Source organism: Panthera tigris, chromosome B1 (genome assembly GCF_018350195.1).
Source record: "Panthera tigris isolate Pti1 chromosome B1, P.tigris_Pti1_mat1.1, whole genome shotgun sequence".
Lineage (NCBI taxonomy): Eukaryota > Metazoa > Chordata > Mammalia > Carnivora > Felidae > Panthera > Panthera tigris.
Window position 1 is genome coordinate 17251938 of NC_056663.1, and position 72089 is coordinate 17324026.

At 42.1% G+C, this 72089-nt stretch overlaps 2 protein-coding genes and 2 long non-coding RNA genes across 10 annotated transcripts in view; 2 read left to right on the plus strand and 2 right to left on the minus strand.

Annotated features, from left to right (window-relative positions):
- Positions 1-4089: 4089 nt before the first annotated feature.
- On the minus strand, positions 4090-43686 carry MTNR1A (melatonin receptor 1A). Its single transcript, XM_007099022.2, has 2 exons — positions 43461-43686; positions 4090-4955 (listed from the first exon to the last, which is right to left on the minus strand). Exons 1-2 carry the CDS (start codon positions 43684-43686, stop codon positions 4090-4092), a joined length of 1092 nt encoding a protein of 363 aa, XP_007099084.2.
- A 15925-nt stretch (positions 43687-59611) lies between these two features.
- LOC122237845 lies at positions 59612-65324 on the plus strand. Its single transcript, XR_006216516.1, has 3 exons — positions 59612-59855; positions 63468-63708; positions 65239-65324. It is a non-coding gene; the product is annotated as an uncharacterized LOC122237845 (long non-coding RNA).
- The window catches only part of FAT1 (FAT atypical cadherin 1), a 135849-nt gene continuing 128427 nt past the window's right edge, over positions 64668-72089 (minus strand). For 3 of the 4 annotated variants that reach the window (XM_042983010.1, XM_042983008.1, XM_042983009.1), the window contains 3 exons: positions 71477-71614; positions 66972-67007; positions 64668-66106 (listed from right to left, as the gene is read on the minus strand). In XM_042983010.1, the coding sequence (XP_042838944.1) occupies positions 65478-66106; positions 66972-67007; positions 71477-71614 (803 nt within the window). In that variant the 3' untranslated portion in view covers positions 64668-65477. The remainder of the gene's footprint in view (positions 66107-66971; positions 67008-71476; positions 71615-72089) is intronic. The other variant, XM_042983011.1, reaches the window with a different exon arrangement.
- The window catches only part of LOC122237844, a 25562-nt gene continuing 18949 nt past the window's right edge, over positions 65477-72089 (plus strand). Inside the window, exons 1-5 of one of the 4 annotated variants that reach the window (XR_006216512.1) lie at positions 65477-65652; positions 65750-65890; positions 66751-66935; positions 69646-69714; positions 71164-71958. This is a non-coding gene — a long non-coding RNA (uncharacterized LOC122237844). Of the gene's footprint in view, positions 65653-65749; positions 65891-66750; positions 66936-69645; positions 69715-69931; positions 70311-71163; positions 71959-72089 lie in introns of those variants that run through there. The other 3 variants (XR_006216514.1, XR_006216515.1, XR_006216513.1) reach the window with 3 other exon arrangements.

Genomic DNA, 72089 nt, shown 5'->3' on the forward strand with positions numbered 1-72089 from the left:
GCTGGTGCAATTTTGATTGGGATTGCATTGAATGTGTAGATAGCTTTGGGTACTATTGACATTTTGACAATATTTATTCTTCCAATCCATGAGCAGGGAATGTCTTTCCATTTCTTTATATTTTCTTCCATTTCCTTCATAAGCTTTCTATAGTTTTCAGCATACAGATCTTTTACATCTTTGGTTAGATTTATCCCTAGGTATTTTATGCTTCTTGGTCCAATTGTGAATGGGATCAGTTTCTTTATTTGTCTTTCTGTTGCTTCATTGTTAGTGTATAAGAATGCAACTGATTTCTGTACATTGATTTTGTATCCTGCAACTTTGCTAAATTCATGTATCTGTTCTACAGACTTTTGGTGGAGTCTATCGGATTTTCCACGTATAATATCATGTCATCTGCAAAAATAATATCCTGTCATCTGCAAAAAGTGAAAGCTTGACTTCATCTTTGCCAATTTTGATGCCTTTGATTTCCTTTTGTTGTCTGATTGCTGATGCTAGAACTTCCAATACTATGTTAAACCACAGCAATGAGAGCGGACATCCCTGTCATGTTCCTGATATACGAGATAATTTTTTAAAGGATATTCCTTAGAGAAAACTAAAAAGTGGGAAACAAATTATAAAAATTGTTTTTAAAAAGAAAAGCCTCCTGTATCCCTTGGGTAAATTCCTAGCAGTGCTATTGCTGGGTCATAGGGTAGGTCTATTTTTTATTTTTTGAGGAACCTCCACACTGTTTTCCAGAGCGGCTGCACCAGTTTGCATTCCCACCAACAGTGCAAGAGGGTTCCTGTTTCTCCACATCCTCGCCAGCGTCTGTAGTCTCCTGATTTGTTCATTGTAGCCACTCTGATGGGCATGAGCTGGTTTCTCAGTGTGGTTTTGATTTGTATTTCCCTGATGAGAAGTGACGTTGAGCATCTTTTCATGTGCCTGTTGGCCCTATGGATGTCTTCTTTAGAGAAGTGTCTATTCATATGTTTTCACTCTAATGTGGATCCTGAGAAACCTAACAGAAGCCTATGGGGAAGGGGAAGAAAAAAAAAAGAGGTTAGAGAGGGAGAGAGCCAAAGCATAAGATACTTTTAAAAACAGAACAAACTGAGGGTTGGTGGGGGTGGGAGGGAGGGGAGGGTGGTGATGGGTATTGAGGAGGGCACCTGTTGGGATGAGCACGAGGTGTTGTATGGAAACCAATTTGACAATAAATTTCATATTTAAAAAAAAAAAGGCTGCTTATGCTCAGGCTATTTGCAAAAATAATAATTTAGTAATTTAAACTGACTTGAAATGTATCTAATTCCAAATGTGTCTGCTTATTCACAGTGAAATATTTGATGATGTATCAGAGACAGTCCAAAAAATGGTCAAAATTATTATTCATTACACAACATTCAGGCTGAATGTGTTCACTTAATGAGCAATTATCGATTTAATCTCTAAGATTGGTCATCCTCCAGTATTACTTGCCAGAATATTTAAAGTCAGGTAATTCTGCTACTTTGTCAGAAAAAAAAAAAGTCCTGTTTATACATGGAGATGGTTCCTACATAAATATTTGGTAATGAAATCTACAACAGAGTAGACAAACTGAAATTATTCCTCCCTCCCCCCATCTGCAGTATCTATTAGTTGTAACCAAATACAATCACATTTTCTGTGATCATGTAGCTTACATAACAATGTGTAGTCAGTATGTCCCAAACTCCTCTGTTGCAAACAGGTATAAGAAATAAAATAACATGTTTAAAAGTGACGTTCTCTAGGGGCCAGCAAGAATCCTACGTAATTTACATTTTTCATACGAGAATACAATTGAGGTGGTCATTCCACTGGTAATAGTCAAATGATTTACTTAAATTAGAATGGTCAAATTCTTTGGTCTATCCACTTCAACTGAGTATTAGGAACTTAAATAACATAATGTTAATAATTGCACACGATTCTGGCAGTTGATTTCAGAAGACAATGATAGATGTTTTGCTATCCTTATTCCAAATCAAATGGTCTTGTGTAGATTTTACGTATCTGGAGTCTCAGAATCCACTGACTGTTTTTGAGAAAAAGACATCCCCCCCCCACCCTGTTATGACATATGTACTGTTTTCAGCCTCACGAAGCCTCCAGCCTATACACAAGCTATACACAAATATTAATATATTTAGTTAAGGACTTCCTACTTATTAATTTTACAGTGAGGAAGCCACTGATAATATTTTGAATGTTTAAAAGACTTCTACAAGGAGATGCCATTAGAGGAAATCTGAGACTTTGCCTTTGATCCTGATGAGTTGCTTTCTTATTGTCAGTGTTTGAACGAGCTACTGTTCCTATGTAGTGAAGAAAAACATTTCAAGACTTTAAAGTTACACACCTCATTTTCAGGTGAGATTCTCTACTTGGCAGACAATTTTTAAAGGGCACAGTTTCTAGTCAGCATTTTTGCTATTGTATAAGTTAAGAAACAGAATTCTATAAAGAGCAAAGGAACATACAGTTAGCAACGTAGTAATTCATCCCCAGCATCAAGATAAAAGTGTCATACACTTAAAAAAGAGTTTAGCTGCCATGGTTAATATTTTTAAGGTTCAATTATATGAAATTTGGAACATGGATTTAAAACTCATCTCTACTATTTAGTGTTGGTTCTGACTAGAACATTTACACATAAATGACTCGATGGGTAAAGTCCTAGACATAACTTACACACACACACATATACACCTACATTTGACTCCATAACCCCACCACAAAGCATGACTTAATGTTTCTCAAATATCCTTAATAAAAACAGTTAACAGAAGAACCTTTTAAAACCATTGATAGAACTTTCCAAGGAGATTCTGATTATCTAGACAGAGATTAGCAGATATATGAGATCACTTTGTGTCTTATGTATATAGTTGCAAATCACCAACTCCTCCTGTGTGACAGTTTTGTTGCAGAACTTTATAACGCTAGAAAACATGTCTCTAATTTCCTGCAAAGCACTCCAGTAACAAACCTCAAGGTGGTCCTAAATAGCTTTTTGGAGTGAATGAGAACCATAGTTCATGAAACCATAGTTTACCTGTGCGTTTTTTCTTCTCCTAGACTTTCAGGATTATTAGAGCAATCAAATACTGAAATGAATTATTAAAGAATATTGTTTTGAAATATTTATACAAGGAAAGCAATCTGGTTCAGATATTTACTTGCCGAAAGAGATTATCAATCTAGAGCACAGTCAGCACTATACCTAAGGATCTATAGCTCTTTGATTCTTGGTACATTTTAACTAAACTCATTAAACGACTTCAAAAATTACCAGCGATCAATTCAAAACAATTTGTCAGTGACATGAATAATAATCTTCAGTGACAAAATAAGAAGCCAATGTCTAATAAAATCCAATAGAATTTTGTATTTCGCTATTGCTTTCAGATACTGTGGTTATTGAGATCTGAAAAAGAGCTCTGTCATATAGTCCATGCTTTATCTAGTTGAACATGCAACACTCGAGAGAAAGAGACCGCATTTAGAATCATGACTATAGTCACCCAATGCTACCAGTGCCAAGTGAAAACTTTGCTGTGGTTTGTTGCTGATGTGTTGTTATTCTCTGATTTATTTTCAGCCTGTCGCTGTGTAATGAATCAATCATCCCACTTCTCTCTTGTTGTTCCATTTGCTTGTTTATGACTACGACACATCATTTGTTTTCCTCCAAGAAAGCTTCAAAAAGTGGAGGAAAAAAGCAAATGCTTTATGACACCCATTTGCAATAAAAGTTTGCACACTGTTTCTCCACGTGAATACATTTAGCATTTTTATTTAAAATCATTGCCCGCCCACGCCTCTGTCCCTGAACCATATTCTCCGATTAACATATAACTCTTACGTTCTGTATTTCTCTTCATAAGCAGAATTAGAGACTGATTCAAAAGGCTGAACCCACAGAGCTCATAAACTAGAGACAACCTCCTAAGAGTGCAAGTTTTCTCGACTACCCTGTGCTTCTAGGCATCTGTCAAGAGGGAGGCAACCACGAAAATGAGTAAGACCTTGAGAAGTGTGTATACCTTGTCAGCAATGCTTTGTGTTTTAAACAGACTCCACTTTTACTAGGTTCTTGTTGGTCACTAACGGAGAGGGTTTGCATTTAACCCTATCTGTGTCATTAGGACGACACACAGAGAACATTCTGGCTGTACACAGTGAGACTATAATTCTTCTGTATTCCTTTCTGAAATTTTGGTTCAGGAGCCCATAAATAATTGCATTGAGGCAGCTGTTGAAATATGCCATATAGTAACTCGCCACAAATAGCCACTCTGGGATCCTGGGTACCATGCTGGCGGGGTCGGAAGCCACGGCAAGACCAATAAAGTTGAGAGGAGCCCAGCAAATGGCAAAAAGTACAAAAACCACAAACATGGTGACAAAGTTCCTGAAGTCCTGTGGTTTCATCTTGGGTTTACTGTCAGGTTTCACCCTCTGCCTGACCCGAAGAACCAGGATCCATATTCTCAGGTAGCAGAAGATGACTATGGTCATAGGAACGAGGAAATGAAAGACCACTACCGCGATTGTGTATGCTGAGCTGACAGACTGCGTAAACGTGCAGGAGTAGATCCTCGGGTCGTACTGCAGGGTGCCGGTACGCAAGTTGGGCACGATCGCCACGAGGGTCAGCATCCATATCAGGAACACGCAGCAGAGGGAATTCCTGTTACTGTACAGCTTGTTGTACTTGAGGCTGTGGCAGATGTAGCAATAGCGGTTGATGGCAATTCCAGTGATATTGAATATTGAGCCAATGACACTCAAGCCCATCAGGAACCCGCTAATTTGGCAGTGCAGATGGCCCAGATTCCACCCGTTGTTAAATATAGATATCAGCACCAAGGGGTATGGATACACGGCTACCACCAGGTCTGCAACTGCCAGGCTCACCACGAATAGATTTCCTAAAAGAGAAAGGTTTAGAAAATACAGGTTGTTACCGATCTTGTGCGGATTGCAGGGGTTTTCTTTCACAGTTCTTTGTGCTCAAAGAGCTCTTCTTACAACTCAGCTAACCGGGCATCACGGCTGCTGCCGCATGATAAATGAAACGGAGGCCATCTTCACCCGGAAGTAAGCCCACCATTGCCCTGGGTCAAATCAGTTCTGCTGTTCACAAGTTCCCACGTCCCTAAAACGAGGCATATTCCATGTCAGAAACTGATGTTCTTCAAACCATTTGGTTTCTCTTGTAATTAAAAACAAAACAAAACAAAACAAAAAACTCGAGTTCAGTATACTCGTGTTACGTATTTTGTTCTGGAATATTCTACATGACCTGAGAAACCTCATGTCCCACATTTTCCCAAGTGACGTGTGACTTCTCTAAGTTCTGAGCTTTCTGTCCCTCTAACTCTCCAGCCACCCTCAAAGGCTGCCTCTGACTCCTGTTCTTGGGGAGCAATAAATCCTTGGCCATAGTGTAACAGTTAAGAGGAAAAGGGTTCTTTCATCAACTGTCTGGGTTAGAATATTGACTTCACCCCTTGCTAGCTGTCTCCCTGAGGCAAGTATCATCATCTCACCAGATGTCGACTTCCTCTTCTCTAAGATGGGGATAATGATAGTACCTTCTTCATAAGGGGATGATGAGCGCGAATTGAGACAGTCTGTGTCAAGTACCAAGCAGAATTTGTCACGTGATAAGCGCTCCACAAATGTTGGCATTCTACAACACTCACCTCAATCCAAAGGAAAAGGGAGGAATACTTGTAGGTTTCATAAAGAACTTAAGGTCTAAAAATTAAACCCTAAATATTTTCTATGTTCATAACGCAACACATTTTAAAGTCTAAAAACAAGGAACTCTAGTAGTCAAATTTTAGAAGATACTCTGCAAGGATGTTCTTTACTTTGGTGGCTCATTTTGTCTTTGTTTCTTACTCTTCTTTCTGCCTTGAATGGCTCCGCTCTCTCATTTTTAAAATGGTACCCATTTTTCCAAACCCATTTTTGATAGAAATGCCCAGAGCCTTTACTTATTTGCCCAACTATGGGGAAAACCTTCCTCTCTTGAAGGCGTCTAAATCACATTTTTATGCCACATTTAATTTGGATTAACTTATGATAAATTTCGTTCAATAATACCTCACCGAATGCATTTAATAGGTGGTGCAGAAACAGAAATGTACAGACAGTGATCCTATAATCCTTAAGCTTAGAAAAATAAGATAGAAAGAGTACAATACGTACAGAAAAGGAATGCAGTGAGCATGAGAGAAGCGGGGAGGAACATTCCAGGCAGAGTGACCTTATGTTTTGCATTTTATTATATTTGTGCACTTCACTTTGCCATATTTCCAGACTGTAGTACCCTAAAAGTGTGTCCACCTCATAAATGCATCTAGAATAGTACCCACTTGGGACTTCTTGTTCAAATGCTTGATGGCAGATATTAAATTGTCATCTCCCAATACCTGAAATAAAATCACCTTTGTAGGGGAAGTTCCTGTCTGGTTAATTTTATTTCACAGTCCTCTAAAAATTGCAAAGAAGTGAAGTAAAACAGTTGTGGCTAAAAAAAAAAAAAACAAAAAAAACAAAAAAAAAACTCATGGATTTGCCATTTAAGTAGGAATTTCAGATAAATTGTTGTAAATACAACTTCTTCAAAAGCTGGCTATACGAGGCCAAATTAAAGCAATCAAAACAAATTTATGTCTCCCCACAGAACAATTCCAATCGCCAGTGAAATATGTAAATTCCAACGTGGGCATGTTTTAATGAATTTTTAACTCAAAGTGGGTAATACTTTAAAAATATGTACCATATGTGAAATTCAGCTACAACTTGTCATCGAAGCAGTACATTTTTACCTAAAACGTCATGATGACAAATGGCCATAAATAGATTTATTTTTCAAGAGCCTAAAACTGAGATCATCAACCGTGTCACAGGTTTGTTTCATAGCATTCATCCTCTGCCCCATGTAGTTCGCAGCAATTAGGCTTCTTTTTTTAAGTCGTTACATTAATTAAATCATTTGTTTAGTTTTCTTTGAACTAATCCCATTTTACCAGAGTTGGGAGAAAAAAACAATTAAGCCATAGGCTCTTTGTAGATGTGGCTAATAGTGTCTCAGCTGGAAGCTTTATCACATCTGCAATGTGTGCGTAGAGGGTGTGTGTGTTGGGGAGAAGAATGATAAGGTAAGAGTAATTAACTTAATCATGATCATCCACATTATAAGATCACCTATTTCATCTCAGCCCTGTGTGTGTCCAGATAGACCGCCATCTCTCCATTTTTGCAGACACCCAACCCTCTGTACAACCAGCACAACAACGCGTTATGAAATTTCAAGTAAGTCCTGTGAAAGGCTAGCAATTCCTCTTCGGTTGGATTTACGTCCAGCCCTTGCCCCAGAGGAACTGTAGACTCAGGGGATGTTAAGATGGGGAGGAACACTAGTGATCATGCAGGATAATTGCTACTTTTTAGAGGTGAGGAAAGCTGAGAAACGGGGAATTCAATCGGAAGAAGTCCCACCATGAACGCAAGATTGCCACGGCGCTGTTGATTTGTTAATGTCGCTCGGTGCATTTCCCTAAGAGAGTTCCTGTGGCTAGAAGTAGGTGAGGGTTGGGTAATGGGCCCTCTGGCCAGGCAGGCCCTGGCTTAGAGCCTCTTTAGGCATAATTCTAAAAAAGCATCTTAGAACCAGAATGAGGGGAAGGCAGTTACGGGTCTCTGCACCGGTAGCAAGAAGATACCGCAAACAGCCTCACGATGATTAAAGACACAGGCAAACTATAAAGTGCTGAGCAATCATTCTGGTGAATAAAACCTTAAATTGTAAGTGAAATGTGGCACGGATGTGAATAAGATCAGATAGCAGACAGCTGAAGAGTTGCCTTGTCTGAACCGCCTCCTTCAGCACGAGTCCGGGGACTTCCCTCTGGGAATGGCCAGAGCAAGGGGTCATCGCCTTTCTATTTATAAGTACTTTTCTTCTTACCATCTTCCCACAGCTCAAGCTGTTAAGTCCATGAGGGCGGCGCCCACCTTACACATCTTTCTCCCCCTACGACAGGGCCTGGCGCAGAGTTGTGTCTTGACACAAAATGCAGAGTGGGTGTATCTTATATGGACTAAGCTGAAAGGGCATTTGCATGCAGAGCTTCAGGGTTTTCTGTTCCCCGGCAGAGACCATTGCATGAGGGGTAAAAGGTGGAAGCGAAGCAGCAGTCGAGTCCTCTGTGCGCTTCCAGGCGGGCGTACGGCCCCAGGCACTGTGGGGTCTCTGGCCCTCTCACTCCTGTCCCCGGCCTGCAGTGCGGGTCGCCGATGCAGGGGGCCCACAGCGTCTCCTGCTCCTTCTCGGAGCTCCAGCCTGGCTTGGAGAAAGGGAGACTGACAAGAGTTCAGTCCGTCCTCCTGGGTTCCAGCCCTTCCTCCAACGATCTCGTTTGCCCTTGCTTTCCCTCTTGACATCCATCTTTTCTTCTCAGGTGCCTTATCTATAGACTCTAGGCTCCTGAAGGCTAATTTGATGTGTCAGCACGACCAGGGTCAGAGGATGCTCAGGGAGCTGGTTAAACATCACTTGTGGGTGTGTCTGGAAGGGTGGTTCCAGAGGAAATTAGCATTTGAATGAACAGACCTGGTAGAGCAGAGGTCCTCGGGTGTCAGCCAATCCAGTAAGGGCCTAACACAGAAAAGTTGAAGGAAAGGGAAACTCAGTCTCTCAGCCTGCCTCCTTAGGCTGGAACATCAGTCTTCTCAGTCTGTAGAATGGGATGACAGTACAGGTGCTCTCGGGTCTTGGGATTCAGACCAGAACTACACCAGCTCTCCTGGGTCTCCAGCTTATAGATGGTAGACTGAGGGACTTCTCAGCCTCCACAGTCAAGAAAGCCAGTTCTTGATAATAAATACAGTAAGCCAATATAATGTTCTAGGGTATATAACATATTAATAAAATAGATCTATTAATAAACTAATAGAATATACTATTCTAAAAAGAATATATACTAACATACTAATAGAATATTCTGTTATTTATTGTATATATCCTATGGCCTACTGCTATTTAGAGAACATATTATTCTCTGAATAGAATACATTGAACTTACTACTAGAATATATATATTCTGTTGGCTCCGTTTCTCTGACGAACCCTGGCTAATACAAGGCCCCGGCATCAGACACAGAAGCAACAGCTTCAACTGAATTGTTTAATCAGCTCCCATAATTGCTCTACTCATTTTGTTTCTCAGATTGATTGAACCCTGACTGATACAAAATTTGGTACTAGGGGCGCCTGGGTGGCGCAGTCGGTTAAGCGTCCGACTTCAGCCAGGTCAGGATCTCGCGGTCTGTGAGTTCGAGCCCCGCGTCAGGCTCTGGGCTGATGGCTCGGAGCCTAGAGCCTGTTTCCGATTCTGTGTCTCCCTCTCTCTCTGCCCCTCCCCCGTTCATGCTCTGTCTCTCTCTGTCCCAAAAATAAATTTAAAAAGTTGAAAAAAAATTTTTTTTAATTTGGTACTAGAAGTAGACCGAGAAACTTTAAGGAGGGTTTCTCTGTGTTGGTTCTTAGCGGCCTGGATCTAATTCTCTAATGGCATTAGATTTAAAGGCATTAAAAACCTTATTTCCGGGAGCAAGGAGGACCCTGGTAGTTCATGGCATGCAGTGGCAAAAGAGTTATTTAAATTATCACCTGTATTCATCTTCCAAGGTGAAGAACAAGTTGGTGCATCACCCTCCTACCACTAAATACCCACACACACACACACACACACACACACACCCCTAATTTTGACACGCTACACCAATCCGTTTACTGAGTAACCCAAAAAGCAGGCAGTTTCGAGTAGAGCCGAGAATAAGAAAAGTCTCTGAAAGCTATTCTACCATTGGACTCATATGATCCACCGGTGTTTGAATTGTTTGTTGTAGATCTGGAGATGTAAGGCTCCCTTACCAGGCCTACAGGAGTGACTTATAACCATAGACTCAACATTTTGTGACAAATCTATGCCTTCCTTTGCAGACTAGAATTCCCCTTTAGAGAAACAGTCATTGGCTTGCTCCTCAGCATTAGCAGAGTCTGAAAACTTGACCACAGATGACCAAGTGACCGTGTGATCTGAAAAATCTCTTATGGACTTCGTATTGTCTGACCTACTAAAATCAATCAAGTTGGCATGCACCGTATAGAACAGAAGTGGTGTAGACAAAATCTGGCCCAAGCATGTATTGAGGGCACAAGGAAATTTCATGAGCAAGTGTCACAGATGCCTGTGGCCCACATTCCTACCACATTGCCCCCCTTTTCACAGCCTCCACCTATGGCCTCATGAGGAGTCCCCTGTGGTCAGTTAATAAGGAAGGAAAAAACTCCTGGCATGCTTTACTGATGGTTTCTCGTGACATGCTAGTCCTGTCCCAAATTGGATGTTGCAGCCAACTATACAGGCCAACTATACCCAGTGAATAGAACTTTGAACAGAACTTCAAACTGCTTGTTGATTTTGCCTGGAAACAGAGATGGCCCCAGGCACACACTTACCCTGATTCATAGACAGTGGCTAATGGTATAGCGAGATGCTCAAGGACTGGAAGGAACAGGTTTAGAAAACTGGTAACACAGGAAGCCGGAGAAAGAGTAGGAACACAGGCCTCTCAGAATGGGCAATGAGTATGAAGATACGTGTGTCCCATACAAAACTCACCAGAAAGCAATCTCAGCAGAAGAGGATCTGGGGTATTTTGTTTGTTTGTTTTTGTTTGTTTTGGGGGGTTTTTCTTTTGTTTTTAGCCAGAAGAGGATCTTTTTTTTTTTTTAATTTATTTTTTAAATTTACATCCAAGTTAGTTAGCATATAGTGCAACAATGATTTCAGGAGTAGATTCCTTAATGCCCCTTACCCAAGCCCATCCCGCCTCCCACAATCCCTCCAGGAACCCTCTCTTTGTTCTCCGTATTTAAGAGTCTCTCATGTTTTGTCCCCTTCCCTGTTTTTATATTATTTTTCTTTCCCTTCCCTTATGTTCATCTGTTTTGTCTCTTCAAGTCCTCAAATGAGTGAAGTCATAAGATATTTGTCTTTCTCTGACTTACTAATTTCACTTAGCATAATACCCTCTAGTTCCATCCATGTAGTTGCAAATGGCAAGATTTCATTCTTTTTCACTGCTGAGTAATACTCCATTGTATACATATTCCACACCTTCTTTATCCATTCATTCGTCGATGAACATTTCGGCTCTTTCCATACTTTGGCTGTTGTCGATAGGGCTGCTATAAACATTGGGGTGCATGTGCCCCTTCAAAACAGCACACCTGTATCCCTTGGATGAATACCTACTAGTGCAATTGCTGGGTCATAGGGTGAATCTTTTAATGTTTTGAGGAACCTCCATACTGTTTTCCAGAGTGGCTGCACCAACTTGCATTCCCACCAGCAGTGCAAAAGAGATCCTCTTTCTCCACATCCTTGCCAACATCTGTGGTTGCCTGAGTTGTTAATGTTGGCTGTTCTGACAGGTATGAGGTGGTATCTCATTGTGGCTTTAATTTGTATTTCCCTGATGATGAGTGACGTGGAGCATTTTTTCATGGCTTGGTTGGCCATGCAGATGTCTTCTTTGGAGAAGTGTCTATTCATGCCTTTTGCCCATTTCTTCCCTGGATTATTTGTTTTTTGGGTATTGAGATTGATAAATTCTCTATAGATTTGGGATACTAACCCTTTATCTAATATGTCATTTGCAAATATCTTCTCCCATTCTGTCGGTTGCCTTTTAGTTTTGCTGATTGTTTCCTTCCCTGTGTAGAAGCTTTTTATTTTGATGAGGTCCCAGTAGTTCATTTTTGTTTTTGTTTCCCTTGCCTCTGGAGACATGTTGAGTAAGAAGTTGCTGTGGCCAAGGTCAAAGAGGTTTTTGCCTGTTTTTTCCTCTAGGATTTTGATGGCTTCCTGTCTTACATTTAGATCTTTCATCCATTTTGAGTTAATTTTTGTGTATGGTGTAAGAAAGTGGTCCAGGTTCATTCTTCTGCATGTCGCTGTCCAATTTTCCCAGCACCACTAGACTGTGTTTATTCCATTGAATATTCTTTCCTGCTTTGTCAAAGATTAGTTGGCCATACGTTTGTGGGTCCATTTCTGGGTTCTCTATTCTGTTCCATTGATCTGAGTGTCTGTTTTTGTGCCAGTACCATACTGTCTTGATGATTACAGCTTTGTAATACAGTTTGAAGTCTGGAATTGTGATGACTCCAGCTTTGGTTTTCTTTATCAAGATTGCTTTGGCTATTAGCAGTCTTTTCTGGTTCCATACAAATTTTAGGATTGTTTGTTCTAGCTCTGGAAGAATGCTGGTGTTATTTTGATAGGTATTGCATTGAATATGTAGACTGCTTTGGGTAGTATTGACATTGTAACAAGACTTGTTCTTCCTATCCAGGAGCAGAGAATATTTTTCAATTTTTTTGTGTCTTCTTCAATTTCTTTCATAAGATTTCTATAGTTTTCAATTTTAGATTTTTCACCTCTTTGGTTAGATTTATTCCTAGGTATTTTATGGTTTTTAGTGCAATTGAAAATGGGATCAATTCCTTGATTTCACTTTTTGTTGCTTCATTATTGGCATATAGGAATGCAACTGATTTCTGTGTATTGATTTTGTATCCTGCAACTTTGCTGAATTCATGGATCAGTTCTGGCAGTTTTTTTTCGTGAAATCTTCTAGGTTGCCCATATAGAGATCATGTCATCTGTGAAGAGTAATTTGGGTGCCTTTTATTTCTTTGTGTTGTCTGATTGCAGAGGCCAAGACTTCCAATACTATGTTGAATAACAGTGGCGAGAGTGGACATCCCTATCTTCTTCCTGACCTTAGGCGGAAAGCTCTCAGTTTTTCTCCATTGAGGATGATATTAGCAGTGGGTCTTTGATATATGGCTTTTATGATCTTGAGGTATGATCCTTCTATCCCTTCTTTCTTGAGGGTTTTTATCAAGAAGGGATGCTATATTTTGTCAAATGCTTTCTGTGCATCTGTTGAGAGGATCATGTGGTTCTTGTCCTTTCTTATATTGATGTGATGAATCACATCGATTGTTTTGTGGATTCTGAACCAGCTCTGCATCCAGGTATAAATCCCACTTGCTTGTGGGATAATTTTTGAATAATTTTTTAATGTATTGTTGGATCCAGTTGTCTAATATTTTGTTGAGGATTTTTGCATCCATATTCATCAGGAAAATTGGTCTATAGTTCTCCTTTTTAGTGGGGTCTTCATCTTGTTTTGGAATCAAGGTAATGTTGGCTTCATAGAAAGAGTTTGGAAGTTTTCCTTCTGTTTCTATTTTTTGGAACAACTTCAAGAGAATAGGTGTTAACTCTTCCTTAAATGTTTGCTAGAATTCTCCTGGAAAGCCATCTGGCCCTAGACTCGTTTTTTGGCAGATTTTTGATTACTGATTCCATTTCTTTACTAGTTATGGGTCTGTTCAAATTTTCTATTTCTTCCTGTTTCAGTTTTGGTAGTTTATATGTTTCTAGGAATTTGTCCATTTCTTCCAGATTGCCCATTTTATTAGCGTATAATTTCTCATAATATTCTCTTATTATTGTTTGTATTTCTGCTGTTGTGGTTGTGATCTCTCCTCTTTCATTCTTGATTTTATTTATTTGGGTCCTCTCCTTGTTCTTTTTGATCATACTGGCTAGTGGTTTATCAATTGTTAATTCTTTCAAAGAACCAGCTCCTGGTTTCATTGATCTGTTTTTTGGGTGATTTTTTTTTTTGTTTGTTTGTTTCAATAGCCTTGATTTCTGCTCTAATCTCTATTATTTCCTGACTTCAGCTGGTTTTGGGTTTTATTTGCTGTTCTTTTTCCAGTTCTTTAAGGTGTAAGGTTAGGTTGTGTATCTGAGACCTTTCTTCCTTCTTTAGGTAAGCCTGGATTGCTACATACTTCACTCTTATGACTGCTTTTGCTGCATCCCAAAGGTTTTGGGCTATGGTGTTATCATTTTCGTTGGCTTCCATGTACTTTTTAATTTCCTCTTTAACTTCTTGGTTAGCCCATTCATTCTTTAGTAGGATGTTCTTTAGTCTCCAACTATTTGTTATCTTTCCAAATTTTTTCTTGTGGTTGATTTTGAGTGTCATAACATTATGGTCTGAAAATATGCACGGTATGATCTCTATCTTTTTGTACTTGATGACAGCTGATTTGTGTCCAAGTATGTGATCTAATCTGGACAACGTTCCATGTGCACTGGAGAAGAATGTATGTTTTGCTGCTTTAGGATGAAATGTTCTGAATGTATCTGTTAAGTCCATCTGGTCCAGTGTGTCATTCAAAGCCGTTGTTTCCTTGTTGATTTTCTGTTTAGATGATCTATTGCTGTAAGTGGGGTGTTGAAGTCTCCTACTGTTATGGTATTATTATCAATGAGTTTCTTTTTGTTTGTAATTAATTGATTTATATATTTGAGTGCTTTCACATTTGGCACATAAATGTTTACAATTGTTAGGTCTTATGGGTGGATAGACCCCTTAGTTATCATACAATGCCCTTCTTCATCTCTTATTACAGTCTTTATTTTAAAGTCTAGATTGTCTGATATAAGTATGGCTATTCTGGCTTTCTTTTGTCTAGAAGAGGATCTTAATGACACAGCCTGTGTACATTGATCTTCGTTCAGCCACCACTGTCCCTGACCACTAGGCTCACAAAGTTATGCACCGGAAACAGAAGTTATTAATGGGCCCACCAACATAGAGTACTCCTCATTAAAATGACCTGGTTATAGCCACTGCTGACCTGGTGTGTCAGCAACCTGTAAACGGCAGAGACCAACACTGATATGGCACCATTCCCCAAGAATATCAGCCAGACAATAGCGGTAGATTGATTACATTGGACCACTGCCATCATCAAAGGGGAGGTACTTTGTTCACAGTGGAATAGGAGCATATTCTGGATCTGGATTTGCCTTTTGTACCCTTAATTCTTCCACCAAGCTGACATTCATAGACTTACAAGATACCTTTGTCTTTGTTTATGGTAAAAACACTGCTTCTGATGGAGGAACTCAATTTACAGCAAATGAAGCAAGGCATTGCGGTAGAATGCCTTGTGAAGGTTTAGTTCCAGCCCCAGCTGGATGAGCCTAGGGTGTCCCCCAGGGTGTAGTGTGTGTTCTAAATCAGTGACTGGATTCATGGATCAGAAAATCAAGGGTGGAAATGGTCATTTTTCTTCACATAATTATCCTAGTGATACCCTAGCAAAATAGTTGCTTCCTGCCCTCACAACTATAGGTTCTGTTCTCAAGTCTTAGCTCCCAAGAGAAGAATGCTCCACCAAGAGACGTAACATTGGTTTCCCCAAACTGGACGTTGAGACTGCCACCTGGCTGCTTTGGGGTCCTCCTCCCAGGGAATCAATAGACCGTCCTGAAGGGGGTGATTAATCCTGATTTTCAAGGGAAAACTGGGTTGTTACCACACAGTAGGAGCAGTGATGTGTGTGTGTCTGCAATGCAGGAGCTCCCCTGCGGTGCCTTGGTTTTGCCACACCCTGTGATTAAAGCCACAGGAAAACCAAGCATCCCAATTGAGGCAGAAATGCCAATGTGGGAAACTTTGAGAAGGAAAGTTTGAGTCACCTGACAGGCAAGAAATCTCTCTCCCTAACACTGTATAAAGTTTGGGCCTTGAGTTTGTCCTCATCAACATGTTTCTACTCTAGCTATCTTGTTCCTAATTTGGTAACAATTAAATCTGTGCAATGATGTAACCTGCGGAGAATTCTTTTGCTTATGTGGACCCTCTTCAAAATGCTGGCGGGGGGAGCCCATTACTATGGCAGGCTGGTCTCTGGGTTGTTTGTTACCTCTTCTCTATGTCACAGGCCTTGGAGTAGATGTTGCCGATATCTTTATCAAGTCCCTTTTTCAAGTCCCTCTGCCAGGCTGGTAGGTGCCCTTATCCCTGGAATTTTGATGAAGGTTGGGTGCTTCCATTTAGTTGCAGCTACACCCTTCTCCAGAGAATTGCCCTCAGCTGAGTAGACAATGGATGACCAATTGACAATGGAGTACAAAAGGCCAGCCCCTTCACCTTCAATGGCTACAACTCTGTGGTTGGATTTACATCCGGAGGCCTCAGCTTCTCAGATCAGGCCAAGTCTCCGTTTGACCTGAGATCCTTTCCTTGCTTGCCTCTCCCTGCCCTAGTCAGAGTCCTTCACCCACCACAGGTCTCTCCCGAGAGCACTCCCTCAACAAAGCAGGAGCAGCGAACATGCCAGCTCCCTCTCAGGTTCTGTTTCTAGGCAACCTGAGATAGACGTTCAGCTCTGTGATGCAGTTAGGTAGTTTTCTACACAAGTCACCCGCTTCTAAGATAAAAAAAAAAGAAAAACTACTTACTATGCTATCTTACAGAAACAAACCAACCAGCCATATTGGGTAGAGGGTCCAGAGTTTAAACGCTTTTTGGTATGGCTTATTTTTTTTAAGTTTATTTATTTTGAGAGACAGAGAGAGAACATGCGTCCTCCTGAGCGGGGAAGAGGTGGAGAAAGAGGGAGAGACAGAGAATCCCAAGCAGGCTCCACACCGTCAGCACGGAGCCCGACGTAGGGCTCCAGTTCGCTAACCATGAGATCATGACCTGAGCTGAAATCGAGTCAGATGCTTAACGGACTGAGCCACCCAAGTGCCCTGGTACTGCTTTTCAATCCTTTCATCCTTGTTATGTGTACACGTTTCCAACATCAAACCAGCACATGACCCCGCTCATGTGCATAGAAGTCTGTCTCCCTCTAAAGACCTCTTGAGGTCCAGGACTGTGACTGCACGGTGCCTGGCACGTAGCACATGATCGGGAACAGTTTTCTGGGTGAACAAACCTCACTCATGCAAAGGTAGAAATTAGTTCTTTTTTTTTTTTTTTTTTTGGCTCTTATTTGCCAAGATGTTGGTTTTCTCAACAGGCCAGTATTAGCCTGGAGTTGGACTTGGAAAGCAAGATTAGAGACCCCCTGAGTTATTGTTCATAATTAAAAATATAAAACCCTGGCTGTGCCTGAATTGTGCCTAACATCAAAGAGATAAAGACCAGTTTAAAGAGCGAAAAAATATACTTTGGCTACTCTTGAAAACATTTTTCATTTGTTTTACGCAGCAAATCCCATAGACTCACATCTAAGAAGTCTGGCTTAAAAGAAGAAGCTATCTATTTTGCATATCAAAGCTCACAGGCAGTGCCTTACATTCTTAGATTTCAAAGGACTATATTTGAGAAACTTCTCTTTTCAGATTATTGGAGGCAGTGTGGACCGTAAGTTTAGAAACAAAAACATCAGCATTCAGATCCTGGCTATGACACCTGCTAACCACCCTCGGGTAAGTCACAGCTTCCCGGAGCCTCGGGCTCCTAATATGTAATAAATCAGGGTAACAATGACCACAGTGAGGAGTTGAGAGAGCGCATAGAGCACATTTGGCTTTGGATATTTATTCCTTCTCTTCCACCGTGATGAAAACCACGTGTTGTGCTTCACAGAAAGTTCCTCCCCGGTCAGAAAGCCCTGGCTGAGGTGGCCTCTCTCCCGGCAAGGACTCCTCTCCCAGTCCCTGCCGTCTTGCAGGGCTCTTCCTGGACACACAAGCCTCCTTTTATCCTTCTGGCTACCAGCCCTTTCCTCTCCCCTCAAAGGTATCCCCTCTCTTGTCTTCCCACCTGCTTTCAACTCACCTTCCTGTAACATCTGGCTTCTACCCACACCGCGTTGCTGAAACTTCTCTCCAGTCATCAGGGGCATTCTTTTTTTTTTTTTTTTTTAATTTTTTTAACGTTTTATTTATTTTTGAGACAGGGAGAGACAGAGAATGAACGGGGGAGGGTCAGAGAGAGGGAGACAAAGAATCTGAAACAGGCTCCAGGCTCTGAGCTGTCAGCACAGAGCCCGACGCGGGGCTCGAACTCACTGACCGCGAGATCACGACCTGAACTGAAGTCGGCCGCTTAACCGACTGAGCCACCCAGGCGCATCAGGGGCATTCTTAATGAGCCTTCAGTCAGCCCTCCTCCTCCTTATGGTCCTGACATCTAATACCCTGTCCACGTAAACCGTCCATATACTACCCTGTGCGAAGAGTGTAACATACAATGCATGTGATACCTGATCACACCTTAGATTTTCGCCGTCTTGCTTCCTTGACCCCACTTGCCTCCCTGGCTCTTGACGCTCTGTCTGCATCTCACTGTGTTCCCGGCCCTACTCCTTACCTTGGTGGTGACTCTTTAACACTGTAAACTTGAGTTGATCGATGGAGTGTCTTGGCTGTTCTGTTACCATACAGTAATATATGTAGTAAAAGAGACTAAGAAAACTTCCGCATATCATAAAGCGACATAACCCTCGAGCTGTAGTACAGTTTTCAATTTTTAAAAGTGTGAAATCCTGCCAAGAACTCTCCTCATTTTCTAGATCTCATTACTCTTTTCCCAGAAGGGTGGTTTGGGGAGATGTTTGTAATATGTAAATATCCACATTACAGTCCCATTGATTCGGCCTTTCATGTATAAGCTAAACACAAACTACCGATGTCAGCGGGGAGCCTGGGAAGATGGCGGAGTAGAAGGGCCCTGAGCTCACCCTGTCCCACGTTGACAGCTAGACATCATCCGCATCCAAGTTCGTGACCTGGAGAGCGACCTGAAGACTGGAAGGGCAGACTCCGCAACTACATATAGAGAGGAAGCTGCATCCGAAAGGTTGGGAAGGGCAGAAAGGTGGAGAGGGGCTGGCTGCGGGAGGGAGGGAGCCACCTGCATGGAGAGGGCAGAGAAACGGGCCCTCGCACCAGGGAGCTCACACGGGGAAAACTAATCCCCATACGGTTTGACTATAAGAGCCAAAGGGCAGGCTGACTTGAGTTTGTAAAACCAGTGGGACTTGGAGCCTGGAGCTTTAAGAGTCAGCTGACTCAGCACTGGGCCACCCAGGCACCAGGGATGGCCAAGTGGCTGCCCTTAAAGAGACACAGCCTGTGTGGAGAGGCAACATACGCACAGCCGTTTACGCGAGGCTGGGAGGCAAAGAGGAGACAGGTCTGTTGGTCATGGTTTGGGAGTGTGTTTATGCCGCTTCCCGGCATAAACATGGGGCCACCTGAAGGGGGCAGGGTTGCACACACGCGTGTACCTCAGCACAGGCCTCAGGGCAAATTTGGCGAAAGCCGTGCCCGTGCCCCACCCGGCCACTGCTGCGTGCCTGGCGGCACCCCCTGCCCAGACACTGGGGGCACAGCTGTCTCCCTGCCCCGGGCCCAGCCGTGTGCTCGACACACAGCCCCCAGCCACCACAGCGCTGCAGAAGATCTGGCCTAGGACGAGTGGCCCAACGTGAATTTTGCTACCACCAGTGCCCCGTTCTCAAGGTCCCTGCAGACAGGCACCCTCAGAGCTGGCCGGCCTGGGTCCCGCTAATACCACACAAAGCAGACAAAACCAACAACTGGCAAAGAGTCCGTGCGGACGACTGCACGGAAAGGAAAAGTGACTCAGACACAGCAGCAGGGCATAAGCAACACACACGGGACACTCTCCTGAAGTGCCAGGTTCTGGTGAACAGGGGACGCTGCACTGCAGGGCACTCGAGGACCTCTTCTTCATGAAGTCACTACTTTCGAAACAGAAGACACAGCTGCCTTTTTTTTTTTTTTTTTTTTTTTAACAGAGAAATAGGCATGGAGAGGCAGACAAAAGGAGGAGACAGAGAAGTTTATCCCAAATGAATGAACAGGACAAGGGTACAACCTGAGATCTAAGTGAAACAAATATAAGGAAGATGCCTGATAGAGAATTTAAAGCACTGATCATAAGGATATTTATCGGAGGAGCACTACTTACGTTAGACAAAATAGGTTTTAAAACAAAGACTGTAAGAAGAGAAAAAGAACACTATATAATTATAACATAATCTTCAATAAAAACAATTGTGAATATTTTTTTAATATAATATTGTCAAGTTAGCTAACATACAGTGTATACAGTGTGCTCTTGGCTTTGGGAGTAGATTCCCGTGACTGGTCACTTACGTACAACACCCAGTGCTCATCCCAACAAGTGCCCTCCTCCATGCCCATCACCCATTTACCCCTCTCTCCTCCATCAACCCTCAGTTTGTTCTCTGTATGTAAGAGTCTCTTATGGTTCGTTTCCCTGTTAGTAACTATTTTTTCCCGTTCCTTTCCCCCATGGACTTCTGTTAAGTTTCTCAATTCCACATATGAGTGAAAACATATGATATCTGTCTTTCTCTGACTGACTTATTGCACTTGGCATAATACCCTCCAGTTCCATCCACGTTGTTGCAAATGGCAAGATTTCATCCTTTTTCATTGATGAGAAGTACTCCATTGTGTGTGTATGTATATATATATTATATATATTACACATATATATACACATATATATAATATATATAATAAATAAATATATATATATATATATATATATATATATATATATATATAACACATAACCACTTCTTTACCCATTCATCTGTTGATAGACATCTGGGCTCTTTCCATGATTTGGCTATTGTTGATAGCCCTGCTGTAAACAGGGATACATGTGTCCCTATGAATCAGCACTCTTGTATCCTTTGGATAAATTCCTAGTAGTGTTATTGCTGGGTCGTAGAAGAATTCTATTTTTAATTTTTTGAGGAAACTCCACCCTGGTTTCCAGAGTGGCTGCATCAGTTTTCATTCCCACCAACAGTGCAAGAGGATTTCCCTTTCTCCACATCCTTGCCAACATCTGTTTCCTGAATTTTTAATTTTAGCCATTCTGACAGGTGTGAGGTGGTATCTCATTGTGGTTTTGATTTGTATTCCCCTGACAATGAGTGATGTTGAGCATCTTTTCATGTGTCTGTTAGCCATCTGGATGTCTTCTTTAGAAAAATGTCTGTTCATGTCTTCTGCCCATTTCTTCACTGGATCATTTGTTTTTCAGGTGTTGAGTTTGGTAAGTTCTTAATAGATTTTAGATGCTAACCCTTTATCTGGTATGTCATTTGTAAATATCTTCCCCCATTCCGTCAGTTGTCTTTTAGTTTTGTTGAGTGCTTCCTTTGCTGTGCAGAAGCTTTCTAGCTTGATGAAGTCCCAATAGTTCTTTTTTTCTTTTTTTCCTTGCCTTTGGAGACATGTTGAGTAAGAAGTTGCTGCATCTGAGGTCAAAGAGGTTGTTGCCTGTTTTCTCCTCTAGGGTGTTGATGGTTTCCTGTCTCACATTTAGGTCTCATCCATTTTCAATTTATTTTTGTGTGTGGTGTAAAAAAGCGGTCCAGTTTCATTCTTCTGCATGTTGCTGTCCGGTTCTCCCAGCACCATTTGCTAAAGAACTATCTTTTTTCCATTGGATACTCTTTCCTGCTCTGTCAAAGATTAGTTGGTCAAACATGTGTGGGTCCGATTCTGGAGTCTCTATCCTATTCCATTGGCCTATGTGTCTGTTTTTGTGCCAATACCATACTGTCTTGATGATTATAGCTTTGTAGTACAGGCTAAAGTCTAGGATTGTGATGCCTCCACCTTTGGTTTTCTTTCTATTTATTTATTTTTGTGAGAGAAAGAGCATGTATGGGGGAGGACTTGAGAAAAGAGGGGAAGACGTGAGTGAGACCCTTAACACAGAGATAAGGAATATCATAGCAGGGATAAAGGACTTAATAAATGCAATGAGAAACATGCCTGATGGAATGAATGGCAGGATGGAAGAAGCAGAAAAACAAGCTAATGACCTAGAAGACACAGTAATGGAAAGTAATCAAGCTAAATGGAAGAGAGAAAAAGAATTACACAAACTAAGTACAGACTTGGAAAACTCAGTGACTCCATGAAACATAATAACATTCATGTTTTAGGAGTCCCAGAAGAAGAGAGAGAGAAAGATGAGGCAGAGAATTTATTTGAAGAAACAGTACCTGTAAACTTCCCTAATCCGGGGAAGGAAACTTCCCTAATCTGGAGACATCCAGATTCAGCAGGCACAGAGAACTCCCATCAAAATCAACAGAAGCAGGCACCAAGGCATATTATAATTAAATTTACAAAATAGAATGATAATAAGTTTTAAAAGCAGAAAGACAAAGGAAGCCCTTAACTAACAAGGGAAAACCTGTAAGGCTAGCTGGAGATTTTTCAACAGAAACTTAGCAAGTCTGAAGGGAGTACCGTGATACATGCAAAATGCTGAATGGGAAAAATCTGCAGCCAAGAATACTCTACCCAGGAAGGCTATAGTTTAGAATAGAAGGAGAGATAAAGAGTTTCCCAGGCAAAGACTAAAGGAGTTCATGACCACTAAACTAGCCCTGCAGGAAACAGTAAAGAGGACTTTTTGAATGGAACGGAGAGACCCAATGTGGCAATATAAAGGTAGGAAACATAAAAGCAGTAAAAATGAATATTTATGTAAAAAATCAGTCAAGGCACCAACAATAACATGTACCTAAAATGTGGGGAGGAAAGGAGAAAATAAAAGGTTCAAACTTAAATGACCATTGGCTTAATATAGACTGTTATATGCAAAAGAGGTTGTATACAAACTTAATGGTAGCCATATATTAAAATCCACTAATAAATATGCAAAGAATAAAGAGAAAGGAATCCAAATATATAACTAAACAAAATCCACAAAACATGAAAGAAATACAGGAAAGGATCAGAGAAAATCTTCAGAAACAACTAAAAACAAGTAATAAAATGGCAATAAATACATGTCTATCAATAATTACGTTGGATTTAAATGGACTAACCACTCCCATCAAAAGACAGAGTGACAATGGATAAAAAAAAAACAATATTTATGTGCTTCCTATAAAAGAATCATTTTAGGGGCGCCTGGGTGGCTCAGTCGGTTGAGCGTCCGACTTCGGCTCGGGTCACGATCTCGCGGTCCGTGAGTTCGAGCCCCGCATCGGGCTCTGGGCTGACGGCTCGGAGCCCGGAGCCTGCTTCCGATTCTGTGTCTCCCTCTCTCTCTGCCCCTCTCCCGTTCATGCTCTGTCTCTCTCTGTCTCAAAAATAATAAACATTAAAAAAAAAATTTTTTTTTTTTAAATAAAAGAATCATTTTAGACCTAAAGTCTCCTGAGATTGAAAGTGAGGGGATGGAGAAATATTTATCACACAAATGGAGATCGAAAGAAAGCCGGAATAGCAATACGTACATTAGACAAAATGGGCTTTAAAACAAAGACTGTAATAGAAAATAAGACACTATAATATAATATGATATAATATAATATAATATATAATATAATTAATATAATATAATTAATATATCTTCAACAAGAATATAAAACAATTGTAAATATTTATTTTTTAATGTTTATTTTTGAGAGAGAGCGTAAGTGGGGGAGGGGCATAGAAAGAGGAAGAGAGAGGATCCCAAGCGGGCTCTGCACTGTAGGCACAGAGCCCAGCGTGGGGCACAGTCTCACAAACCTGTGAGATCATAATGTGAACGAAACTCAAGAGCCACGTGCTTGACTGACTGAGCCCCCCAAGCGCCCCACAATTGTAAATATTTATACACCCAACATAGAAGCGCCTGAATACATAAAACAGTTGATGACAAACGTACAGGAACTAATCGATAGTAACACAATAATAGTCAGGGACTTTAACGCCCCACTTACATCCATGGACAGAGTACGTCCACGGAGCATCAACAAGGAGACAATGGGTTTGAATGACGCGCTGGAACAGATGGATTTAACAGATAATTTCAGAATATTTCATCCTAAAACCGCAGAACACACATTCCAAGTGCACATGTGCACATAGAGCATTCTCCAGAATGGATCACATGCTAGGGCACAAAACCAGCCTCACCAAATTCGAGAAGATCAAAGTCCTACTATGCCTCTCCTCTGACCACAAAGCGATGAAACTAATAGTTACCTATAAGAAAACAGTCTGAGTGGACCACAAATACATGGAGGTTAAATAACACGCTACTAAACAATGAGTGGGTCAACCGGGAAATCAAAGCCAAATAATGAAGTACATAAAAACAAATGAAAATAAAAACACAACAGTCCAAAACCTCTGGGATAGAACAGAGGTGGTTCTAAGAAGTTTATAGCAATACAAACTCACCACAAGCAGCAAGAAAAATCTCAAATACACAACCTAACCTTAAGCCTAAAGGAGCTAGAAAAAAGGAGTTAGAAATGAGCAAAACCTAAAAACAGCAGACAGAAGGAAATAATAAAGGTTAGAGCAGAAATCAATGATATAGAAACTAAAAAAAAAAAAAAAATCAATGAAACCAAAAGGTGGTTCTTTGAAAAAAATCAGTAAAATTCATAAACCTCTAGCCAGACTTATCAAGAAAAAAAAAAAGAGAAAGTACTCAAACACTCAAATAAATAAAATCACATATGAGAAAAGGGAAATAACACCACAGAAATAAAATCATAAGAGAACATTACGAAAAACTGTATCCGAACAAATTGGACAACACGCAAGAAATGACCAAATTCCTAGGAATGTAAAAACTCACAAAACTGAAACAGGAGGAAATAGAAAATTTGAAAAGACTGATAACCAGTGAAGAAATTGAGTCAGTAATCAAAAAACTCCCAACAAACAAAAGTCCAGGAGCAGATGACTTCACAGGTGAATTCCACCAAACATTTAAAGAGGAATTAATACCGATTTTTTTAAACTACTTCAAAAAACAGAAAAGAAGGAAAACTTACAAATTCATTCTATGAGACCAGCATTACCTTGAACCAAAACCAGATGAAGACACCAATAAAAAAGAGAATTACAGGCCAATATCTATGGTGAACATTGATTCAAAAATTCTCAGTAAAATACTAGCAAACCAAATCCAAAATACATTTAAAAAATCATTCACCATCATCAAGTGCAATTTACTTTAGGGCTGGAAGTGTGGTTCAACATTTGCAAATCAAACAAGACACATCACATCAATAGGAGAAAGGGTAAAAACCACATGAGCCTTTCAATCGATGTAGAAAAAAAAAGCACTTGACAAAGTAAAACATCGATTCATGATTAAAAAAAAAAACAAACTCAACAAAATAGGTTTAGAGGGAACATACCTCAAGATAATTAAAGTCCGGCTATGAAAAACCCACAACTAACTCATTCCGAATGGGGAAAAACAGAGCTTTTCCTCTATGGTCAGGAACAAGACAGGGCTATGTACTCTCACCACTTTTATTCAGCATAGTATTAGATGTCTTAGCCACAGCAATCAGACAACACAAATAAATGAAAGGAATCAAAACTGTTAAGAAGGAGGTACAACTTTCCCTATTTCCAAATGACATGACGCTCTGTATAGAAAACCTAAAGACTCCAATAAAAAACTGCTAGATACAAAAGCACTGTACGGAAACTGGTTGCATTTCTGTACACTCAGAATGAAGCAGCAGAAAGAGAAATTAAGAAAACAATTCCATGTACAATTTCACCCAAAACAATGATACCTGGGGAATACATCTAACCAAAGTTGTGAAAGACCTGTACTCTGAAAACTCTAAAACACTGATCAAAAAGACTGAAGATAACAGAGAGAAATAGGTAGACATCCCATGCTCACAGATGGGAAGAACGAATACTGTTAAAATGTCTATACTATCCAAAGCAATCTGCACATTTAACGCAATCCCTATCAAAACACTAGCAGCATTTTTCACATAGCTGGAACAAAGAAGCCTAAAATTTGTATGGAGCCGCAAAAGACCCTGAATAGCCAAAGCAATCTTGAAAAAATGTCTAGATTATAGGTTATATTATAAAGCTGGAGTAATAAAAACTTGAGGGTGCTGGCACGAAAATAGACACGTAGATCACTAGAACAGTATAGAAAGCCCAGAAATTAATCCACAATTATATGGTTGATTAATTTTTTTTTAATTTTTTTTTAATGTTTATTTTTGAGACAGAGAGAGACAGAGCATGAACGAGGGAGGGTCAGAGAGAGAGGGAGACACAGAATCTGAAGCAGGCTCCAGGCTCTGAGCTATCAGCACAGAGCCCGATGCGGGGCTCGAACTCATGGACTGTGAGATCGTGACCTGAGCTAAAGTCAGTCGCTTAACCGACTGAGCCACCCAGGCGCCCCAATGGTTGATTAATTTTCAATAAAGCAGGAAAGAATATCCAATGGGAGAAGGACATTCTCCAACAAATAGCGTGGGGAAAACTGGACAGCAACAAGCAAATGAACGAAACTGGGCCACTTTATTATACACAAAAATAAATTCAAAATGGATTAAAGCCCTAAATGTGAGACTTGAAACCATAAAAATCCTAGAACACAGGCAATAACCTCTTTGACATCAGCCATAATAACATTTTTCTAGTCGTGTCTTCTGAGGCAGGGGACATAGAAGCAAAAATAAACTATTGGAACTCCATCAAAATAAAAAGCTTTGCACAGCAAAGGAAACCATCAACAAAACTAAAAGGCAACCTACAGAATGGGAGAAGATACTTGGCAAACGACATATCTGATAAAGGGTTAGTATCCAAAATATATAAAGAACTCAACACCCAAAGACTAATAATCCAATTGAAAGATGAGCAGAAGGCATGAACAGACGTTTCTCCAAAGAAGACCTCTCAGATGGCCAACATGAACAGATGCCCATCATATCTTACCATCGGGGAAATGGAAATCAAAAGTACAATGAGCCACCACCTCATCCCTGTCAGAATGGCTAAGATCAACAACCAAGAAACGACAGGTGTCACTGAGGATGTGGAGGAAAAGGAACACGTGCACTCTTGGTGGGACTGCAAACTGGTGCGGCCACTGTGCAAAACAGTGTGGAGATTCCTTAAAAAGTTAAAAATATAACAATTGCACCACTGGATATTTACCCCCCAAATACAAAAACACTGATTCAAAGGGATGCATGCACCCCTATGTTAATAGCAACATTATTTACAATAACCGAAGTCTGGAAATAGTGCAAGTGCCCATCAGCTGATAAATGGATAAAGAAGTGGTATGTATATATCTATACATACATATATATGTATGTATAGATATATATATGTATATGTGTGTGTATATATCTATATATATATATAGATATAGATATATAGATATAGATATATAGATATATAGATAATGGAATATTAGCCATGAAAAAAAGTAATGAAATCTTGCCATTTGCAACATGGAAGGGGCTAGAAGGTATAATGGTAAATGAAATAAAGTCAGGCAGAGAAAGACAAATACCGTATGATTTCACATGTGTGGAATTTAAGACACAAAACAAATGAGCAAAGAGAAAAAAATATGAGAGAGAGAGGTAAACTGAGAAACAGACTCTTAATTACAGAGAACAAGCTGATGGTTACCAGAGGGAGAGGGGGTTGGGGGATTGGTTAAATAGGTGATGGGGATTGGGTAGTTCACTTGTCGTATGGAGTCCTGGGTCATGTATGGAAGTGTTGAATACACTATATTGTACACCTGAAGTTAACATAACACTGTATGTTAACTGGAATTAAAAACTTAACCAAATTACTGATGTCTACACCATTATTTACATTACAAAATCAAGAATAAAACTTTAAACACAAACAACTTTAAAAACATATTTTAACCACCTTAACCGGCAATCAAAAAAAAGCTCGGGTTCACTCTGAGATCGTAGTCTTTACTTTCTTTATCTTGAAGAATTCTGTGAAATCTCAGCTTATAAAAGCAAATCAATGGCACTTAGTAATATTTCTAATTAGACAAGAGCTCTAAATTGCTAAATTCCAAACAAGAATTACTGTCATTATTTAAACAGGAACGATCATAGTATCATCCTATTTATATGCTAAAATGGGAGGAAAAATGAAATAAAAGCTAATACTACAAAAGTATAAATTAAGATTCTCATAAAGTTCATTTTAGAAATTCAAAATGTGACTCTCCTTTTTATGTTCTTAGAATTTAAATACTTAGGGGCACCTGGCTGGCTCAGTCAGTAGATCATGTGACTCATGATATCAGGGTTGTGAGTTCAAGCCCCACGTTGGGTGTAGAGATTACATAAAAATAAAATATTTTAAGAAACAAAAAAGAACTTAAGTAGCTAAAGTAGTGTTAAGTATTGTACTCTGCCTTAGAAATAAAAATACATTCACCTGTCTTAATTCTACCCAAGTACTAAATAACAAAGAATTTATTGTGTTTCCCAGGATGTTACATTTAAAGCACAATGAACTTTAAGTTTAGCAATCCTGTAATCCTTACAGCATTAGTACTGTCCTGAATTAATAAGTGAGGAAATTAAACAAATAAATTTCCCAAGGTCACACCCATTGGATGGCAGGGCCAGGATTTTACTCCAGGTTATCTGGTTCCACAGCCCACATTCTTCAGAGGGAACGTACTACCAAAAATAATTGAGTCTATAAAGAACTAACTTTCCACAGATAAGGAATGTTTCATATATAAAGTATTAAATATGAAACAACTTTATATACGTGTAACCTCTCTCTATCTCTATCTCTAACCTGTTTTGTAAACAAGCTTTTAAAAAACTTACGTGGTAAAGAATTTAATACCTGCACACACACACACACACACACACACACACACACACACAATATGGAATATTACTCAGCCATCAAAAAGAATGAAATCTTGCCATTTGCGGTGACATGGAAGTAGAGAGTATTATGCTAAGCGAAATAAGTCAATGAGAGAAAGACATACTGTATGATTTCACTCCTAAGTGGAATTTAAGAAACAAAACAGATCAACATGTGGGAAGGAGGGGGGAAAAGAGAAGAAACAAACCACAAGAGAATCTTAATGATAGAGAACAAACTGAGGGTTGATGGAGGTGGGTGGGGGATGGGCTAGACGGGTGATGAGTATTAAGGAGGGCACTTGTTGGGGCACCTGGGTCGCTCAGTCAGTTGAATGTCCATCCTTGGCTCCGGCCATGATCACATGGTTCACGAGTTTGAGCCCCACATCGAGCTCGCTGCTGTCAGCTCAAGACCCGCTTCATTCCTCTGTCCCCCTCTCTCTCTACCCCTCCCTCGCTCACGCTCTCTCTCTCAAAAATAAATTAAAAAAAAACAAACATTTAAAAGGAGGGCACTTGTTGTGATGAGCACCAGTTGTTGTAAGTGATGAATCATTAAATTCTACTCCTGAAACCAATATTGTACTGTGTGTTAACTAAATAAAAATAAGTAAAATAAAAAGCTAGAAACAAAGCCCGTTATCCCTTTTAAGATTATAAGAGAGTTTTGTATTTCTAAATATGTTAAGAAAATTAGAAAAGAGGAAATAACTAGTTATTGGTTATAATATTATCATCTTCCCTTTAATAACTATGTCAGGAAAGGTTTTAAAATTTAAGTTAGCAGGCAAGTTCTCAAACCTTCTCCAACAGGTGTTTTTTCAGGCTGTATCACTTTCTCCAAAAGATATGAGCCAGTGTATTATTCGCAAATTGCTAGGCTGTGTCTCCGTTACTGACAATTACTCGGAGGTTCTCGCCTTAATTCTGCCCCTTGTGTGAACTCACTTTCATATTTCCCTATTTATTACCTATTTTTTCATCTTGAGGTAACGTCTTTTATTTATTTATTTTTAATTTGAATTTTAGCTACACCATGAATAATTTAAATTATTTTAAATTTTTTAAAATTTTTCATTGGAATAGAGCTGACCTACAGTATTATATTAGCTCCATGTTTACCAACAACTCAGTGATTCGACTTTCCTATACATCACAAAATGCTCACCATGGTGAGTGGAGTTAGCATCTGTCAGTCAAGCAGGATCTTTTTTTTTTTTTTTTTTTTTTGAGAGAGAAAGAGAGAGAGAATGAATACAGGAAGGAGGGGGAGAGAGGGAGGGGAACAGAGAATCCAAAGTGGGCTCCACTCTGACAGCCAACAGCCCGTGTGAGGCTCGAACTCATGACCAGAGCTGAAGTCAGCCTTAACCAACTGTCACCCAGCTGCCCCTAGGCAGGATCTTGTAAAACATCTCATGACTACTCCAGGCTTCAGCTGCCATCTAACCAGCCAACTTGCAAATTCCTCTTGAAAAATTTTTCTGCTATATAAACATGTTTCTAGTCTTACACCTCTGTATGCCAGGTCTTAATTTTTATTTGAAAATAAAAGAATTTTAAGTGCCCGAATGAAAGCAACCTCTTGGGAAGTAGGATCCAAGCTTAGCATGTCGCCTTGTATTTTGACAAACCAACAAGTATTTGCTGACAATTTATATTCTGTCTTAAACTGTAGGTATGCAATAAATATTGACTTAAATGAATATTCAATCCAGTAAGTTCCAAAAGCGCTCACTGTCAGAGCAGGCAAGCATCCTTTTAAGCCGGAAGTGCCACAACTCAAATTCAACCTAAGTAGCCTGAATAATATTCAGCACCAAGTAGATTTGTTTGTTGTTCTTTTCCTTGTCCCCTTTTTCTAAGACGAATGCCTTCAGTGTGATTGCCAAAAGTGGATAGCGCTGTAGAAGAATAAATTTTAGGACATCTCAATCGAAAATCCAAAAGTTTATTCCACACTTGCAGTATCATTGAACTTCACTGAAATTTCTTGCATGTCACATACAGCCCCCAGGTGTCATGTAAACTTGGTCAGCCAACCTATTTGAAAGGTGAAGAACTTAGGATGCTGATTAAGGAAGCATCTTTACAAAGGCGGGGGTAGGTGACACTGGTGTTACCATGCGGAGTTCTAAGCACGAACAACTGCTTCTTTAAAAACAATCCATTAATTGCCTCTGGTAGCCTAGAAAAATCCTGAGAGCGTGCATATTTCTTATGTTAGAAAATAGGGCATTTCGCTCAGCTAGGCAACTTAAAACCGCTTAAGGGAGGAAATTCAAGCCACCTTAGGAAGATCGTCCTGTTCACCTCAAATACTCCAATTATCATTTTTAGAGATACTAATAAAGAATTAGAACAATGTCCAGAGACTCTATGGAGATTTAAAACGACATCCAAAGCAGATATTTTTCCAAACGGGTATTTTTTTTAATTGACGTATAATTGACCTACAATGTTGCATTAGTTTCTGGCACACAACATAGTGAGTCAACATCTGTATCTGTGATGCTCTGCTCCCCACAGATATAGCTACCGTCAGTCACCATACACTAGTGAAATACCATTGAATACGTTCCCTTTGCTATACCTTTCATTCGTGTGATTTATTCATCCCATAACTGGAATCCTAAACTTCCCATTCCCCTTAACCAATTTGCCCATCTCCTATCTCCCTCCTCTCTGACAACCACCAATTCTCTGTATTTATGGGTCTTTTCTGTGTGTGTGTGTGTGTGTGTGTGTGTGTGTGTGTTGGGCGATTCCACATATAAGTAAAACCGAATGGTATTTGTCTTTCTTTAACTCACTTCACTTAGCATAATACCGCCTAGGCCGACTTATGTTGTGGCAAATGGCAAGATCTCATTCTTTTTTATGATTAATATTCCATTGTGTGTGTGTGTGTGTGTGTGTCAAATTCTTTATCCACACATCTATCGATGGACACTTCAGTTGTCTCCATATCTCAGCTATTATAAATAATGCTACAATGAATATGGGACATAGATCTTTATAGGTTGGTGTTTTTGTTTTCTTTGGGTAAATAACCAGTAGTGGAATTATTGAATCATGGGGTATTTCTATTTTTAATTTTTGGAGGAACCTCCACACTGTTCTTCACAGTGGCTGCACCAATTTACATTCCCACCAACAGTGCATGAGGGATTTCTTTTCTTTATGTCCTTGCCAACACTTGTTATTTCTTCTTCTTGATTATAGCCATCCTAACAGATGTGAGATGATACTTCATTGTGGTTTTGATTTGCATACTCCTGATTATTGGCGATATTGAGCATCTTCTTATGTGTCTGTTGGCCATCTGTATGTCCTCTTGGAATAATTTCTGTTTATGTCTTCTGTCCACTTTTTACTCAGATTGTTTTTTTTATATTGAGTTGTATAAGTTCTTTATATGTTTTGGATTTTTTTTTTTTTTATTTATTCTTGAGACAGAGAGAGACAGAGCATGAACGGGGGAGGGTCACAGAGAGAGGGAGACACAGAATCTGAAACAGGCTCCAGGCTCTGAGCTGTCAGCACAGAGCCTGACGCGGGGCTCGAACTCACGGACTGTGAGATCATGACCTGAGCCAAAGTCAGACACTCAACCGACTGAGCCACCCAGGCGCCCCTATGTTTTGGATATTAATTGCTTTTTGGAGGTATCGTCTGCAAGTAACTTCCATTCAGTAGGTTGACTTTTAGTTCTGTTGATGATTTCCTTCACTGTGCAAAAACTGTTTTTCTTTTGATGTACTCCTACTAGTTTGTTTTTGCCTTTGTTTCCTTCACCTGAGGAGACATACCTAGAAAAATGCTGCTATGACCAGTGTCAGAGAAATGACTGCCTGTGTTCTCTCTAGGATTTTTATGGTTTCACATTTAGGTCTTTAGTCCATTTAGAGTTTATTTTTGTGTATGGTGTAAGAAACTGGTCCAATTTTATTCTTTTGCATGTAGGTCTCCAGTTTCACAGCACCATTTATTTGAAGAGACAGTCTTTTCTCCACTGTATATTCTTGCCTCCTTTGTCATAAATTAATTGATCATATAACTGTGGGTTTATTCCTGGACTCTCTGTTCTGTTCCATTTATCTTTGTGTCTATTTTTATGCCAGTACCATATTGTTTTGACTCCTACAGCTTTGTAGTATATCTTGAAATCTAGGATTGCGATGCCTCCAGCTTTGTTCTTCTTTCTCAAGATTGCTTTGGCTATTCCGGGTCTTTTGTGATTCTATACAAATTGTAGGATTGTTTATTCTATGTGGAATAATAATATGGCATTTTGATAACGATCGCATCGAATCTGTAAATTGCTTTGCGTAGGGCAGACATCCTCACAATATGAATTCTTCCAATCCATGAGCATGGTATATCTTTCCATTTGTTTGTGTCATCTTCACTTTGTTTCAGCAGTATTTTATCGTTTTCAAAGTACAGATCTTTTATCTCCTTGGCTAAGTTTATTCCTAAGCATTTATTCTTTTTGGTGCAATTGTCAATGGAATTGTTTTCAATTCAGATACTTTTCAAATCAGGTATTTTAAAAACAGAACCATCAAATGTTGGTAAGAACTAAATGCAGGAGGTTTAATTTAGGACATTTTATCTTTGGTTACCTTTCAGAATAGCCAAGGGAAAAATGATTGTGAAAGCTAGCAAAAATAACCTCCATCATATCCACGATTAATGCTGAAAGTTGCTACTTTCTTATGCAATGAATAGGTGGAGGAACCAAAGATCAGATCCAAATTTAATCCTGTAGACCAAAACTCAATGACATATTTAGGAGTCTTAATCCAGTTTCCAGGCAATTCTGAGGATTACTTTGGCAAATTTGGATAACATTTGGGGTTCGATAATAAAATACTACACAGACCAGAAAAAAAATCAGAAAAATTTAAACAGTAGCCAAGCATGCAAGAGAAAAAAAATCAATAAAATGTCTTTACAAATAGAATATTGCCTTGAATCAATAATTTTAAATATCGTGAAGAGCTGTAGGAAGAGAATGTCAACAGTACAGAGAAGAATTCTATCAGATAGTGAATTGTGTTAAACATTGACTTTGTTAGCTTGAAATCATTTTCCACGTCTGTACATACATTTAGGTTATAAGTTTTTGAATGATAAATACTTGTCTGAGAAAGTTATTGTAGCTTGCAGAGGTGATTCATTTTAAATTAGAGAATGGCTTGGATATTGAAATAATCAGCCTCTCAAAGGTTGGATATTGAAACAATCAGAATCTCAGTCCTACATGCTGCAGGGGGATAACGTTTATTATGAAAGGGAAAATGGAGACCTAAGAGAATTTATGCAATTTCCATAATGTTGCCAAAGAGAATTCAATCCTAAATCTTTAGTTTCTGACTGATTTCACTTATCATTCATATTGTCCACTTAAAAAAAATGAGCATTAAAAAAACAACATAAAAAGTACTAATTGTAGAATACATACTAATAATAACATGATAGCATTATTTCTGTAGTATTTTATAATTTCAAGGCAATAGGTAGGTGGATGGGTGGATGGGTGGGCAGAATCTAAATCTATTCTCCTAGCATCCCTGTGACACAAGATGGGGAACTAAGGCTTAGACAGATTGAACAACTAGACCCAACACATAGTACAAATAAAGGTATCGCAGATAGAAAGGACTCAGCCTGGGTCTTCAGATTTTAATTCCTGTGCCCCTTCCGCTGTTCCGCACTGGGTTGTATGCTGGAGTAAGAAATACTGATCATTTATCTGTGAATTTGGAGTTTCAGGGTTTTTTTTTTTTTTTAATCTACCTGAGGAGATCTATATAAGAACAAATAAAAGAAAATGTGGGGAAGTGCTTTGAAAATTGAGAATTGCTCTATGTGCACAAGTACAAAGCACTAGGCCTCCTAAATAAGAGGTTATTTTTATACTTCATCTGCAGAAATCAGATCAAAATAGCTGTCTGTGAAAAGTGCACCGCACACAACAATCTCACAAGTTGCCTACTTTCCTTTTCTCAAGCTTGAAAAACGTTTCACACCTGAATTAATGAATTTGCAAAATAAAATTGTAGGATTGAAAATCTAAATGCCTTTAATAATAGGGGTTAGCTTGATAAGGGCGCTGGAAAATACTCCTGTTTTAAATGGAAATGTTCATCATAAGATGACCAGCAGTTTTTGCAAAATCAGTTATGGATGAGAACAATATAAAAGAGGCTTTACTTTTATCACAAAAGGTTTAGATTTTCATTTAAGACACCGGAGCTGAGTTTTGAGGAATACTCTGGATCCGTTCTAATTGCCCATGTCCCAGAAGTCAGACCTTTGTTAGAATTCTATTTACTTTATATCTGAATTCTCTGGATATTAAATGAATCATAGGACAGCATCACTTTAAGGAAGAAGAGACTGTAACAGGCAAAATGAACCTTTATGAAAAAAAGATTTCTGAAAGGAGAAACTGACTCAATAATATTGTCCAAAATGTATTGGCTTTTGTTTGTTTTAATGTTTATTGAGAAAGAGAGCACGCATGAGCAGAGGAGGGGCAGGGAGAGAGGGAGACAGAATCCGAAGCAGAATCTTGGCCGTCAGCACAGAGCCTGACGTCGGGCTCAAACCCACGAACTGCAAGACCGTGACTTGAGCCGAAGTCGGACGCTTAACTGAGCCACCCAGGTGCCCCCAAATGTATGGTTTTTATTTTTATTGTGGGATTGGGGCGTTTGGTTCATAAACGGATATTTTGTTTGATGTTTTGGGCTTTAAAGATCCCACAGAACACTGGTTTTTAAATCACCAGTAAACTATGAAACTAGCCACCTTCAGGACCCCAGTGGAGACATCCCAAACTGATTTTGCAGGAGAGATTGTCTGATTCTTTATTCTGCAACACGGTGAAGGGCTTCCTTCTATCTTTGAACACCTATCTATCTTCCTTCTATCTTCCTTCCATCTTTGAACATCTAAGAGTGACGTGCTCACTCATGTGAACCCCCCGTTCTTTAGACGTGTGTTGTCACCAACAAGCGGCCAGGCTGGCTGCCAACCTAGCCTGTTCCTCCTAAGTGGTTACATTTTTGAAGGGGTCACTACAGGCCTAGAAGAGCCAGTCCAGGTGGTCCAACCAGAGGCCAGAAAGCTCCCCCAGGGGGACTGTTCCCGCCCATACCCCGTGGGTCAGTTCATCATAAGTGTCCCCAGTGCATCCCACCCAAACTCACAAGAACCTGCATAAATCCCAGGGATCCAACCTATTGTCTCTGTGTAGTCGGTTACTTCGTTCTCTGCCAAGAAGGGAGAACTACTTGGGAAATGTCTAAACCTCGGGAGCATTTCTTGGGAAATAAAACAGGGAAACTAGATGTTCTGCTGAGATATTTTTTAGCAGATAGGAGACGAATCACCTAGACAGTTTAGGACAAGTGAGACATACTTTCATCTAACACCATTTCCTAGGTCTGTGATGCCTGTTATCACTGTATGTGTACATAACATTGCACTCACAATTCTTTTTTTAATTTTTTGTAATGTTTATTATTTTTGAGAGAGCGAGCATGGGAGGGGCAGAGAGAGAGGGGGACAGAGGATCCAAAGCGGGCTCCATGCTGAGAGCAGCCAGCCCCATGTGGGGCTCGAACTCATGAACCGTGAGATCATAACCTGAGCCAAAGTCAAATGCTCAACCGACTGAGCCACCCAGGAGCCCTGCACCCACAATTCTTATTGCTAGTCAATCTCACAACATTAGAATGTCCAACTTCACAGTGAGTTTAATCACCATACGAAAAAGGATACTAGAAGCAGAAAGACTCAGATTTTGTCCCACCCCATCATTTTGCTGATGTGAAAACAGTCTGGGGAGATGGTGATTTATCTGTAATCGCAGATCCATTCAGTAAAGAAGACCTGGAGTCCAGGTTCTAGATCAGTTCTCTTTACAGTCTCCTCCCACACTTCCCTGTAGGATCCGGTGACAGGTTTGTCCCCAACACAGGAGTACTTGACTATAAGCACATGCATATACTTGTTTGCACCCCATATGTGATGACAAATCCACCTCTATCATCATGCCTTGCCCCTGAACTTTCTCCTGACATTTGAGTTAATAAGGGAAGCTTCCATATGCCCCTTCCATACCACCTGTGCCCATTCTCACAGGATCCCAAGCGAGTCAGAACTTAGAACAAGGCAGATTGCCCTCAGGAGCTCATGAATGGCAGGTGACCCAGATATTCTGAGTTTTATTTCAGACATATTACTCCTTTGAATTATTTTGCAGGGTAGCACAGAAGCCAAAATATAGATGAACTTTTCTTTTAAGGCATTTGTAAGAGAACTTCTAGAATATGATACATTTGTAAGTTCAGGACTATCTTTTTTTCCGATGCAGGACACAATTAGGAAACAGATGCACATGTGACCTCTTTGAAGAGATCAAACCTAATGATGGTGATTAAAAGATATTGAAGAACAGAGTCAGAAACCGTGGTGGAGAAGAAAAGAGAAAGCGAAGGAAGAGAAGGAAAGAGAGCAAAGAGAAAATGACAGCCAGGGATACAGTGAACAGAGTGGTCAAGGGCTCAATCAAGGTAGCTGTGAACACATTCAGTGGGACCTAGCCAGGAATACTGGTGAACTGATGGTGAGGGTGGCCAAGGGCACTGGGGGAGGCAGCGAGCCTCAGCTTTCCTTATCTGAGCAAAGGATACAAACGAAGAGTCAAGTTCAATACAGGCAACCAATTGTTTGTGGATGGTAAAAGAGAAAACATTCACGTTGGCGGTTTCCAGTACTTAGACTTGGCATAAGTTCTAGTTCAAGCTGTGAATAATAATAATACTGCCATCTCTCAACACCCTTATTTCATTTCCAAAAGTGACGGTCATGTGTGTATACATGAGGAAAAATATATTAAGCTGCGTATTCATGTTTTGTGTACTTTATTGTCTGCGTTATGCCTTGACTTCAAAATAGTGGGTTTTTTTTTTTTAATTTAATGTGTATTTTAGGTGGGGAGGGGCAGAGAGAGAAAGAGACAGAATCTGAAGCAGGCTCCAGGCTCTCAGCTGTCAGCACAGAGCCCGATGCGGGGCTTGAACTCACAAGCTGTGAGATCATGACCTGAGCCGAAGTAAGACACTTAACTGACTGAGCCACCCAGGCGCCCCTCAAAATAGTATTTTTTAAGTAGGCATGCCTGCCTAAGACTGTAAGAATCTTAAAAACAGCCCTGGGGCATCCAAGGTTTCATCTTCTCTGAGTAGAAACGCAAGAAGGATAGAGACAATACAGGCCTGAAAGAAACCAGTGCGTTCAGTCTTGTACCTAACAGGAGTTACACTCAAGCAGAGAACACAGTGCTGATGATGATCTAGTCTTACAGTCATTCTGGGAACTTTTTAATTTGTTTCTTTTTATAATACTGACAGTTTACCCCAGTGCGTACCAGATTTAAAAATAATAGTAAACTCCTATAGGCAGGTATCTTTCTAAAATAGTATGGTGCTGTCTTCTTAAACAGAATACACCTGCTGTTTCAGGAGGAATTAATGGTGAGCAGAGTTCTTCTTCCCAACATTCCCTCCAGAGATTGTGCTTTTCAGTTTTTCAGACCTGTTGTTAATGAGTCAGTTTCAACCCGTGCTGTTGGCCGCGTGTGTTGTTCCTTTAAATGCGTCAGTCATCCTCCTAATTTATGGCTTATAATCTGGACACGAGCCTCAGCGCTCTACGGTGCTGTAAGAACAAATCAGGGGCGCCTGGGTGGCTCAGTCAGTCAAATGTCTGACTCTTAATTTCAGCTCAGATCGTGATCTCATGGTTCGTGAGTTCAAGCCCTGCATCAGGCTCCGTGCTCATGGTGTGGGGCCTGCTTGGGATTCTCTCTGTCCCTCACTCTCTGCCCTTTCTCTCCCTCTCTCTCAAAATAAATAGACTTAGTAAAAAATTCTAAGAACAAATCAGCAATCAGGGCGTGTCTGTTATTTGCTTCTTTCCATTTACTGGCTCTATTCTAGATCGGTTCATTGCCAGATCACTGAATTTTCAATAGGCAAGATACTAGACTTTTGCTTTATTTTTTTTTAGTAAAAGTTTTTTAAAAAAATTTTTTTAACGTTTATTTTTGAGACAGAGAGAGACAGAGCATGAACGAGGGAGGGTCAGAGAGAGGGAGACACAGAATCTGAAACAGGCTCCAGGCTCCGAGCTGTCAGCACAGAGCCCGACGCGGGGCTCGAACTCACGGACCGCGAGATCGTGACCTGAGCCGAAGTCGGCCGCTTAACCGACTGAGCCACCCAGGCGCCCCTAGTAAAAGTTTTTTTAAAGCATAATATACATAGAGGAAAGTATACAAATTGTAAGTTTAGAGTGCATGGTTTTTAACAAGTTTTAACAAAAAAGACTTAAGGGTTTTTAATACACCCTCGTTAGCTATACCTAGAAAAAAAGAACACATAACATTACCTACTTCGTCCTTTTCAAAGTATGCATCATTTTCCACATGCGATGTGTCCTCTCCCATACGCATGGTCTCACTAGGTAACTGCAACAATTGTGTGAGGCTAAGAGATGAGAGGTTTTCTGTACTTGACAAATGGGGACGGTGAGGCTTGGATAACTTACCTGATGTCTCAGATCACAAAGTAGAGAGCAACGATCCTAATCCTAGTGTCCCAGGGCAGGACTCTTCCCATTACTAGGCTGTGAAATTGACTCAGAAGATGGAACGTGGTGGTACCAACTCCAGTCTCACAGTTTGGACAGGAGAGAGCTGCACCCCGGCAGCTAAGAGCCTGGTGGGCTTTTGGAGCCCGTGTCCGCTCCGACTGACCAGTGCCCCTGAGATACGGCTGTGAAACATTTTAAACTTCTTCTCGGGGAAGTCACCTGTCAACATACCCTCTTAGGCGAGGGAGGGGCGTAAATTAAGCCCGCCATTCTACCAGATTTCCAAAGGAAACGTCAAAGCTGCAGATGCCTTAGTTTTCTTATTTCCTTACCTCATTTCTTCTGTTCTCTTCTTTGAGTCTTATCTCATTAATACCAACACAATAATTTAACTGAAATGGGAGGATCGAACAATCATGAGAACTTTTGATAAGCATCCTATAACTCATTGGACTCAGCGCTCTCTCTCTCTGTTTCAAAATTACCAACCATTCTAGAAAGCCTCAAATGGTTAGAATTGCAGCAGTGGTACAAGTGAAGAAACAAAATCCCAATTATAAAAATATGGCAGGTCTAAAGCTTTGCAAATGAAAGCTCACAACGGGTCTCCCGGCTAGCCACAGAAATGCAGTGTGCCCTAGGCGGCCTTACTGAAGACTTGCTATTGAATACAAAATACAAAGTAGTGTGGAAGGCACCCTTTGTACAACTATTTTTCACAAAACAGAAGAAGCTGAATTGTTTCAGGCATGTGAATGTTTTTTAAAATGAAAGTTCTTGCAAGACCCCAACGTCCCCAATGACGTAATAGTTGCTATCAGCAAGGCAGAATGAGCTCTGGGGACAAGCTCTGTGGGTTCGATACCCTGCTCCACCGTGTGCCTAGAAGTGCACACGACCAATCTGTGTCCTCAGTTCCTCCCCTGTGAGGAGGCTAAGGGTAGCACCCTACTACAGCGCTTCCCCAAGGATTCAGTTTACGTGGCTTTCAGAACTGTGTCTGGCCCACAGAAAACTGCTTTTATTGCTAGGAGGGAAGGAGCCTCTTTTGTGTCTGTTTTTGCAAGGAGACAGGAATGCATGGAACGGGTCAGAGCAAAAGTCCAGTTATCAAATCCTAATCCAAGAAATTAAAGCAATCACTAACACAATGAGGAGGCTGCGAAGCAGATTAACCTACTATAAGCAGAGCCAGCACCCCCCAGATCCCAGAAATAGAGGGAACAGTGGAGACTGGCAGGAAATCAGCCATGATGAGAAAGCAGGCTTCCCCCACTGCTTTGCTCCTGGGGATGACAGGTAATTTTTTTTTTAAGATTTTTTCTAATAAGACCTTTTAAAAAATTTTTAATGCTTCTTTTTGAGAGAGAGAGAACGTGACAGTGTGTGAGCAGAGGAGAGGCAGAGAGAGAAGGAGACACAGAATCTGAAGCAGGCTCCAAGCTCTGAGCTGTCAGCACAGAGCCCCCACATGGGGCTTGAACCCATGAACTGTGAGATCGTGACCTGAGCCGAAGTCGGACTTAACCAACTGAGCCACCCAGGTGTCCTTGTTTGTGTTTTTAGATTTCACATTTAAGAGAGACTATATGGTACTGGTCTTTTCTCTGACTTATTTCAGATAGCATAATGCACTGAAGGTCTATCCATGTTGTCACAAATGGCAAGATTTCATTTGTGTGTGTGTGTGTGTGTAACTTCTGTACATATGTATGCATGTGTATGTATATATATGTGTTCATATATGTATGTATGTATATAGTACATCTTTCTCCATTCATTGTTGATGGACACAAAAGTTGTTTCCATATCTCGGCTATTGCAAACAATCCCCCAGCGAACACGGGGGTGCCGGTATCTTTCTGAGTTAGCATTTTTGGTTTTGCTTGGCACGGAACTGCCGGATCATCCGGTTGTTCTATTTTTCATTTTTTAAGGTTTATTTATTTATTTTGAGAGTGAGAGAAAGTGTGAGTGGGGGAGGGGCACAGAGCGAGGAGAGAGCGAGAATCCCAAGCAGGCTCTGCACTACCAGGCAGAGGTGGGGCTCAAACGCACGAACGGTGAGATCATGACCTGAGCTGAAGTGGAACGCTTAGGCAACTGAGCCACCCAGGTGCCCCTATTTGTAATTTTTTGAGGAACCTCCATACTGTTCCACAGTGGCTGCCCCGATTTGCATCCTAACAATTAACAACAGTGCACAGGGTTCCCTTTTCTCCACATCCTCACCAGCCCTTGTTATCTCTTCCTTTTGATAATAGCCATTTGATGGGGGTGGAGCGATACCTCATTATGGTTTTGATTTGCATTTCCCTGATGGGTTACGTTGAGCATCCTTTGGCGTGTTTGTTGACCATCTGGATGTCATCTTTGAAAAAACTGTCTATTCAGACCTTCTGCCTGTTTTTAAATCAGATTACTTTTTTGCTGCTGAGGTGTATGATTTCCGTATATGTTATATATATCGTATTATATATTCCGTATATACATTCCATATATATTATATATATCGTATATATATTATATATATCGTATATATATTATATATATCTTATATAATATTTTAAGTATTAGCCCCTTATCTAACATGGATCGCCAATAGTCTCTCCCAGTCACCAGGTTGCCTTTTCATTTTGTTGATAGTTTCCTTTCCTGTGCAGAAGCTTTTTAGTCTGATGTAATCCCAGCTCTTTATTTTTGCTTTTGTTCCTCCTCCTTTTGGTGTCAGATTCAAAAAATCATCACCAAGACCGATGCCAAGGAGCTTACTGCCTATGTTTTCTTCAAAGAGCCTCTTCTTGAAGGCAGAATTCCTCTAGTTTAAGCCCAATCGTATGTGAAATGAGGTTATTCAATGGACTAACTCAAATTCACTTTGTGTTAGCAGGTGATAATCAAGTTAATTCTTTTTCTAAAAAAGATTTTTTTTTTTTTTCAGAGAATGTGAGCAGGGCGGGGGGTGGGAGGTAGAAAGCAAGAGGGACAGAGGATCTGAAGCAGGTTCTGTGCTGCCAGCAAAGAGCCCCACGTGGGGCTCAAACTCACGAACCAGGAGATTATGACCTGAGCTGAGATCAAGGGTCGGATGCTTACCTGACTGAGCTTAAACCATTCACTGTCGCAAGCATTATAGAGAAAAAAGGGGCCCTCCCAGAGGGCAGCTAAAGAAAATTAGAGTGTGACCTACTACCTTATTAGAACAAAAAATACTGCTTTTTGACAAACATGTAAGTGCAAGGTTCTTTCCCCTCCCCACCCCCACCTCCAGAAAGTCAGCCTCCAGCTAAAGAGCTAAGTACCTCATCACTTAAAGATCTGAACACCCCCTGTCCTATGCAAGGCCGTCCATGGTCTCCCACCCAAGATAAACCAATTTCAGTTCATTGCTTGGACGATAAAGCAAGTTAAACTCAAACACAAAATTAGCTTTAGGTAGTAGATTATATGTAAATATACTCTTTTCTGTAACAATTTCTTTTAAAATGGCAACAAGTTTACATTCTAACTTGGCGGAGTAATAACCTCATTTAGGAGCCTTCATGAGTCTTTGTCAATTGCGTGCCCAAAACTGAAAACTACTCCTGACAACAAAACTAAAATAATGGCATTATCATTTCACCAGCTTTTATATTTTCTCCTATTTTAACAAAGTTGGGAGGAACAATTGGTAAGCTCATTGATCTGATTGGCAAGGACTTCTTGAGGAACTTTCTGCAATCTCTCAATCCAGTAAAAGCTCCGAAACCGAAAACCGTACGGTGGGGGTTTCCCCTAAAATAAAGAGGATCTGACTCTGGTCGAGTTTTCTACCCCCTTGGGGACTTCAGACTCCCTGTTTTCTTGGAGGGGAGGGGATAGAGAGAGAGAAAAGAGAAAACTTACACATGCAGGTTAAAGGAAAAGTAAAGTGACAGGCTTCTGTCCCTTTGGGAAAAATTAAGCCCCCAGTTTGTAAGAAAAAACGCACTTTTTTAGAAAAAGCTAATGGACAGCTGGGGCCGGGGGGCTGCGTTCCGGAAAGTGGCCAGGAAGGAGGGGAGGCGGCCGTCGGGTGAAGGTTGGGGGGCGGCCGGGCCCCCCGCCCCGGAGCCCCTACCTGCGTTTCGCAGCTTCTTGTTCCGATACACGGACAGGATGACCAGGAGGTTGCCCAGGACGTCCACCACGATGGTGAAGATGAGGGTGAAAGCGAGCGTGCAGGCCAGCCAGGAGGGTCGCGGCCGCGCCCCCTCCCCGCCGCCGGGCGCCCGCTGCGAGGCGTTGAGCAGCGCGCTGCCGTTGCCCTTCAGGGTCCCGCCCGGGGCGCCCCACGACCCTGCCATCGCGCCTGCCCTCGGAGCGCGGCGCGGTGCCACCCGGCCCGCGCGGCTCAGGGCTCCTCTGGGCCCTGCCCGCGTCTACCTACGCCCCATCCCGAGCGCTCCCCCGCGGCCGCCCTGCCCGCTCCGCCGCTTCCCCGCCACCTGCAGCCCGGGGACACAGGGCAGCCGCCCGGAGGCTCCTCGGTCCCCCGGGGCTCAGCCCGTGGCCACAGCGCCCCCGTGCGGGCTGCCTGCGCCGGGCCGCCCGAGCTCCAGCCTGGCAGCGCGCCCCGCGAAGCCACAGGTGGAAAAAAGTCAAGGAACTTTCTCAAGTGTTGCACCATTCATGGAACAGAAATCATTTTCCCCAGCTCCTCCGCCCCCCGTACTGCAAAGGCAAGCCAGAATTTTCATAATCTTCCCCCCCAACAAAGCTACTTTTATTTTGATCTTTCTTGAACACTGTAAAGGTTCAGTAGGTCAACTCTGTCTCCTTCAATTAAAAATAAAAATAACTTTTCCAATTTAAAAATTCCAAGTTCTCAGCCTCAACCTCTGTGCGTGCCTCTCGTTGCTGCCCCCGGTGGAGAATCCGGACCCTGGAAATGGCCCCTTGAAATGGCGAGAAGATTCCACCGGGAGGGCTGATTCAAAGCAACTGTGCACTTTTCGTTTCGATTTCAAACGTCAGCGGACTGAATGGTTTCAGAGTAGCCGCAGTCTTGCTTCGGCAGCCGCTTTTTCTCCAGCTGACTTCTTCCAGGAGTGGTACCGATCCTAGCCGTGTGCTCTCTCCCTGTAGACGTCCAAGATTAGGTTTGGCACATACTCACCCTCGAGCTTTTAACAAGAGCTTCACTCGGGGCGCCTGGGTGGCTCAGTTGGTTAAGCGTGGACTCGACATCGGCTCGGGTCACGATCTCCTGGTTTGTGAATTCAAGCCCCACATCTGGCTCTGTGCGGACAGCTCCAAGCCTGCTAGGGATTCTCTGTCCCCTGTCTCTCTGCCCTCCCCCCTTCGTGCGTGCTCGCTCGCTCGCTCTCTCTGTCTCTCGCAAAAATAAATAAAGACTTAAAAGCATATGACTTCACTTGGCCATTGAAGGTGTCCAGGCAATCTGCAAAGTCCTAGGTTCCAATCAATTCCATGGCGTTCATGAATGTACTTGTTCAGGAAGTAATTTACAGACTTGGCTCAAAACACAGCCCTTACCCTCCAAATGGCAGGGTGTGTGTGCTATGGGGCATTTGTGAGCTACAGAAGTGACGTGCAGGAAGGGCAGCATTAAGGAAGGAACTTAGAAATTAATAGGCACATTAAATAAGTTGAGTAATAGAGGTTTTTAATTAATTTAAATTTTTAAGTAGGCTCCTTGCCAGATGTGGGGCTTGAACGGACGACCCTGAGATCAAGAGTCAGATGCTCTACCAGCTGAGCCCCCCAGGCATCCCAATAAATGTTAGTTTTTAGAACAGTTTTCGACATACAGCAGAATTCAAAGTACAGAGATTTCCCAGATACCCCCATCGTCTCAGATGCACAGCGTCCCTACTGGCTACAGCCCACATCACCGTGATACATTTATTGCAATCTGTGAACCCACACTGACTCATCGTTGTCCGAAGTCACAGTTGACAGTAGGGTTCATTCTTGGTGGTGGACATTTTGTGGGTTTGGACGATTGGATAATGACACGTATCTACCATTGTTTGCGTCCACTGCCTACGAATCCTCTGTGCTCGGCCTCCTTTTCACTCCCTGTTCTCTTCCCTCAAAACCACTGATCTTTTTAGTGTCTTTAGTTTTTGCCGCTTTCAGAATGTCCCGTAGTTTGGTATCGTATGTTGTGTCACCTGGCCAGGTTGGTTGGTTTCGTTCACTCAGTAATCTGCTTTTGGGTTTCTTCAATGCCTTTTCATTTCTTAATAGCTCATTCTTTGTAGTGCAGAATACTATTCCATTGTCTGGATGTCCCACAGTTTACTTATCCTTTCGCCTAACAAAGGGCATCTCCATTGCTTCCCAAGTTGTGGCTGTTGTGAATAAAGCTGCTATAAACATCCACGTGCAGATTTTTGGGTGGACAGAGGTTTTTAGCTCCTTTGGGTAAATGCCAAGGAGCACCGTTGCTGGAGTGTATCTTAAGAGTATGTTTAGTTTTATAACAGTCCACCAAATTGTCTTCCAAGGGGCTGGACCATTTTACATTCCCCTCCCCCCCCCCCCCACCAGCAATGAGCGAGAGTTCCTGTTGCTCCAAATCCTCATCAGCATTTGGTATCGTCAGTGTTCCAGATTTGGACCATCCTAGCAGGTCTGTAGTGTTATCTCCTCGTTTTAATTGCTGTTCCCTAGAGACCTAGGATGTTGAAAGTCTTTTCATATGCTTCCTCATCTGAATGTCTTCTTTGGTGAGGTGACTGTTCAGGTCTTTTGCCCATTTTTTAAATTGCATTATTGTTTTCCTCACTTTTTTTTTTTTTAACAAAATCTTTTTTTTAAGTTTATTTATTTAGAGAGAGAAAGCAGGATAGGAGCAGAGACAGAGCGAGAGAGAATCCCAAGCAGGCTTTACACTGTCAGCATGGAGCCCAATGTGGGGCTTGATCCCACGAACCAAGAGATCATGACCTGAGCCAAAATCAAGAGTCAGACGCTCAACTGACTGAGCCCCCCAGGTGCCCCTCACTGTTTTAAGTATTCTTCTTGTATTTTAGATAACAGCCCTTTATCTGATGTGTCTTTTGTAAATATTTTTTTTTCTTTTTTTTTGACTTTTTTATTTTTTTATTTTTTTTCAATATATGAAATTTATTGTCAAATTGGTTTCCATACAACACCCAGTGCTCATCCCAAAAGGTGCCCTCCTCAATACCCATCACCCACCCTCCCCTCCCTCCCACCCCCCATCAACCCTCAGTTTGTTCTCAGTTTTTAACAGTCTCTTATGCTTTGGCTCTCTCCCACTCTAACCTCTTTTTTTCCCCTTCCCCTCCCCCATGGGTTTCTGTTAAGTTTCTCAGGATCCACATAAGAGTGAAAACATATGGTATCTGTCTTTCTCTGTATGGCTTATTTCACTTAGCATCACACTCTCCAGTTCCATCCACGTTGCTACAAAAGGCCATATTTCATTCTTTCTCATTGCCACGTAGTATTCCATTGTGTATACAAACCACAATTTCTTTATCCATTCATCAGTTGATGGACATTTAGGCTCTTTCCATAATTTGGCTATTGTTGAGAGTGCTGCTATAAACATTGGGGTACAAGTGCCCCTATGCATCAGCATTCCTGTATCCCTTGGGTAAATTCCTAGCAGTGCTACTGCTGGGTCAGGGTAGGTCTATTTTTAATTTTTTGAGGAACCTCCACACTGCTTTCCAGAGTGGCTGCACCAATTTGCATTCCCACCAACAGTGCAAGAGGGTTCCCGTTTCTCCACATCCTCTCCAGCATCTATAGTCTCCTGATTTGTTCATTGTGGCCACTCTGACTGACGTGAGGTGATATCTGAGTGTGGTTTTGATTTGTATTTCCCTGATGAGGAGGGACGTTGAGCATCTTTTCATGTGCCTGTTGGCCATCCGGATGTCTTCTTTAGAGAAGTGTCTATTCATGTTTTCTGCCCATTTCTTCACTGGGTTATTTGTTTTTCGGGGGTGGAGTTTGGTGAGCTCTTTATAGATTTTGGATACTAGCCCTTTGTCCGATATGTCATTTGCAAAGATCTTTTCCCTTTCCGTTGGTTGCCTTTTAGTTTTGTCGTTGTTTCCTTTGCTGTGCAGAAGCTTTTTATCTTCATAAGGTCCCAGTAGTTCATTTTTGCTTTTAATTCCCTTGCCGTAGCAATCTCTTACTTGACACATCCCCAAAGGCAAGGGAATTAAAAGTAAATATTTTCTTCCATCCTGTGGCTTATCTCTTCATGTGGTTGTTCACAAAGCAGAAGTTTGTAATTTTAACAAGGTCTAGCCGACCAATTATTTCTTTTATGGATTATGTCTTTGGTGTTGTATCCAAAAAGTCTTCTCCACATCCAAGATCATTAGGCGTTCTCAGCATTGTGTTCGAGAAGTTTTAGAGTTTTGCATTTCACATTTGGTCCGTGACCCATCTGAGTTAATTTTGTGAAAGGCAGAAAGTCTGCGTGTAGATGTGCACATGGATGTCCAGTTGTTTCCGTACCGTTTGTTGAAAAGACACTGTGATGAGGGGCCTTGAGGCAAGCTGAGGGCCAAGCCCAAGCCGGCATTACCCACCCCACAGGCGGGATATGTGTGACATTCCTCAGGCGCTCCTGGCTGCCCAAGGACAAAGGAAAGGACACAAAACAAATGGTTAAACTGATAGAGATATTTACAAATATCTCAGTAAATGACAAGAAAAAGGCAATCTGATCAATAGCCTAACCTCTAAAAACCTGCAGGCTCCGTGTCCTAGTATCACCCTCCCCTCCATAGTGAGGTGGGGAACAAAGGCAAGAAGGAAATGGCAGGTAAAATTAAATTTCCTTGTAACCTGCAGCCTCATGACAAATACTTGAGGCAAATCCAGAGTAGAATGTTTCTCCACGAACCCCCTTCTTTCCTGATGTTAATGTCTTTCGAGAGGGAAAGCAACCTTAGCTTGACAAAAGCAAGGCCTCGGGTATCTTAAGAGTCCTCTTTAGCATATCCAAGTCCCTCTGGAGGCTTCGCTTTTGTCTTTACCTCCCCAATTCCACAGTATGTAACCAGTCAGTCTTCACAAGCCCAGTGCAGCTCTTCCTGCCCATGAAGAGCTGTCCCCGTGCTTTAATAAAATCACCTTTTTGCACCAAAGACATCTTCAAGAATTCTTTCTTGGCCATCAGCTCCGAACCACCCCACCATCACCCCAAAACTTCCACCAACTGTACTGCCTTTGCTCTTTTTCAGGGTCAGTTGACTCTATTTGTGAGTCTGTTTGTGGGATCTCTATTCTGTTCCATTGATCTATGCCTACTCTTTCACAATCCCATACTCTCTTGATTACCATAGCTCTACAGTAAGTCTTGAATGCAGGTAGTGTCATTCTTCTGACTTCGTTCTTCTCTATTAATACTCAGCTGGCTGTTCTTTGTGCCTCTCCATATAAATGTTAGAATCGGTGTGTCCAAAGACACAAAAAGCTTGCTGGGAATTTAATTCACATTGCATTTCATCTAGAGATAAAGGTGGGAAACTGACATCTTGACAATATTACGTTTTCTAATGTATGAACACAGGCTATGTCTCCCATTTTTCAAGTTCTCCTCGAGAGCTTTCATCAGAATTTTACAATTTTTCTCATGTAGATCTTGTACATATTTTGTTAGATTTATACCTAAGTATTTCATTTTAAGGGGTGATCATGGAATGGTGATGTTTGTTTTGTTTTTGTTTGTTGGCTTTGTTTTTTGTTGTCATTGTTGTGGTGCAAAAAGGTGGTTTTATTAAAGCATGGGGACGGGACCTATGGGCAGGAAGAGCTGCCCTGGGACCATGAGGAGAAGAGACTGATTATATACTTGGGTGTTGTGGGAGGTAAAGGCAAGGGGAAGTTTCCAAAGGGATTTTCAGGTGCTAAAGAAGACTGGAGGCCTTGCTCTTGTCAAGCTAAGGTTGTTTTTCCCTCTAGCAAAGCATTGATGTTAAGACAGTAAGGAGTTCCTGGAGAAACGTTTTACTCTGCCTGCCTCAAGTATTTGTCAATGAGCTGCAGGTTATAAGGAAATTTAATTTTCTCTGCCATTTCCTTCTGCCTTTGTTTCCCACGTTATTTCCCCCTGAACAATTTTGACCCTTAAATCTTTAAGGTTGCTGAGGGTGGAAGGTCTTCTCTTCCGTAACCTCTTCTTGCTAGATAGGGACATAGCGATGTCCCTACCTATGGGTCAACATTGGTCAGTTGGGGACTTTATATATATAGGAGTTACCACAGGCAGAGGCAGCCAGTCAAAGGTAGACAACATATGTGAACCTCCTTGAGTAGAAAGGATCATCTGTCAGCTAGAAGTTATGGAGGTGAAGGAGTCTTGGCAACAGGCAGGGGGACACCAGAAAAGACAACCAAATAAAGTTAATATGATGAGAAAGAGAAGCCTAAATAGACAATCTTTCAGAGTTAATCAGAATTTTCCTCATGTCCTTTATAAAGGTGTTTTTTTTTTAATGTTTATTTTTGAGACAGAGTGCGAGCAAGGGAGGGGCAGAGAGAGAGGGAGACACAGAATCCGAAGCAGGCTCCAGGCTCCGAGCTGTCAGCACAGAGCCCTACGCGCGGCTCGAACTCACAAACCGCGAGATCATGACCTGAGCCGAAGTCAGACACTTAACCAACTGAGCCACCCAGGCGCCCCTCCTCATGTTCTTTATTGTCATTTGAAGAGAAATTCAAGGTCTTGCACTGTGGTGGAGCCCCTCCCTAAGGAATCTGGTGGAATTCTTCTCAGTACAAAGGAAGGCGACGTGCAACATGGCCCAGTCAACTCCTAGACACGTATGCACAGCTCTGACCCGACACTGTAACTTGCTTGGACTGTGTCCATTCAGGCTAGATGTGTCACCAAATATGGGAGACAGAGAAGTAGAAATTTCCTAAAAGGCTCCACCCTGCTCTGCTCGGGGCTCAGCCTTTTGGGGGGGGGGGGTCTTAGCCCACTGAGCCCATGCCGGCACAAGTAAAGTTGCTTCCTGGACAAAAAGCCTCGGCGTCCTGTCTCCCTGTGCGAGAATCTGGCTACGCCACAGGCTCACCACAGGAATAAAAAGGCGCATTAGTTTGCTCATTGGTTTCCTGCGAGGGAGGTACAGGTTTAATTCTTGGTGGAGGAGTCCGTGAGGAATGTCCTAATTTTATTGCAGGGGGAGTACGTAATATGACCTGGCAGGGCCCTTCCATTTGGGATTAAATCCCCTGCTGTATTAGACTTCCAATCAAATAAACCAGGTTTCCTGGGTTTATATGGGGTGGGTTGCTATTTCAAACTTCGCTTGTTCACTACTGGTACGCAGGGAAGCAATTGACTTTGTACATTAACCTCATATTCTGCCACCTTGCCATAACAGCTTATTAGCTCCAGGCATTCGTGTGTGTTCTTTTGGGTTTTCTACCTAGACGATGGTGTCATCTGTACAGTTTTATGTCTTCCTTCCCGATGCGTATGCCTTTTATTTCCTTTTCTTGTCTGAATTGAATTAACTAGAATTTCCAGTAGGATGATGAAAAGAAGTAATAAGAGGTCGCATCCTTGCATTGTTTCTGATCACAGTGGAAAAACGTCTGCTTTTGTACCTTTAGGTATAACGTTCGCTGTAGATTTTTGGTAAATGTTCTTTATCAAGTAGAGCACGTTCCCTCTATTCACAGTTTACAGACAGTTGTTATCATTAATGGGCATTGGATTTTGTCAGATTCTGTTTCTGCATCTACTGATACGATCGTGTGATTTTTCTTTTTTAGCTTATTGAAGTGTCAGATTATGTTGATTTTCTAGTGTTGAACCAGGCTTGTCTACGTGGGATTTATCCCACATATATGCTATAAATTTCCCTCTAAGCACTGCTTTCAGTGTATTCCACAAATTTTGATAAGTATTTTTGTTTTCATTTAAAATTATTTTGCAATTGCTCTTGAGATTTCTTTTTTGGCTTCTGTGTTGTTTATCTGTTTAATCTCCAAGTATTTGGAGATTTTCCAGCTATCTTTCTGTCATTGATGTCTGGTCTGAAAACAGATATTGCATGATTCCTATTCTTTTCAATTTCTTGAGGTGTATTTAATGACCCAGAATGTGGTCTTATGACCCAGAATGTGGTCTGTCTAGGTAAGCATTCCCTGTGACCTTGAGAAGAATATGTAACGTGCTCTTGTTGGATGTCTATAGATGTTAATTACATCTCGTTGACTCATCATGCTCTGAACTTCAAACATGTCCTGATTTTCTGCATGCTGGATCTGTCCCTTTCTGATAGAAAAAATGTTAAAGTATCTGCCTAAATAGTAGATGCATCTATTTCTCTAGTTTGATCAGTTTATGCCTCATGTATTTTGAGGTTGTGTTGTTAGGGGCATACGTGGACAAATGAGCCCTCTATCGTTATGTAATGCCCCTCCCTATCCCTCCAAACTCTGAAGCCAACTCTGTCTAAAATTAATGTAACTACTCCCGTTCCCTTTTGATTAGTCTTAGCGTGATACATCTTTCTTCCTCCCTTTAATTTTGATCTATATCTGTCCTTATATTTAATGTGAGCATTGTTTTAGACAATTTATAATTAATTGGGTATTATTTTTTGATCCCTTCTGGCAATCTCTTTTAAGTGGCATATTTAGACTGTATATGTTCAAGGTGATTATTGATACAGTCGGAGTAATATCTACCATGGTCAGTATAGTTTTCCATTTTTTGCATTTCTCCTATGTTCCTATCTTTGTCATCCACTCTTTTGTTTTAGTTGAATGTTTTATATGACTCTATTTTCTCCTTTCTTAGCATATCAATTCTTTTGTTTTTAACTTTTTAAACATTTATTCATTTTTGAGAGAGAGAGTGAGAGAGAGACAGATAGATCATGAGCAGGGTTGGGGCAGGGAGAGAGGGAAACATAGAATCCAAAGGAGGCTCCAGGCTCCGAGCTGTCAGCACAGAGCCCGACACGGGGCTCGAACTCACAGACTGTGAGATCGTGACCTAAGCTGAGGTCAGGTGCTTAACTGACTGAGCCCCCTGGGCACCCCAATTCTTATTTTTTAACTTTTTTTAGTGGTTGTCGTAGAGTTTGTAATGTACATTTGTAATGAATCCAGGTCCACTTTCAAATAACATAAAACGACTTCATGGGTGGCACAAATACTTCATAATAACAAAATATTTCTAATTTCTCCCTGTCATCGTTGGTATCATTATTGTCGTTCATTTCACTTAGACATAAGCATACAAAAGTATATATGTGTATACAGCATACATGATCAAATACATTGTTGCTTTTCCAATTTTGAGCAAACTGTAATGTTAGATCAATTAAGAATAAGAAAACGAAGTTATTTTACCTTTATTCATTCTTGAATACCCTTCCTTTCTTTATGTAGATCCAAGTTTCTGACCTATATTTTCCTTCTCTCTAAAGAATGTCTTTTAACATATCTTGTAAGGCAGGTCTACTGGCAATAAATTCCCTCAGCCTTTGTTCGAGAAAGTCTTTATTTTGCCTTTGCTTTTGAAGGATAATATTTCAGGGTACTGAATTCTAGGTTGGTGGGCTTTTTTTTCTCTCAACACTTTCAATATTTCCCTCCACTCTCTTTTTGCTTATATGGTTTCTAAGAAGTCAGATGTAATTGTTACATTTGCTCGACTATATGCAAAGCATTTTTTTCCCCTCTGACTTTTTTTTCCCCTTATTCTTAATTTTCTGCAGTTTGAATATAATATGCCTAGATGTCGGGGGGTGGGGTGGTGGTTGGTTGGTTGTTGCTTAGGGTGGGGAGGGCGTTTGTGTGAGTTTTGATGCATTTATTCTGCTCGCTGATCTCCAAGTTTCCTGGATCTGTAGTTTGGTGTTTGACATTCATTTGGGGAAAACTCTCAGTCATTATTGTTTCAAATATTGTTTCTGTTTCTTTCTGTCTGTCTTCCCTTTCTGATATTCTTATTACATATATGTTATAATTTCTGTAGGTGTCTTACAGTTCTTGGACATTTTGGGGCTTTTTTTTTCAAGAATATTTTTTCTCTTTGCTTTTCCATTTTAGAATTTCCTCTTGTCATATCCTCAAACTCCGAGATTCTTTCCTCAGCCATGACCAATCTAATGATTGCATCAAAGACATTCTTCATTTCTTAGTGTTTTTGGTCTCTAGCATTTCTTTTCTTTTCTTTCTTAGAATTTCCATCTCTCTGCCCACCTTATCCATGTGTTCCTACATGTTGCCTACTTTTTCCATTAAAATCTCTTAGCATATTAATCATAGTTTTAAAACATTTCCGATATGATAATTCCAACATTCCTACTATCTCTAACTCTGTTTCTGATGCTTCTTCTCTTCAGACTGGATTTGCCTTTTAGTATGCCTTGTGATTTTCTGTTCAAAGGTGGACATGCTCTATTTTATCCACTAGAGAAAAGGATGCTCTATTTTATCCACTAGAGAAAAATGGTAAATGGGCCTTTAGTAAAAAGTGGTAAGGGGTGGGGGAAGGGGGAGTATTCTGTAGTCTTCTGATTAGGACTGTTAGTGACGCTGTGCCCCTGGACTGTGAACTTCACCAGTGGTTCTCACTTCCCCAACCTTTGGTGGGACAGAATGGCTGGAAGGGATTGAGGATGTGTATTTCCTTTCTGCCACGTGGAAGTCTAGAGCTAGCTGGAATTGGGTATTTCTCTCCCCCCCCCAGGAAATGAGGCTTTGGTAAAACCCCAGCAGTTTAGGTTCTGGTTAAACTGATTCTCCCAAGGGTGGGCCTTGTTAAGAAGAACAGAAAGCTTTGGCATGTTTTGAAACATTTTTTCCCCCCTCATCCTGCTGGCATCAGTAGGGAAGCACAGAGATACTCCCGTGAAGAGCTGAAAGGACTCCCGGAGGTAAGCTCACATAAGTGCGGAGGCCTCTGTAATTGAGTCCTTCTGTAGTTCTGAACTCTCAGGCTTGTCCACACCAAGTCTCTAGTAATGACACTGCGGGTCACATCTTCCTGTTCCAGCCTGTGGGCTTCTGCTCTGCTAAGTTGCGATTCTCTATAGCCGCCCGTCTCTCGAACTTTGGGGGCAGCAGGAACCAGGTAGAGTTGCTGATTTTCCATCTTTTATAGGTTTTTACTTGATGTTAGAACAGAGCGGTGGCTTCTAAGCTCATTATATGCTGGAAGTAAATAAGGATTTACAAAAATAATTTATTACGACCAAATGGGGTTAATTGCAGAAACTTAGGGTGTGTAGAGTATTGAAATATGTTAATGTAAGTTACCATACTGATAAATCAAAGGAGATAAACTACATGATTATCTTAACACAGGCTAAAATGGTATTTAAAAATTCCCTGTTCATTCCCAATTTGGTAAAGTTTCCATAAACTTTAACGAGAATGGACACCATAAAGGATATTTCAAAATAATGTCTATCGTAGACTTAAAAGAGAAATAGTAATTTTCCTCTAAGTTGAGCAGAAGAGGGAGTGCCTGCTAATAACATGCCTATTTAGCATTGTACTGGATGGTTCTGATGATGAAATGAGATTAAAAAGAGAAAAAAGTAAAACTCAACATTTGCAGACGATAGGAGTGTATGTACTTTGTTAAATGACAGGAAAAATGAAATAGTACCCATAATAGAAGATCTGATATATAACAGCAATCCATGTAAAATTACTGGGAACTGGCTTAATCAGCAGTATGCAGGCCAGTGTGTAAAATTCTTTTAAAAACCTCAAAACTTTGCTAAGACTCATGAAAGAAAACACAAAGGGAAAGACACAGTGTTCCTGGACTGACATCTTGAAAACGAATGTCCCTTATGCTTTTTGCCAGCCAACAAAAAGACCAATAGAGATTTTTAAAAAATGACGAAATTCCTTGAAACAAAGTGTAGCAAAAAAGGATTTGAATGAGTGGGAGAGGGTGTGAGTTGCCAATATTAAAATGTACATTAAAAGTCACAATAACTGAAAGAGTATGAGCGTTGTCGATAATTGAAGATCACGTAAGACATAGGTTTGATGAAGTTAACATTTCACATCAGTGGGGGAGGATTATATTATGAAAACAAAGATTCATTGTAAGAAAATGTAAGTAAAAACTAGGGGCGCCTGGGTGGCTCAGTCGGTTAAGCGGCCGACTTCGGCTCAGGTCACGATCTCGCGGTTTGTGAGTTCGAGCCCCACGTCGGGCTCTGTGCTGACAGCTCGGAGCCTGGAGCCTGCTTCGGTTTCTGTGTCTCCCTCCCTCTCTGCCCTTCCCCCACTCATGCTGTCTCTCTCTCTCTCTCTCTCTCTCAAAAATAAATAAACAATAAAAAATTTTTTTTAAATGTAAGTAAAAAATGTAGATACATGTTTATGTAACCTTGGTGAGAAGAACTCTCTGACGTGGAAAACAAGAGAAGACAGAAAATACTCATAACCATAGAAAGAACAGTAGTAGCGACCATTGGCTGCACACTATCATGGTCCAGCTCTCGTAAAAGTATCCTTCGTGCGTTACCTTCCACAATCTGCTAGGGGTCCTAAAAGCTGGGGCATCTCTAGTATTTTATGTATGAGAAACATACATGAATGGCTCCGAAAGGTCAAGTGGTGCACCAAAGGCACGCAGCTAATAAGGGGTAGAAGCAGAATTTGTCATTTCACCTCTTTGATTCCAAAGCATCGACCCTCGTTACTGAGCTACGGTAGTGTTTCTCAGTCATGACAGATTTGTCTGCACGAAGGTTAAAAGTTCTTATATTTAAAAAAAAAATGCCATAAATAAGTAAAAGCTAGATAGACCATGGAAATGGTTTGCAACATATCAAAGGATTAATGGCCTTGATTATATACAGAATTTTTTCAAAAAAGAAAAATGATAGACATGTATTTAAAGGACATAATTAAAGAATTAAAAACTAAAAATATATATGCAACCTGTTTTTTTTTTTTATTAAAATTTTTTTTAACATTTATTTATTTTTGAGACAGAGAGAGACAGAGCAGGAACGGGCGAGGGGCAGAGAGAGAGAGAGGGAGACACCGAATCGGAAGCAGGCTGCAGGCTCCGAGCCATCAGCCCAGAGCCCGACGCGGGGCTCGAACTCACGGACCGTGAGATCGTGACCTGAGTCGAAGTCTGACGCTTAACCGACTGAGCCACCCAGGCGCCCTGCAACCTCTGTTTTAGAAAACAAAAATCAGAAGTATGGGCAGTTGCCATTCCAGCTATCACTTTTGAAAACAGTACAAGAAATCACTAGTACTAAGTGTGATCAAAACAATACTAAAATGTGAAGAAAAGCATTCCTGTGCACTACCTATAAGTCTTAAAACTGCATACCCTTTGACCCAGTAATGGCACTGTTAGAAAATAATTGGACACATGTTCAGATGTGAATGGACATGGGGTTGTTTGTCCCAGCATTGTTTGTGGTATTTAAAACCTAACCCTCGGGGCACCTTGGTGGCTCAGTCAGCTGAGTATCCGACTTCGGTTGAGGTCATGATCTCGTGGTTCGTGGGTTCGAGCCCCGCGTCAGGCTCTGCGCTGACAGCTCAGAGCCCGAAGCCCGCTTCGGATTCTGTGTCTCCCTCTCTCCCTCTGCCCCTTCCCCACTCGCTCTCTGTCTCCCTCTCGCTCTCTGCCTACCACCCCCCCCCACTTGTGTGCACACGCTCTCTCAAAAATAAACATTTTAATAAAAAAAGAAAACCTAAACCTCCTATAATTGGGTCTTTCATAAACTCACGCAATGAACAGATAAATCTAATGGCACAGATGGCCGTCTCTCTCCCACATAGTGGGGGTGCATATGGAAAACCCCCCAGTCTTTCTGGCTGGGGATGAGGCAAGGGAAGCTGGAGAACCACGAATAGGCACAGAATGAGAAATCTCTGGAAGGAATGAGCCAGAGCAGGGATCCTCAGACTCTGCCCCGTCAGCGAGCAGTGTCCGAAACCACACCCGTGAGGAGAACACTCACAGCAGCCCCAAAGTCAGGGTCTCACTCAGACTGGAGTGGCCACCCTTCAATCACGCCCACCGCTCCTTGGAATCCAGCCAAGTTTTCCGAGGCTTCCCTCGCTTGGCCTTTCCGGCCTTGACCTTCCTAACCGTCCTTTCAGCCAGTACACCTGGTCCACTCTCCAACCCATGAACTTTCTCCAGTTCCTCATCGTGTTACCCCCTTCGCCCTGTTTCCCACGTGTGCCTTCTGAATGGAACACCCCTTCTACACCCTTTTCGGGACTCGCTCTGATCCTCCCGAGAGGCTAGTCCCCACGTGTTGGTTATGCTTTCCTCCTTTGCACTCCCGCCGTTCACTGCGTCTCCTCTGTCCCATTACCACAAGCCCTACCGTACCTGGTTTCTTGCTGGAATCCCACCGCAGGACCGTGGAGCCAGGCTGGTGGCTTGTTCTTGGTCGCACCCCAGGACCGCACGTGGTGTCTGGTGTTCAGAAGACACCGACAGTTATTTGTTGAATAAAATGAGAGAGTCAGTGAATCAATGATTGCCTGGTGGCCTTAAGATAACATAATTTCCATAAAATTATGCCTTTCATCACATTTGGAAACTTCTAATTTATCAGAAAAAAATGGCTATTTGTCAGACTAATGGGTTTTTAATGCATTTGTCACCCTCAAGTCATGAGACATTTTCTCCGTATTTCTCTGGTCAATGGCAAGAAGGAGGAAGTGTATTTTTTCACTCAGAGAATTTTTGTGTTGCATTTTAATAGATTAGTTAATATGGATTTTATCTGCTTGCCTGTTACAAGAAAACCATTACAGTAGGTGTTCTGGAAGATGTAAAACAACAGAAGAGTTGACATTTTATTTAGGGTATATATACTTGCACTAAATGTACGTGTATCCTAATTTCATGAGCTATGTATACCATTAAATAATTTTTTGCCATTACTTTGTGTAATTTGCAAGCTCTCATTTTCATACTAATACAGGTGAAATTTTGCTGGCAGAAGCACATAGTTTATCATATATTTATTATATTCATTATATATAAGAAATATCAGGGATAGTCAAAGTTTTCATGGCGGCATGTATAAATATGTGTGACAAAAGTAGTAACGTGACTATTTATCACGGTGGTGGTTATAAAATAACCACCACGTTTTTGTTTTTGTTTTTGTTTTTGTTTTTACCCCATGATTTCTGCTGGAAATCTGCCTTCTGACTCAGAGGCCCCACCTGCTGACCCCAGGGGATACAGGCTGGGGACCGTAGGCTGTTTCTGGGGTCTTTGGTGGGCAAGACGAGAACACAGAAAAATCCCAGTGAATTCATGATCAAGTTCCAAGGTGTGTATTATAATACTTCTAGTAGATGAAGTATAAAGATGGATACAACTTAAAAAATAAAAATAAAAAATCGAGGCTACTTTTCTCCAAATTGCAGGAATATATAAGGACTTAGGGAGAAGAGATGGGTGAGGTGCCACTGGAACAAGAGCGGGAGCCCATTATCGGATGTGCCGGGAAGGCAATGAGGTCGGTGCGGAAGAACGGCAACTCGGGCCGTCAGTGCAGAGTGGTGGAGAGGGACTTGGTCTGCAAGTTACGGTGAGAAACTGCCTCCGTTTGTTTCTCTCAAACTTACTTGCCACGCTTTGAAAAAATTACTGAACCTAAGAGCTAAGTACCTTAAAGCACCTGTTAGTTATTTGCTGTCCTCTAGGGAGAAGGTGCTCCGGTCAAGGATAAATATTTGAATATTGCCCGCTATCCTCAAATAAAATGATGATAAAATGGGTGTAAACAAGCAGACACAAGCAAAATTCCCCGTAGCCAGTGGTCATTAGGAATTTTCCTGCTGGTGAACACAATGGAGTCTTTGTGGAGGCGGTGATGGGCTCAGCGCGCACTCGGGGTGGCACTGAATGGGAGCTTCTCTCGGCAGGGCCAGGACCCCAGCGTAAACACCTCCCCAGGGGCCTCCGCCCCGTTGGTCTAAGTCGGAACCCTCCGAGCGAGTATTTGCGGAGCACGTGTGAGAAATGTCAGGAAGTCAGAACACGCGTAACCCAGAAAGCACGATCGTGTCCACGAGGGTTCCGCGCACAAACCAAAACAGCATTGGCAATGGCCGCGAGCGGCGTGGGCCGCCTGCCCGGGGAAGGGGACTCGGTCAGCGGAGCTCCCTGCACGCACATGCTTTCGTGGGTGACTCGTGACGGCACAGTGACACAGCCCGGCGTCCCAAGTCCGTTGCTCCCCTTTCCACCTCTGTGGCCGCGTTCACATCTGCAGCCGGGGTGGGGGCGCATCCACCCGCCCCGGCCGCCGGGCCGCTCACGGTTCCTGTCGCCAGGCACTGGCGCAACAGCGACCGGCCGGGGAGAAGCCGTGTTCGCTGCGACGTCCTTCACTGCTCATGACCGACAACCGATCCCCTGGGCCCCCAGTTACCGTCACTGCTGAGGTTCTACAGACGAACAGGACAGAGATCACGCCTCTGGAGTTTCGAGTTAACGTGTAGAGAACTGGTAAGTAACTAGGAAACGTTTCTGATTTTGCTTTCCCGTGACCCCACGCGTGTAACTCTTCTTTCAGCCACTGACCTGTTCTAGAGCGTTTTCGGAGTTGGGACAAAGAGCGCAGCACCTCATAGTTCAGTTTTTATTAAATAATATGTTGCTGCATTGGCACACAAGCCTCGACCGCACTGGAAGTTTTTTCCCAAAGGTCACATGATTGCTCACAAGCAAGTTCTGCTCACTTTTATGAGCCCAGGGGCCAGCAAAGGGTGGACTGAACAAATATTAATGCAACTGAGAAAATCAATTGAACCGAGTGAATGAACGAACGAACGAATGAAGGAATGAGCGAACGGTTGGATGGACAGATGGATGAATGGAGACGAGGGGCGGTGAGTGAAGAGACGCACCCGACCCTGGAAGCACTACTATTTGGACCCCAGGTGAATGCAGAGTATATTTTTGTTACATGCAGCAGGTGGGAGAACAAGACACAGGAAGCTGTAAACTTGACCCTGAACATTCTCCTCTCGTTCCTAAGACGGTGGGGGGGGACTTGATCTTGTTCATCATCCAAACCTGATGCTTCTGGCATTGGCGGACTGGAGTGGATTCTCAGAAACAGCTTTTGGGTAAAGGGACAGCAGAAGCGGCACCTTGTGACTCAGCTGCCCCCATGTCACACATCCTCCCGTGTGGAACGCATTTAGCAAAAACAACCAAGGTCCGAAGACCAAAGCTGCCCTGGATTGGAGGAGGTTGGTCCAGTGACGACAACCTGATCAGGAAGCTTCTTGGAATCGTAGCACCAAGAAAATGAAAACTTGCCCTTGATACGTTTTAAAAGGCATCTATTAAATGCCAATTTGAAAACGGGGATGGCGGCGAGGGAGGAAACAGTAACGGCAATGAAAGCATTTGGTGAGCGTCTTTGTTCTGAGCTTTGCCGTCTGCCATTTGGTTCGTCTCAGACACGCTGTTCACAAAGGTCTGTGGGAAGCAGCTTGGAGACCAGAGTCAGGGCTTTGAATTTCTGATCTTTGGCATGACATTCGGAAAGTTAGGTTACACCTGGGTTTCCTGATCTGGAAAGTGGGGTGATAATAAGGAGCGGGGGGGGGGGTCCCTGGACGGATTTGAGGAGTTACCAATTGCAGAATGTTTGGCATGGAATGAGCTCTCCTACGAACGAACACTCGTCCAGACGGTTAGTGTACATTCCACGTAATTCCTGGGCGGTACTTATTAGCCACACCTCCTTTTCAGTTAAGCAGTTGGTTAACGTCATACAGCTAGTAAGTGACAGGGAACACTTTCCGCCTGAGGTCTGTGGGTCAAAAGCCAGCACTCTCCACCTCCCACTGATGCCTGAAGGCTCGGGAATTTACAGGTGTACCCTGAGGGCCCAAGGCTTTAAAAAAGAGCCCTCCGGTCAGCGGAGTTCAACTCCACCTCAAGGTCTCAACTCCACCTCAAGGTCGCACAGCTCCCTAGGCAGGGGTGGGGACTATCGGCCAGTGCAGTCACGGAGGCCCCACCTGAGGAAGCCAGGCATCTGCCGGGTGTGGCGGCCAGCTGTCTTGGTGACGAAGATAAACTCTGGTGTCAGACCCCCAAGGTCAAATGGGGCTTTACCACTTGCCCGCTTTGTCGTCACGGACAAATGTCTGTTTCTCTGACATCAACGGCACCGGTAAGAGACACTCCCAGACGTGATGGTTGCCAAGGATGACGGAGCCAAACGTCACACGACAAAGCGCGGCTCGCTGACCCCAGTGTTCGTTGCTGTGGTTAATCTAGTAGAGAACCAACCTAGGTCTGTCATTCATCGTGAGGCCATCTCCAGAACCACGGCGTGACTCGAAATTATCGCCCAGAAATTAAAGGTAAGACCATGGTTTTCACTGACCTGAGGGTATTTTTCAAATTTGTGAAGTTCCCCATTAGAAGTAAAAATTCAACCTTTTAGATGATTCTTAAAAACAATTTCAATCCGGTAGGAGCTTTTTAGTTGGAGAAACTTTGTGCGTTTTTTAAACAAGTTCGAGAGAGACCCAGAGAGTGTGAGTGGGGGAGGGGCAGAGAGGGAGAGAATCCCAAGCAGGCTCAGTGCTGTCGGTGAAGAGCCTGACAGGGGGCTCGATCTCACGAACTGTGAAACCGGGACCTGAGCCAAAACCAAGAATCGGATGCTTTCACCAACTGGAGCCACCCAGGTGCCCTCAACCTTTGTGCAGTGTAAACATTTGGTTTAATTGAAATTATGCATGAAATTTAATTTTGTTCCACCCTAACTTAAAGCATCTATTTAAAGTAGAATTACCCTTGAAAGGAGAGGAAAATACTCATTTGAAGTAAATATTTAAAAACGTTAAGTCACAAGAGCATCTCTGAAAAACCTTTGCAGTCCTCATTTGCAGGTGGGCTAATATTCCAAAGTTGGCAAGAAAGTGGAGCTGTGCCCTAACAGGCACGAGGAGGTTGACCCTCCTTCTGGGTGGACGATTTGTGCCTCTTCCCGGACCGTCCCCTTATCCGAAAACTGTTAGGTTTTGAATAATGAACTGAAATGAACTGAAGCAATCATCATTAGACATTTTGAGAATTTATTTTTGAGAGAGAGAAGGCAGAGAGATGGGGGGTCGGGGGGAGAGGGAGAAAGAGAATCTTAAGCAGGCTCCATGCCTGGCTCGAAGCCCGACAGGGCTCGATCTCACAACCTGAGCTGAAATCAAGAGTCAGACGCTAAAGGACTGAATCACCCAGGTGCCCTGAGAATTTCTTTTTACCCCTGAGGCAACTGGCTAACAGCTCTGGTTTATTTGTTTATTTTAATTGTATAGGATTTTTTTTTAAATTTTAATATAGGAAACTTATTGTCAGATTGATTTCCATACAACACCCGGTGCTCATCCCCAAAGATGCCCTCTTCAATACCCATCACCCACCCTCCCCTCCCTCCCATCAGCCCTCAGTTTGTTCTCAGTTTTTAAGACTCTCTTATAACAGCTCTGGTTCAGAATCACTGAGTTCCTATGTGTCCTCCCTCCTACAGACCCTGCACTCGTAGCTCTAAGATCTATTTGGTCCAAATATTACACGTTTTCTGTCTAGCATCATTTGAGAACGTAGCTTCTTCCAGGGTCATGCTTTTGTATAGTGCATTGACAAGTGCATTCGTTGCCTAAGTGTTCACACAAACAGGTTTTCTTGGGAAAGAAAATACTTGTCATTCTTTTCAAGTGGCTCATTCTGTTTGCAGTAGAGGCAGTAAACTGCTAGTGAGGAAATTAAATTCCGACAAACAACTCTGTCTCAGCCGGCCCACTAATTGCAATTGAACCTAATGCCTCTGAGGAGGAGCAATCAGAAAGTACACCGAACGCTGGTCTGCAAGGGAGCGGCCCACATTGACCTTGAGAAAGTTACTGAGCGGATTCAGTGGGCTGGGCGAGGGTGGGACAGACCAGAGGCAGCGAACGGGGCGTCGGGGGGAGTTTTCCGGGTCTGGCCGCCCACAAACCTCACAGTTACCTTTCTAGGAGGTCACTGAAAATCGAATCGAAATGAAAGCCGATTTTACGAAGATCCAGTTCCTGACTAGACTTTTATTTTCCACAGCAACAAATGCACAGGAAGAGGAGAGCGAGCAGGATTACCCAGAGTTCTGTCTCCCAAAGCTCCGGTGCACCCAGACGTTGACCTTGTAGCCCTCTGGGCGGCTGGGAGGAGCCCACGCATCACCTGGGCATCACCTCAGGCGGCCGGCCCCCTCTGGGTTCAAGCAGCCTCCTCCCTCGTGCCGTCTATACCCTCAAAGTGGGACCAGCTTCTGCATGCGCCATGACAGGGAAAAGACAAGGTAGGGAATTTTTGTCTTTTCACGTAGAATAACCTATGGTAGGTGACCAAAAAAAATGTGTTTTGGGTAAATTCATGAATTAGTCACAAATTTTACAGAGAAAAATGAAGGCAACTGTTTCAGAAAAAGTAGCAAAGTAAATGGAAATGAACCTCCTAGACCGCTTGGCTCAGCGGTGAATATTGACATCGCCAAAACAATGAAAAGCGTGTTCGTGGATTAATCCAAAAATTATGGTGTAACTCAGTGGGGGTTGTTTAGGTTACATGGCCTTATGCAAACATCACAATCAATAAGCGATTCCTAAAAAATACTAGTGACTCTCGGAACAATATACAGACCCTAACACATGAACAGGAAAATGAGAAAAACAGCTGGGGATTGTTAAGTGGTTACAGCAGAGGGTTTGAGTTTGCTGTTTGTTCAATTATACCTATTTTAGCTCTTTTGTTTATACATATATATATGTATCATTTGATAAAATGAGGCGTTTACTTAAAGGGAAAAAGTATCTTTCTAAAGTTCTAAGAAAGCTTGATTCTTTGTCGTTCATATCACAGTGGTTGGCACACGGTATTTGCTGGATGGATGGATGTCGCTGTATAAAATACACATGGAAGATTGTTTCTGCTAGATGTCCTAGGTGAAGACCCTAGAAGCATTTAAATTATAACCATTAACTAGTGAAAGAAATGCATAAGGGAAATCTTTCTTGTAGTTGGCAAATACGTAAAAAGGGTGTGGTTTTAGTTACACCTGGATTTCTGAGCGGGCTCGAGTAGCCATGTACTGCCACCTAGTGGCTACATCTGTAGGTACAGCCTGGTTGGGCAGGGTGGAACCTTCCACAGTTAGGGCCACCAAAAGCCAATGTGGTTTTGGCTTTTCATCCATCCGTCCCTGTCAGTTCGTTGACTGACTCCCAAACAAAAGCATAAATACAGAGGAAAAACAGGCAGTAAAGCTCAAATATTTTATTAATAATTTATTGTCAGTAAGAAAGACTGGCTAATGGTAGTTTTCAGTAAAAACCTTTACAAGACCATCGCATCACAAATATACAGACACTATAAAAACTGTGTCATGATGGTTTTGGTTCTAAACAGGTATGCGGAAGGTCCCCATTACACTTTCCAATAATGAAAAATGTTTATAGTTCTAAAATACAGTCACCCATTTAAGACATGTTCATGTATACAATCTTTCCTCATCCTATGTACAGCTAGAAACGAAGGACTATATTGAAATGTCTTCATGAAATGTCATACCTCAATGGAAAAGGACATATAATGAAACCCTGGTTATATTGAAAAATCAGGGTGCTAGGTAATGACACTAACACCACCAAAATTCGGTCAAAAACAAATGCACAAAAGGTCTTGAAAATCTAGTTAAAACTATGAAAAATCAAATCTGTACAAAACATTTACAAAAAAAAAAAAGGGAAATTAAAATAATCAAATCTCTATAAATACATGAATCATGCTAACAAGATGAAAGGACTGATTTTCGTTTCATTATTTTTAACAGACGGATGTAAAATGCAAAAAAGATGTTCAGAAATGGACCTGTCACCCAATTACAGTAGGTTGGGACGCTGGGAATGGCCACCACGCCAGGCGGTGCGTGACTCCGTGCGGCCATGCCCACCCCAGCTCGCCAAAAAAAAAAAAGCGCTTAAGCACTTCTGCAGAGAACGAGGCAGAAGATCGTTTACGGAACGATCTCGGGCTCGTTCAAGTCCAGGCACTTTGGGGGGAGTCGGGGCGTCAGACCTGCGTGTGTTGCTGCGCATCCAGCGGAGGCACTGTCACCTCTTCGAAGTGGCCGTCGTCTCCGCTCTCATAGTCACTCATCATGACCTCGGACTCCACTTCACAGCACGCCGACACATCAGAGCAGGAAGCCGTGGAGGGGTACACAGACAGGGGCATGTTCTCTACGGTGGGGGCTTCAAAGTTTCTTGGATACCCTGGAGGGCAGGGGGCATAGGGTTCTCTACACGGACCGTTGTCACCAGTGCCTGTCTTTTGAGGTTCAGACAGATCGACGGGGTAGAAGTGGGGCAGATACTGATTCAAGTGGAACCTCTGCCGGCTTCTCGATGAAGAACCCAGACTACCAGCAGCGGGCATGTCTCTCGGAGGGTGTATGGATTCGAACTGATCGCTGAACTCCGGAGGTAAGGGGGGCAGTTCGTCTGGCACAGGGAAGTCTTCCGGGGGAGGTGGAAAGTCACTCTCAATGTCGTAACCTCCAGGGTAATAGTCCGTATCGATGGCATTCGGATCTGCCGAGTACAGGGGGGTCTGCTCATCGATAACCTCATAATTGGGGAATTCTTGTATATCCGGCAGGGGAACACTCGGCATCCAATCCGACGTATCCCAGTGATACCCTTGGTAGACAAGAAAACAGATTTCAGTGTGTTTTCTCCCCCAGCGTCTGTTACACTGAGCTCTTTTTCAACGTGCAAAGGCAGTATCTTTGCTTTGAGGGCCTCCCTGCTACCCAGTGACCCAAAGCTCTGCTTCAAAATGGGGACTCAGAGCTTCCTGTAAGTACCTAACGTTCAAGGAAGCGACACGAGGCTGAAGAGAAGCCGTGTGCTAGCGTCTAGGTTACGTGCACCCTTGCACACGCGATTCCAATCAGCCCTTCTGCTTTCCTGGTCACAGAGAACCCACTGCCCTATTAGTTCAGGCTCGGGACACCAGTAGGTAAGTTTAGGCCCTCAAAAAACACTAAAGCAACTCTTTAGAAGAGCCAAGGTAATTTTAAACATGGTAAAATTTAAAAAACAAACTTCCTCTACAATAATATAATGAACTTTATATTAGAGACTGCACTGTGCTCAGCCCTAAGAAAAACGATGAATTACGTTAATCTACGTACCAAAGCATGCCTTCAAATCAAGCAAAATGCAATCAAGCGCTGAAAAACAGAACCCCATCTTTGATAGATTACAACAGTCAGTTTTGTTACTTTCACAAGGCCTAAGGATCATTTTAGACTAAATAAAAGGTTAATTACTCTTTTCAGAAACCTCCCCACTGGGGGATGCACCCCCTCCCCGAGGATTACTGAACTCCTCTGCCAGGCAGGCAAGGCAGTACACGTTTCAATGAAGCGCACAAACAGCCCTGTACTTAGTAAGGGCGGCACCCGCGGAGCAGACAAGTGAAGCAAGGCGGGCCCTGGGGTCAGATCTTGACCAGTTTTGCTGAGTGAGTACCAATGAACAACTGGCATGCATCAGTCACCTCTTGATTTGCTGAGGTCAGGAGCAGCCAAAGACTCTTTTGGTGGCAGAGTAGAGAGAAAAGAAAACATTCATAATTAAAACAGAAAGCCGGCTGAAAAGGCAATAAAGGTAAGTACACAATACAATACAAACTGTTCATCAAGGCCCAGTCAGCCATGTATCGTGCCTTTAAGCCATCCTCTAGGAGAATTCCAAATGCTCGAGAAATGCACGTAGCACAAATGAAATGGGGCAGGGCAGGGGGGGAAGACACTGATGAACTCTGCCAGGAAATTCAAACGTGAGTTTACCTCCTTTTCCATTTTTTCTGGCAATCTGAACCTGAAGGCACACGATTTGGTTAGGAAGAAGTCAAGTCTATAGGCTCTCATCAAGTCTAACTCGATAAGGAGCTTCAACGACACCTTCATGCTACTGAGGGATCCCGTGACCCAATGCAAACACATCTAGCACTACAGAAGAGACACTTTGCCAGCCCTCCCGTGGACATTACCTACAGACGAATTCACAAACCCAGGTGCCCGTGAATCACTAGAAGAAACTCCCTTCAAATCGTGCCTGTTCCGAGTGGGACTTACACACTGACATTGTTCACCTCTCCCGGGAGGCCTCCGGCTGCACTTACTCCAGTCCCCACCCCCAAAACTCAAGCTCGAAGGCAGCGAAAGATGTCAATCCCACCCCAATCAGGGCCACGTGGCCCTGGGCAGGGTGCTTACCCTGGCTAAGCTTCAGGTTTTTATCTTTGAAAGGGGAGTGGAAATCCCTTCACTATGAGGATTAGATCAGAGGATGTAGGTCAAGCCCTAACTCTTAGCTATTGGCAGGATTCTTATTATTGAAAAGTAGTAATCACGGTAGGATCAGGGCCACTTCGGTGCTGTTCTAAACAAAACCAGTGCTTCCTATGCATTCTACACTGTTCCTGAAAACCCATTTCATCATTTGGAACAAAGAGGATGTGACTGATGGCTCTCTTCTAGGAATTTAAATCAAAAACGGAAATGAACTAAAAAACGAATCAGCTCGTATTTTAGGCAATGCGTACCTATAGAATTTTTTTTTAAGTCTCCTAAAAATGTAGCAATTTCTTTTCAAAGAGAAGACCGACAACGTGTTTACTCCACCGTCACTCAATTCTTGACATTGAAGCCAGCATTCAACTTCAAATACAATTTCTTAGATATGCCAAGATAGATTTTTCAATGAAGGAGATCTAATGAAAGAACTGTTTTAGGTTCTGCTTTTTAAAACTCCGTCATTCCTTTCTGCTTCGCCAGGTAAAGACACAGCACCTGTTGTCAGGAAGGTGTGTGTATGATTCATGGATACCACCAAACCCCCCCATCCGGCCTGCCCCATCACGTCTGGCACAAAACTATCCTTCTCAGCTCAGTCCTGAAAACATCTCCTAGCAAGAAGATTCCCCTGTGCTTCATGCACTCTGGATCGTCTATTGCTGCAGTTCTCAAAGTAGGATCCTTAGACCAGTAACATCAGAATGAATGGAGAATGTGTTAGAAAGGAGAATTCTCAGGGCCCAACAATGAGGCTTTTAAACAAGTCCTCTCGGTGATCATCACCTCTAGATGCTCTGATCTGCAGTTTAAAAACTACTAGCTTGTGCAAGTTACATGGGATGACTCAGACTTCAGTGCGTTAATAAAGGGCAGACTTTAAGTAATTTTAGGTGGTGATCAATGCCCTTTCTTTTGAACAGAGAGATAAAGCTTCAGATGAACTTTCACTAAACCATATAATGCAAATAATTATTTTCTGCCATGGAAAATTCAGACGTGAAGAGTCAGTTTTAGGTAATTATATAAGCTGTGTCTTAGTGGTATTCCTGTGAAAAGGATCTAGAAAAATTCAAGTGGTCAAGATTTAGGGGTCACTTCTGATATCTATATAGATTCACCACGAGGGGCCAAAAGTCACAAAGACATAACATACGTAGGAGTATTTATGGGCATATACACACACCTGCACACACGTGCCCAACCCCCTCAAAACCACGAATGGTTTTTAAGACACCACGATGGGCAAAAGCACACTAGTCTAGTAGCAGTCGCTATACACACAAACACAACACACACACTGTGACTATACCTTCTTCATTCACCGTGTCAACTACAGCGTTGACAAGGTGTATGACAGTCACTATGGAAGCTTGTAAAAAGGTACAAAAGGAGTAAATTAGGAAAACCTTCAGTTAGAAAACAATGCATTAAATAGGATTCCTTGATATTACACAATTCCTACCTCCTAATGTAAAAACACAAAGTGAATAACAGAACACGTAATTATGCATGACTCCTATGCTCTTGCTGTGATAGATCTTAGACATTTTTCTCATCAGGCTACGTATTATTCATCAAATAAGGTAACCACATTATACCATAATTGAAGCAATTTTGTTGCTCTAAGTTTTCTGACTTAGGGATCTAGTCATTGACAAAACAATCCTTATGTTAACATCTCAGGGCAAAAGCGTTCAGATTTAAATAGGAAAATACTTGCTAAGCCAATTTTCTGGGTTTTTTTAATGAATTCATACATTCCCAGAAAAATCTGGCATTACGTAATACAACAAAATGTGTAACATAAGCACAAAACTGGCTTTAACTCTGTTCTGTGTACGCCCACTCCAAATTACTTCTCTCTTTTTGCAGACAGGCTAACAGCTGAGGAGCTAACATACTAGCAGAGAAATGCAAACTGTCTGCTTGGCTGTTTCCTGGGTAAATTCCCTTTTCATTTGTGTATCAGATTGTGTGAAAGCATGGATGCCAAGATAAACGTGTGTGTGGTAGACACAATGACGGCCCTCCAAGATGTCCCCATCTAATCCCACGAGCCTGTGAATGAGTTACCGTCCCTGACTTTGCTGGTGTGATTAAAGACCTCGGGAAGATTTTCCCGAACGGCCTATATGAGCCCACTGTATTCTTCACAAAGGTCCTTAAAAGGGCAGAAACTCTCCCGGCTGCAGTTTGAGGGAGCTAGGACTACAGAAGCATGGCCAGGGAGAAGAACGTGGCCTCTAGGAGCTAGAAAAGGTGAGGAAACAGACTGTCCTCTCGAGCCCCCAGTAAAGGCACCCTGACGTTAGCCTACTGACCTGGGTTGGATTTCTAAACTACGGAACGGTAAGAGAATACATTTATCTTGTTTTAAGCCACAACATTTGTGGGAACGTGTTAGAAGAGCTTTAGAATTTAAGCAGAGGTTCTTAATACGGTCTTTATGACTGATAATGATTACAATTATGTTAAGGATTAAAATACAAACACTCCTGGCTCTCACACGGTTTTCTGGCAATTAACTCATAGCTAATGTGACCATACTTTATTAAAAGTATTTAGGAGGTATTAAAAGCAAGGAAGGGGATTAGCAAAATATGACAAAACTCTGAAACGTATTTATGAACAACATAATCTACATAAACTAGCAACACTAACGTTTTAAAGATTAAGCCTAATGATGGAAAGAATTGTATCCTGTTGTCGTTGGTTTGATAAGCAAAGCTAGGTTCATACACTCTGTCGCTGAGGAACAGACACTGTACCTGATATCACACAGAACACGCTAGAAGTCAGAAATGAATGGAGGATGCTTATGGCCATCTTTAGTCTGGAAAAGGACTCCACAACATGTTATGAACCCTATTACTCTGGGTTTAGAAACAATCAAAGAATAATTAGTGGGGTCATCTCTTTCCACCTGTATTTGAAATGTTTAAACACATTACGTTTTTATGCAGGAAAAAAATTAGTCCAACGTACTAATTCTGAGATTCAAAAATGTCCACTAACCACGATTTTGTTACTGAATAGTAGCAATTTTCTCTACTGGCAAGTGTTACCGTGGTGAAGCTGGGAACACAATTCACCTAGGGAAATCCGAAGATCCCACTGTCAAACTTTCTTCATCAGAAATAGAATCAAACTTACTAGCAATCTCTTAAACTGTGCTCTCAGTCAGTGCGCTCTGATCCAAGCAGGAGCTGGGCCGCGGGGGAGTCGGGGGAAGAGATGAATAGAACCTTGTAATCCCAAAGGTGCTGCTAGAACAGAACGTTTCCAACCACCCCATCGGGCTCCTCCCGGGGGTGCGAGCGTGAAGGGTGCGGGGGCCGCGCTCAAGATTAAGTTGCTACGAGCGTGCTTTATTTATTTATTTTTTTTCAGCCCACAAAACCTCTAAAAACATTTACTGTCATGGAAAAAAGGCCGATATGAAGCGAGCCAATCAGGAAAGATCTTTCAGTGAGGCAGGCGTTCCTCCCCATCTCTGACAAGCGGCTCCTGTCCGCCCGTGAAGGAGGTTTTAACTACAGTCCCCTGCAGGCGTTCATGCAAGTCGTGCGAGGTCCAGATCACCAGTGGTCCCGAGTGGAACTTGGCCACAGTCGGGGACTCAACAGGGGCACCTGGCGCACCTACGAGGTTGCACATACCAGCCCGCGCTGCCAGCCACGGTGTTTCCGAACGACTCACTCACCATTGTCGTCACACGACTCCGACTGGAAGCTGCTGAGCGACTGCACCTCCGACAGGCTCTCCCGGGCGCTGTACGGATGCGAAGGCTTCTCCTCCAGAGGTTTCTTGGAGAGACAGGGATCGAGATCCACTACTTTAGCTGAAAGCGAGAGAGGACAACAGTGAGATCCGTGAGGGGGCAAGGCCTCCGGCACGGTCACTGCTGAATGCTCGCTCCAAGCAGGTGACGCCAGAGGCCCGCCCGACATGGACTTCATATGGGAACGACTGGAAAAAGGAGAAGCATCTGAAAAACAGAACCCCTGCAAGTATCCTTGCAGATTCACAGAACGGAAATTCCCAATGAACCCCATTATGGAGACCGTTAGTGGACACGGGCATTAGAACTTCCTTTTAGGGGCGCCTGGGTGGCTCAGCGGGTTCAGCATCTGACCTCCGTTCAGATCATGATCTCACGGTTCGTGAGTTCCAGCCCCACATCAGGTGAGCACAAGCCCCGCTGCTCTCTCTGCCCCTTGCTGATTTGTGCCCTTTCTCTCAAAATAAAGAGGTATATAGCATTTTTAAAGCATCAAAAGACAAGTCAGGCCACCACTTTTGGCCATATTTAAAAA

Coding starts and splice junctions, on each gene's coding strand:
- MTNR1A (XM_007099022.2), bottom strand. CDS start 43,686: ATGGCAGGGTCGTGGGGCGCCCCGGGCGGGACCCTGAAGGGCAACGGC. Junction 4,956..43,460: donor CAAGAAGCTGCGAAACGCAG/GTAGGGGCTCCG, acceptor TTTCTCTTTTAG/GAAATCTATTCGTGGTGAGC.